We start from the raw sequence: 54,776 nt of genomic DNA, 5'->3' as shown, positions 1-54,776 counted from the left end.
ACCAAAAACAGTTATTCTAATATGCTTAAACTTAATAAATAGTAAAAGATATATATATATATATATATATATATATATATATATATATATATATATATATATTTCAAATTTGAATTTAATTTATTTTTATATTAATTCAAATATAATTTATATATTATATATTTTTTATTTTTTTATTTAAATTGAAACCAATCTCTATTGAAATATAAACTATATTAAACATCATGTCATTGTCATATGCTAACACAATTTAAAATTTTGATATATGATAGTGATTATTAACCAAAAAAATTAATTTTAAGAAAGTTTTTTAAATTAGCAAAAAAATAGTTTTATAATTATATTATTTTTTTCAATTTAAATGTCTATTCATTTTTCACTAATTTTTAATAATATCATCTGTGAATCGCACGGGTTAAATACTAGTTATTTAAGATAATTGAGTTTAATCCTCTTTCAGATTTTTTTTTCTTTTAAAAAATGTCCAAATCGATGATCAAACTGGTCGAGACAATGGAATATTTGTTAACCGAAGCGTCGGGGAGGGTAAAGGGTCACTTTACATAGCGAGCCTCTGGTTGAGGCATGTGCATAACATATATACGTGGAGGCATGACGGGGGAATATATCATCGGGCCAGCTCCTATCGTCGCAATATTATATATGTAAGAGGATAACATTTAATTTTCCGACAAACTAAAATCATCAATATAACTCCAAATGCTTTTTCTGTCTGTGTCCCAATTACATCTACAATTTTAATTATTATCATTTTTTAAGAAAAAGGAGATAAGATCAGCTATCAAACTTGCCAAAGCATCCCCTTTCCAGACATTCTGCAAACTGATCAGTATGCATTTTAGATACTGAAATCAAGAAAAAGTTTTTTGAATTACTTCGAGTTTGAGAAAGGAGCGATAATTATTTGAAAGAGAATGCCGACTGGATACGAAGGGGAAGACGATCTTTTACTTGATTTCGCAATACGTTTGTTTTCTACTGCTACAGCTGCTGGTACTAAATTTATCAGTGTGTTTTGTGAAATTTATCATTGTATATTTTTGAGAAACTCAAAATTTGTTGACGGGTTTTTTGTTTTGTTTTTTTGCCGATAATATACAGTAATATTTATGATGATTATCGCACTGATCGTGAAACTTCTGCGGAGATCCAATGGTGGTCATGAGGAAGAAAACATTACTGTGGCAAATGAAAACAGTAGATTATTGTCATCAAAGAAGGAAGCTTTGTTCTCCAGTTATGGAACAAATTCTGAAGATGATCGCTACTGTTTGGAATCAGGTAAATTCACCTTCTCTTTTTTTAGCACAATTTACTTTTAGGTTCCTCTATGAGAAGAAAATGATTTTTTAAATTTAAAAGTTAAAGTTATAATTTTTTTTGCATTGAAGTGATAGGAGACAAGGGATAAGATGAAAAGAAATGTATAAAATATGGAATTAATTGGTCAAATGACATTTTTAGAATTATTAAAATGCTTCCGACATACCAAAAATTGATTAGTTTAATATGTTTAATTTTAAATAATAGTATATACAAATATAATTTGGGTTTTAATATCATATTTATGTGCTCTCCAAATCTGATTTTCGTTTTCAATGTTTGCTAAGCATTGATAGGCTTATGAAAAATTTAGCATATATTAACTAGAAAATAGTTAAAATTAAATCCTTAAGCAGAGTGGTAGTTATGAGTTAAAATTACGTCTGATGCTCACACTCATGCCCGAGCGATCGTATAATAGATTTCTACAACAACTACTTATTATATGTCATTGTTTTACGAGAAGTAGGTTATATTGTATATAATTACAAACTATTTCAAGAAATCACCCATCAAATTTCAGAAAAGTTTTTTCTCTTCTTTGAAACAGAATTTAATTGTCAAAATGTAATGTTATGTTGTCAACTGAATTTAGTAATACTGGGACAATAAAATTTGGTTTCTTCGCATCATTATTATCGAGATAGGTATCAAAACAATACAAAATGATTACTAATATATAAAGGTCAAAAGATTAACTTTAATATAAAAAAAAATCTTCTTGACCAATTGATTTTGTCAATAATTTTTTTACCTAAAATTTAGTCTCTCAACGAGAAAATCCTAGATCGACCCGTTAATTATGGTGCAGGTAAAGGGAGTTTGTGGACTTCGGAGGATTTGTATGATGGAAAGATATGCGTTATATGCTACGATGATGAGACAAATTGCTTCTTTGTTCCTTGTGGTCATTCTGTTGCTTGCCACACTTGTGCCAACAGGTTAACACTCGTGTGTGTAAATAAATATCACAAAAGTTTGTGTAAGACGGTCTCACGAGTCAATTTTGTGATACAAATATCTTATTTGTTTCATACATAAAAAAAAATAATATTTTTATATTACTGAAAATGTGGACATAGTTGACCTGTATCACGTATAAAAATCCGTGAAATTGTCTTACAAGAAACTTACTAAATAAATAACAAATTTAATGTTCTATTTTAGATTCGTTATAAATAGTATTTTTATTATTATTTCGATAATCTACTTAGGGCTAAGATTATCAATTATGCATTTTTTTGAATGTAGGATTTTAAGTGAAGAAATGAAGAGTTGCCCAATATGCAGAGGACTTATTCACAATGTAACAAAATTCCAAAATTCGTGAATGAGAAATTAATTGTATTTTGTTGCTTCGTCTCTCCCATTTGTTTGAGTGGCAATAGTAACAAGTATATATCACCACCTCATATCAGAATTAGTACTTCATCTATGTATCTATCTCCCTGTGTATTGTGGCTCTGTTTGATTTGACTGATAATGTGAGATTGTGAGTTGTTTTTGAGTTTTAACCCATGTTTGGTACATTTTTTTAACGAAATTAAAATCTTTTGTGTATCTTATTTGCACATAAATAACAAAATTAAAATCTTGACTGCAATCGCTGTTACATATAATTTTTTTAGTAAAATATTACTCATCAGAAGAGTATGGCTAAGCCCAGTACAAGAAAATTTACGTGTTGAATGTTTTCCATATAAGAGCCCGCCCACTGGGCTGTCCATCTTTCGGGATTAGCCAGTGTGGGCTACTTGCTAAAGCTAATCGCAAATGGTCAATTAAAATGACATATTCAATTGCAAACAATCAACGCCCTCGACACCAAGATTTAAGTTACACCGATACCATTGTCTTCGAAATCAAGACTACGGTGAGATCTATCCCAACCACAAAGCTGGTTTATATCCTAGAACGGCTACTGTAGTAGCTCATTCAATAGCTCATTTTCTTGTATCTTCTCACTCTTTTATTGTCTGGGAGGAAGAGAAGTTTCTTTTTTGGTTGGTGCACCTGATGTCCAAACACATCGTAATAATAAGATTATAATATTTTCAGTCAAAAAATCGTCATATTTAAATTATTTAATTAAAATTTTAGATGAATTGATTCATTAATTATTGGAACATTTTTGTGGTATACGGCTTCCGATTTGATTGATGCCACATCCAATAAAAGAAACAAACGAAATTACTTGAGAATAACTAATGCTTCCATAGAAAGTAAAGAACTAAGTGCACGCGATCCCCAAAATTATTGCTTTCGCATAAAGTAGAAGTTGGCAGGGCTACGTAATTGGACTAACGAAAAACGCCAATCTAAATCTTATTTTCGCCGAGCTTATCTTACACAGTAATTCAATTATTCTTATCAATATTTATCAATATTTTGACCGATGTATAAGAGTTGATGGAGTAGTTAAGCGATTAATTAATAGTCAAGAGGTATTAGAGTAGGTGGGTGCTTAAAGCGTCAATGATCGAGAGTTCGATTCCTCGTACCGGCCAACATCTTCTGAGACAAATTTGTCACAAAGAGCTTATTAGTACAGTTTACCTAACTGACATGTTTTATAAATTATTGCATTAATCCGTTGTTTTCAGTACGCACTAAAATTGTGATTGCGAGTTCCTACTTCGTAAAAAATTAAAATCTAACTAGTATTGGAATTCTCCAAATGTGAAGTCCCCGTAAAAATTAGAGAATCTCGAATTAGATTACAGAGAGAACACCGGGGGAAGATTACTTCATAGAATGTGGCATCTGTCAATTTTAATTAATTGGATCTCTCAGTGGACCGTGACATACTCATATTTGGAAAGCAAAATGATACTCACGGGAAATTTAGGGTCCGCTCCCAGCAAGTGTCACTAATCCAGACGCGGGTTTGGAAATTACCCTGAGCCTGAAATAACAAAGAAGATCGTTAAGAGGGGGCCAGGAGGGTGTCCTGGCGTAGCCCCTCCGACGCTCAAGTCAGTGACTGAGGATATATGGGGGGAGCAGCTAAGGGTGCTGCTGAAAACAATATAGTGAATGAATAAACTGAACACCCAAACCTGGTATTTATAGGAGAATACCTGGGCCCTTAGTGGGCCTGTCTTCCATTTGGGCTAGGGCCTTTGGTGGGCTTATTTTCCACTTGGGCTAGGGATGAGCCAGGGAGAATAGGGCCTTTGCTGGGCCTGTCTTCCATAATGGGGCCGTAAGATGGGCCTGTCTTCCATGGGGTATCACCAGTCTCTCCCTCCCAAGTCGAACTGAATCGTAGGTTCAAAGTTCGATTAGTTGTGTTGTCCTTGGTTTATCGGCGATGAGGACGGACCGTGACTTTTAAATTAATTTTGTTTGCCGTTAACGAATGATGTTCACCGCTAACACGGGGATCGACCTGCCCGGTCAGGTCGCGGGGAGTGAGGGCGTGCATTTTCTTTCTGCCGTTCTCGTCAGTCTCCAAAAATTTGGAAGCAAATTAAATCATATCGCAAATTAAATCATATCGCAATCTTGCTCTGAAAGGAAAGATATCAAATCGCAATCATGCTCCAAGTGAAAGATATCAAATCGCAATCCTGTTCAGGAAGAAAAGATTTGGTCCTTGGCTTTCTTTATAAATAGGACTTCTCTCTCACTTTATTACTACTATTCCCCCTCAGAATTCCCTTCACGCTTCATTCTACAAATTTTCTTCGCCTAGTAACCACGCGTCTTCGCTCGGCTGCACCTAGTTCCGCCCTTGCCCTCGCGCGACATCACCCTCGCCGACCACCGCCCATCACTCTCGCCCCACCACCGCCCAACGCCTCGCCCAAACACCCAGTCTCGCCAACCACCGCCCATCGCCTCGCCCTCCTGCCCCAGCATCTCGCCCAACAGCGCCTCACCTTCGCCTCACAGCCCCGCCGAGAGATCGCAGTCTCGCCCAAACTCTCGCCCAACCACCGCCCATTGCCTCACCCTCCTGCCCCAGCATCTCGCCCAAACTCTCGCCCAACCACCGCCCAGTGCCTCGCCCTCCTGCCCCAGCATCTCGCCCAAACTCTCGCCCAACCACCGCCCAGCGCCTCGCCCCAACACCCAGTCTCGCCCACACTCTCGCCCAACCACCGCCCAGCGCCTCGCCCTCCTGCCCTCGCCTCACACGCCCGCGTCTCGCCCACAGCGCCCGAGCGCTCTCGCCCCACAGCGCCCGAGTCTCGCCCAGCAGCGCCCGAGCGCTCTCGCCCCACCGCGCCCGAGTCTCGCCCAAGAGCGCTCGGCGTCTCGCCCAACAGCTCTCGCCCCACACGCCCGAGTCCCGCCCAGCAGCTCTCGCCCCGCACGCCCGCGTCTCGCCCACAGCGCCCGAGCGCTCTCGCCCCACAGCGCCCGAGTCTCGCCCAGCAGCGCCCGAGCCTCGTCCAGCAGCGCCCGAGCGCTCTCGCTCCACCGCGCCCGAGTCTCGCCCAAGAGCGCTCGCCCCGCACGCGTCTCGCCCAGCAGCTCTCGGTCTCGTCCCTTGTGTACCTTTCCACGCTACGTCGGGGTTAGTCTTCTTTTTTATTTGCTCAGTTGTCCTTAGAAAATGTCTTCCTATGCTGCCGAGTTTAGTTCTTCGAGCAATTCCGAGTCTGATTCCGCGAGTAATTCTGAGTCTACTTCCGCGAGCGGTTCTGAGTCTACTTCCGCGAGTAATTCTGAGTCTACTTCCGCGAGCGGTTCCAAGAGGTCTAGCGAGTCTAGGAATTCCTTAGAAGATCCTGAATTTACCCCTGAGGTAGAAGTCGTCACTCATAGCCGCCCTGGTAAGGAGATTCGCCATGTAACCCAACAAATGAACATATCTAATGCAGACAACTTGTGGTATGGTCATCTGTCATCCCACATCTCTTTCGGTAGCGAACCCAAAATTAGGACTATGTGGCATATTCCCTCTTCTCACCAGATCATAATTCCTACCCCCGACGACCGTCCCTATTTAGCTCCCAAGGGTTGTTATACATTCTTCCAGCACCATTTCGATGCAGGTCTGCGCTTTCCACTAGATGATTTCCTTCAGAAGCTGAGCAATTATTATAAGATGCATTTAGGTTTACTCACTCCCAATGCTCTCCGCTCAATATGCTGCCTCATCGTGTTATTCCGGGCTTTAGATCTTCCTTTAAGTTGCACTACCTTCTCCTACTTCCTTGTCTTAGCCAAGTCAAAAGAGGGACCCTTCTATGTGATTTCCCAGTCTAACCGCAAGCTTTTCGATGGGGCTCCTAGTCATGTGAAGGACTGGAAAAAATACTTTTTCTTTATCCAGCCACCGGAAGAACTGACTTGTTCCACTGATTGGTGCCCTAACTTCACTAAGCCTGAGCTTTCAAAGGATTATAAGAAAGATAAGGATTATCTACACATAATGAGTGTATTAGGAGACCGATGCTTTAGCATCCCCCAACTTCTATCTGAAGATCTCCTGTGCCACGTCGGGTTAAGTCCCGCGAAAATTAAGCTGAAGGAGGATGCTGGTAGATATTCTCGCCCTTTCATACTTCTTTTTTTTCTTTCGTTTATTATGTTACTTGATAACATTCTCATTTGGTTCTTTGTCTCTGCTTGCAGGTACTAGAGTCATGAACGCCCTATTTCTCCGTGAGCTCTCCAAGACAAAGGCCGGGGGTTCCTCATCAGCACCCCAGAAGTCCATTACCCCGACAGTCACGGCGGGCACAAAAAGAGATTGTTCTGTCGCTGAGAAAAAGAAAACAGGTTCCTGCTCTACTACTGCGCAGAAGTCCGCTAGCTCCCCTACTGCTGCTGTGAAGAAGAAGAAGACGGGCTCCTCCTCCTCTGCCCCAAAGCGAGCCTCCTCTCCACCTCCTCGCGCCAAGTCCCCTCCTCCGTCCGGTAAACAAAAGGTGTCTGTTGATCCTAGCCCGTCAGTCCCCCATCATGGTAAACGCAAGATTTCAGAGATCTCAGTAGTGTCGGTCTCTTCTCCAGAAGGATCTGAGTCCGATGAGGAGCCCCCTCCTGCATCAGGGGTACATCCTCTATACACATCAGCTACAGCCATTGTGGGGCGAGGTCCTACTCAGCTGGCTCAAAAGATAATGTATCAGCTTCCTTCCGAAGCGGATGCAGCATTCATTAATTCACTGGGGTGGTCTGACCTCACTCGCCGGACATGCAGCAGCATCACTGAGGTATATTTCTCTTTCTATTCTTTAGATTAATGTCTAATACATGTATGATTTACTTGTCATCTTTTCACTCTTGTCTATTTATCCAGGGCATGATGTACATAGGGGAGTTGGTGGAGCGTGCCAACGCCACTCGATCTACTGCCTGCCAAGACTTGCGCGAGGGCATGGCTCTTCGTGAACAGCTCCAAGCTACTATCGATGAGATGAAAGCGACACACGCTAAGGAGCTTTCGGAGTCCCAAGCTCGGGGTGACGAGTTTCTGAAGGAAAAACAAGAGCTTCTGAAAGAGAAACACGAGCTCCAGCGACTGACAGAAGACCAAGCTAAAGACATCCAGAAGTTAAAGACAGATTTAAAGGATTCACAAGCTGAGCTCGAAGATGCCAAGGTGCGACACGCTGCAGAAGTTTCCTCCTTCAAAGAGGAATTTCTCAAATCCGAAGAATTTGTCGAGATCTGTGGCCCGAAAGCTTTTCACTACCTGGGGGTGGGCTTCGAGGGTGCAGTCGGCCTTTTCCATGCTCAGGGCTATCCTCCGCCAGGCGCCCCTACTGACTTTATCGACTTCGAGAGCTTCATATCGAGTCTCCCCCCCGATTCCTAGATTGAGCTCCTTTATTTATGTTATTTTCTGCATTATTTTATTTTCCATAGGATTATGCGACTTTTGGGACGTTTACATTTGGCTATTTCCTTTTGAGCACTTTTGACATGTACGAACTCGTTTTGTTTATGCAACCTTGGGTATTTTGCATTTGAATTTACTGCTTCTCATGAGTTTGTCTCTGATACTATTAACCCGCTAGGGCAAATAAAATCTCCACCTTCTAACTCATCTGCTAAGTGACATCCCAACAGAAAAATAAAATTTTAACGTCACCACACTCTAACTCCTCTGCTAGGTGACACCTGAGCAGGAAAATAAAATCAACACACTCTAACTCCCCCGCCAGGTGACACCTTAGCAGGAAAATAAAATTTAACACCCTCACCCTCTAACTCCTCTACTAGGTGATGCCTTAGTAGGAAAATAAAAATCCACACCCTCACCCTCTAACTCCTCTGCTAGGTGACACCTTAGCAGGAAAATAAAAATCAACACCCTCACCCTCTAACTCCTCTGCTAGGTGACACCTTAGCAGGAAAAATAGAAATTCAACGCCCCAACCCTCTAACTCCTCTGCTAGGTGACACCTTAGCAGGAAAAATAGAAATTCAACGCCCCAACCCTCTAACTCCTCTGCTAGGTGACACCTTAGCAGGAAAATAAAAATCAACACCCTCACCCTCTAACTCCTCTACTAGGCGATGCCTTAGTAGGAAAATAAAAATTCAACGCCCCAGCCCTCTAACTCCTCTGCTAGGTGACACCTTAGCAGGAAAATAAAAATCAACACACTCTACCCTCTAACTCCTCTACTAGGCGATGCCTTAGTAGGAAAATAAAAATTCAACGCCCCAGCCCTCTAACTCCTCTGCTAGGTGACACCTTAGCAGGAAAAATAGAAATTCAATGCCCCAGCCCTCTAACTCCTCTGCTAGGTGACACCTTAGCAGGAAAATAAAAATCAACACCCTCACCCTCTAACTCCTCTACTAGGCGATGCCTTAGTAGGAAAATAAAAATTCAACGCCCCAGCCCTCTAACTCCTCTGCTAGGTGACACCTTAGCAGGAAAATAAAAATCAACACACTCTACCCTCTAACTCCTCTACTAGGCGATGCCTTAGTAGGGAAATAAAAATTCAACGCCCCAGCCCTCTAACTCCTCTGCTAGGTGACACCTTAGCAGGAAAATAAAAATCAACACCCTCACCCTCTAACTCCTCTACTAGGCGATGCCTTAGTAGGAAAATAAAGATTCAACACTTCCACCCTCGAACTCCTCTGCTAGGCGATGCCTTAGCAGAAAAATAAAATTCAACGTCCCCAGCCCTCTAACTCCTCTGCTGGGCGATGCCTTAGCAGGAAAATAAAATTTCAACCTCATCTCCCTCTAGCTCCTCTACTAGGCGATGCCTTAGCAGGAAAACGAAAATTCAACACGTCACCCTCTAACTCCTCTACTAGGCGATGCCTTAGTAGGAAAATAAAGATTCAACACTTCCACCCTCGAACCCCTCTACTAGGCGATGCCTTAGTAGGAAAATAGAATTATTTTATCACTCTCACAATATAACAACATTCATGAACTAAAGGGAAGAACTTGATTTTATTGAATTCCAATAGATTACATAGGAAAATTCAGGAAATAAAATACATCAATGACAGAATCAAGAATAATATTTTCTGAGGTGATAAGCATTCCAAGGCCTTTTCAAAGCTTTGCCTTGCGTATTCTCCAAGTAATAGGCTCCAGAGCTCAGTCTCTCGACCACCTTGAAGGGACCCTCCCACTTTGGGTCCAGTTTTCCCCTCTGCTCTTCTTGCACCTTCCTTAGGACCAAATCACCCACTTGAAAGTTTCTCTGCACGACTCTCCGATTATAAGACTGTGCAATGCGGTTCTTATAGGCTTCCAGTTGAATGCTGGCAGACTCTCTCTTTCCCTCCAACAGATCAAGGTCAGTAACACGTCTCGCACCATTATCCTCGTCATAAAGCATCACCCTTGCCGATTCCAACCCGACCTCAGCCAGGAGCACTGCTTCAGTACCATAAACCAAACTGAAAGGAGTTTCTTTGGTTCCTTCTCTCGGAGTGGTTCGGTATGCCCATAAGACACTTGGTAGCTCATCCACCCAATTGCCTTTAGCTTTGCCCAGTCGAACTTTCAGACCCTGCACCAGCGTCCGATTAGTCACCTCTACCTGGCCATTACTCTGCGGGTAAGCTACAGAGGTAAAGACCTGTTGGATCTTCATCTCCTTACACCAAGCTCGGATCTTGGCCCCTTGGAACTGTCTCCCATTATCGGATATCAGTCTCCTGGGTACCCCGTATCTGCATACTATATTCTTCCACAAGAACTTCATGACGTCATTCTCAGTGATTCTGGCCAACGGTTCTGCCTCCACCCATTTGGAGAAATAGTCAACCGCTACCAAAAGAAATTTCTTCTGAGCAGGAGCTGTAGGAAAAGGTCCCACAATATCCATTCCCCACTGGTCAAAAGGACACGCGGCCGTGACAGTCTTCATCATGGCCGCTGGCCGGTGATGCAATCGGGCATGACGTTGACAACTATCACAATACATCACTAACTCTTGAGCATCATACAGTATCGAGGGCCAAGAATAACCGGCGAGCATCACCTTCCTCGCCAATGCATAAGCCCCTAGATGATTTCCACAACATCCCTCGTGAACCTCTCGGAGCACATAATCAGCCTCGGTATAACTCAAACATCGAAGAAGCGGTCCTGCAAAAGATGTTTTAAACAACACATCTCCGACCATCACATAACGTGAACATTTCATCTTCAACTTACGAGCTTCGCGAGAGTCATCGGGAAGCTTTCCTTCTTTCAAATAATCAGTTATTGCGGTTCTCCAATCCTCCTCCTCCTGTTCAACTGCGGGTGAACTCGTTTGAGGTGTGAGTTCAATTTGAAATACCACATCTCTAGTCTTCCAACTCCCCATTGTCCCAGCCATTTTGGCTAGAGTGTCTGCCTTCTCATTTTCTTTCCTGGGAATCTGTTCAAATGTAATCTCCGTGAATTTCTCTCTGACTCTGTCCACTTCTTGAGCATACTCAATAAGTTTCTCATCTTTTACATCATACATTCCCTTCATCTGTTGCGCTACCAACTGTGAGTCAGAAAAAATAAGTACCCGGGTAGCTCCTACATTTCTGGCTGCTCGCAGTCCCGCCAACACAGCCTCATATTCTGCCTCATTGTTGGATGCTCGAAAGTCCAACCTAACTGCCAACTTCACTTCCTCCCCAGCTGGTGAAATCAGTACCACTCCTACCCCGCTCCCCTCTTTAGAAGATGAACCATCAACATATACTTTCCAAGGGTCCTCATTTTCAAGATGCACAGTCTCAGCTAGAAAATCAGCTAAGGCTTGTGCTTTGATAGATGTTCTTGGCTCATACTGGATGTCATACTCCCCTAGCTCAGTGGTCCACTTGATCAAGCGGCCAGACATATCCGAATGAGTTAGAATTCTGCCAAATGGGCTGTTCGTGAGCACCACAATCGGATGAGATAAGAAGTAAGGCCTCAAGCGTCTGGCTGTCATTACCAAAGCCAAAGCCAATTTTTCCAACCCGGAGTATCGGATCTCGGCTCCTTTGAGAGCATGCGAAACATAATACACCGGCTGCTGAACCGATCCATCCAGCTTAACAAGGACTGAACTCACAGCCCCTTCAGTGGCAGATAAATATACCCATAAAGGCTCACCCGTTGCCGGTTTGGCCAGGACGGGAAGCTCGGCCAGGTACTCCTTCAATTCTGTGAAAGCCTTCTCACAATCCGGCCCCTATTCAAATTTTTTGCTTTTCGCAAGGTCCGGAAGAAAGGTAAGCTCCTGTGGGCGGACCTTGAGATAAAACGTGCCAGCGCAGCAATCCTCCCTGTCAACTGCTGAACATCTTTGGGCCCCCGAGGGGAGACCATACTCTGGATGGCTTGAACTTTCTCGGGGTTAGCCTCAATCCCCCTCTCTGTCACCATATAGCCCAGAAACTTCCCACTCTTCACCCCAAATATACACTTTTGAGGGTTCAGCTTCAGCCCATATGACCTGAGGGTGGAAAATGTCTCCACTAGGTCAGGTATGAGCAGGGTCGAATCCTTAGACTTTACCATGATGTCATCCACATACACTTCCACATTCCTCCCCACCTGCTTAGAAAAGACTTTATCCATCAACCGCTGATACGTGGCTCCAGCATTTTTGAGTCCGAAGGGCATGACCACGTAACAGAAAGTTCCTTCAGAGGTAATGAAACTTACTTTATCTTGATCCTCCACGGCCAAGGGGATTTGATGGTACCCCTGATAAGCATCCAGCATGCACAAATACTGATGTCCGGCTGTGGAGTCCACCAACTGATCTATCCGCGGCAAGGGATAACAATCTTTAGGACATGCCTTGTTGAGATCTCTGAAGTCCACACACATCCTCCATTTTCCTGAACTTTTCGGAACAAGAACGACATTCGAGAGCCAAGTAGGAAATTGTACCTCTCGAATGTGCCCGGCACTGAGCAACTCTCCCACCTCCTTTTTTATAACTATATCTTTCTCGGGCCCGAAGTGTCTTTTCTTTTGTTTCACGGGACGAGAATTCGGTAAGATGTTTAACCGATGTTCTGCTACCTCTGGACTCGTCCCTGTGAGCTCTTGGGCAGACCAAGCGAACCTGTTGAGATTAGCTTGTAAACAAGTAATAAGTTTTTCCCTTACCTCTGGGTCAAGGTCAGGGGCTATTCTTAGAGTTTTCTTGTCAGGCCCCAATGTCACGATCTCCGGCTTCTCATCCATCACCTCATGAACCTCCCTCCTTACCACGGGCAACCCACTTCGCCCCCTTCTAATCATATTGACCTCCACACGTGCCCTCTTCCCCTCTTCTTTCACTATCCCCTCATAACATCGACGAGCGACTTTCTGGTCCCCACATAAGACTCCAACCTCCCTCCCTACAGGAAACTTCAACTTCTGATGATAGGTGGACGCTACAGCTCTGAAATCCTTGAGGGCTGGTCGCCCAAGAATTCCATTGTAAGCGGATGGGGTGTCCACCACAGTAAAGGTTGTCATCTTCGTTACCCGCCGAGGCTCATGTCCCAAAGATAGAGGAAGGACAATTTGACCGAGCGGCGGGATGGCATGTCCTGCAAATCCATATAGAGGAGTGGAGATCGGCTCGAACTCAAATCCATCCACATTCATCTGATCCAGGGTGCTCTTGAACAGGATATTAACAGAGCTTCCATTATCAATAAAAATTCGTGCCACATCGTAATTGGCAACGGTGGCTGTCACCACCAAGGCATCATTATGAGGAGCCACAACGCCTCGGAGGTCATCCGGTCCAAAACTGATGACAGGATCCTGGGGTAAGTTCGCACTCCTCGATATTTCAAAATTCTCCAACCTCCTCCCATGCGCCTTCCGCGCTCGTCCGGAATCCCCATCAGTAGCACCCCCCGAGATCATATGAATCATTCCTCTTGTGGGGTGGTTATCTCCATCTGCTCTCCTCCTCGGTTCGACAGGTTCCCGAGGAGCATCCTGACCCCGCCCTTCTCTTCTCGGCTCTTCGATCCTTTGATGTATCCATGGAGGGCCTCGACCCCGCCTAGAAGATGGGCGAGATCTCAGTTCACTCCTGGACGAGGATCCTTCTTGTCTACCCTGCGGCGGAGGTCGAGCATTGCTCTCAACCCTCTGCGACTTCTCCCCTCTCTCCCCCGACTCCCTCACCTCCATCACCTTATCCCGACTCCTATTCATAGGAACATGTGATGAGAATTGTCCTCTACCTTTGGTTCTGTCCTCATCTCTTTCCCCTGCACCCCTCTTCTTTCCACCTCTCTCGGCTCCCTCCACCCTACTTCCTCCGGGCCGGTTTTCCATCCTCCTGTATCGTTGAGCATCCTCCAAGTTTACATATTTCTCCGCCCGAGCTAACAAGTCATCATAGCTCGACGGAGGCTTCTTGACCAGCGATTTGAAGAATTCTCCCCCCTTCAGCCCTTGGGTAAAGGCGCTTATCATGATGTCCGGGGTAGCCGCTGGTATTTCTAGTGCTGCAGTGTTGAAGCGCTGGACAAAGTCCCGCAATGTTTCAGCCTCTTGTTGTTTCATCACAAATAGACTCAAATAGTTCTTTTGATGCCTCTTGCTGCTGGCAAATCGGTGCAAGAAGGCTGCAGAGAAATCCTCGAACGACCGTATGGAGTTGGGCTGCAGGGTATTAAACCATTGCTGGGCTGACCTCACCAACGTGCCCAGAAACACCCTGCACCTGACTCCGTCCGAATATTGGTGCAACAGAGCCGCATTCTCAAATCTCCCCAAGTGTTCCTCAGGGTCTGTATGTCCGTCATACTCTCCAACGTTTGATTGTCGGAAATTCGGAGGGAGCCCTTCCTCCAAGATGGCTAGTGAAAAAGGGCTTCCTCTCTTGGGTACCGGCGCCCTGCTTCCCACCTGCTCCCTCAATCTCTGTATCTCCTTCCACATCTCCCCCATCTCACTAATTTCTCCACTCTGAGGTGGTTGCGTCTCTTCAACCCTGCTCTGGTGGACTTCAACATTTTCCTCACGCTCCTGACGATGGGCCCGTTCCCCAGCACTCATAGACTCTTGGTTCCTCCTCATGGCCTCATCTACTGTACGAGCGATGAATTGGCCCAACTGTTCCAAGGTCAAGTTTCCCACGTTCTCATTAGGACGAGTTTGCTCAACCCTCGTCTCGTGACGGGGCTGCTCAGTTCTTGTCTCTTGACGAGGTTGTTCCTGCCTCGCCTCAACATGAGACGGTTCGGGTCCCCTCTGAGGACGCGATGACGCTGAGTTAACTCTTCTGCTTCCTCTCTTGCCTACCATCTCTACGTCTCAACTCAGATTGTTCCCACAGACGGCGCCAAGTGATACTCACGGGAAATTTAGGGTCCGCTCCCAGCAAGTGTCACTAATCCAGACGCGGGTTTGGAAATTACCCTGAGCCTGAAATAACAAAGAAGATCGTTAAGAGGGGGCCAGGAGGGTGTCCTGGCGTAGCCCCTCCGACGCTCAAGTCAGTGACTGAGGATATATGGGGGGAGCAGCTAAGGGTGCTGCTGAAAACAATATAGTGAATGAATAAACTGAACACCCAAACCTGGTATTTATAGGAGAATACCTGGGCCCTTAGTGGGCCTGTCTTCCATTTGGGCTAGGGCCCTTGGTGGGCTTATTTTCCACTTGGGCTAGGGATGAGCCAGGGAGAATAGGGCCTTTGCTGGGCCTGTCTTCCATAATGGGGCCGTAAGATGGGCCTGTCTTCCATGAGGTATCACAAAAGAAAACAAGCAAAACATTTACTGGTGTAGATTCTTAATAAATTAATATACCTCGACATCAGTTTCTATTTTGTTTCCCTTTGTAATCAAACTCAATCTAGTATATAAAACCATTTTCAGCTGTATATTCAAGTTTGCTTAAACTGGTTTATTTTATAAAGTCATTCATTATAATAAGTTCAAACCAAATATGTGTAAAATCTGCCTCAGTTAAAACCTCCACGCAGTATGTGTATAAAAATACATATAGGTATGGGTGCAATATTCCAATATCATCAATTGGATAGGCTGACAACTCCCCAACTTTATCTGAAACCGATGATGAAAGCCAATCTCTTACAAAAACCCCACCAAAAGTTTGTCGTGAAAGGAGGGTATCGGCGGGAAGCACAGATCGTCCTCGGCACGCGGTGACACACGAAAGCCACTAGTCTCCACGCACCATTATCCGTCGTCATTGACATATACCGTCATGTCTATTATTCGCTCTCGATGATGATGGAGAGCTTAGACTCTACAGCGGAGTTAGTACCCTTTGTTCATCCAACGACTGGCATGGATCCAAATCGTTTTCACAGGTACATTCGCATAAAACAAGGCAAAAAAAAAGTCTTTCAACATGTACAATTGCACGCCGTAGGAAGCTTCGTGGTTGCTTGCTTTGGCTGACAATGGAGAGAGACGTGTGCCATTCTTGGGGTCCCACGAGAATGTCTGAGGTATAACATTCGCAGCCCGCAGAGGGGCAACCATTGTTTCGATATAGTAATATCTTATAAAATAATAATTGGGGTTCACGTGAGACTAAAAACAATAAGGATGAGTGGATTAAATAAGGATAGATTAATAGTCAAATATTTATCGTTAAAATTTTAAGTTGTTTTAATAATCATTTTGACTCGATTTAAGATCCAATTTTATGGATAACTATTTGATTAACAAAATTGGATTTTAAACCGGGTCAAAATGATTATTAAAACATCTTAAAATTTTAACGATAAATATTTGACTATTAATCTATCCTTATTTAATCCACTCAACCAAACACACCCTAAAAGATATGATCATGATTATTTTATTTCGTTTCTTTCGATAAAGTATTATTTTTTACTTTTATCCATAAGATAGGTTTTAGTAAGAATAGGTTGGAAGTGGAGAAGAAACTAATATTAACGAGTAAGATTTTTGTGAGACGGTTTCATGAATATTTATCTGTGAGATGAGTCAAATTTACCGATATTCACAATAAAAAATAATATTTTTAGCATAAAAAGTAATATTTTTTCATAAATGACTTTGTCTCACAAAATACGACCCATGAGACTGTCTCACACAAGTTTTTGTCTAGAATAATACATCTAAATAAAACCTTAAGGATATTTAAATGTTAACATTACTTGTCTCCTCGTGCTTGTTATTTTTTGTTTACATTTAATTCAATATATACTGTGAAATATGATATAAATATAAATTTAATGAGAATTTTAGAAGTTATTGAAATGATATAAAGAACATATGAGATTTACTGACTTGATATATAAATATTATAAAAAATAATATTTAATAAATAATAAAAAAATCTGTCCAAATTTATATATAGGAGATGCTGCAAAAGTTTTTGTTCAAAATGAAATCTTTACCATAACAGCAGCTATAGTTGTGGAACCTGTTTTTTCTCACCTCACGAGCTTTCATCTTTTATGACTACGCTGCAACAAAGTGCAAGATTAATTATTAATACTAAAATTGATGGGAAAGACTAAGGCCTTAGCTTCGCGATCACTCAATAAAAGCACGCTCGATTTTTTCTGCCCGAGTCATCTTCCCAGAACCATTTTTTCTTAACCAGTTTTCGCGTGAATTTCGTTGTTCATCGGTGATTTTCTTCATCATTTAACCGGGAATGTATTCAAGAAACATGCCTACACTCGAGGAAGACCAGCAGCAACCGTTGCTGACGATTCGGCCTATAGATTCGTCAAATGAAGACGAAGAAGAACGAGCCTACGACGCGTCGGAGAAAATTCACGTCATTGGAGTTGACGAAGGGGATGACTCCGCCGAGTATTCCACCCAGGTGCAGCCTTTTTCTTGGCGGAAGCTGTGGCTATTTATGGGTCCGGGATTCTTGATGAGTATAGCCTTCCTGGATCCGGGAAACCTGGAGGGGGATCTCCAGGCGGGGGCGATTGCGGGTTATTCCCTTCTGTGGCTGCTTTTGTGGGCCACCGCCATAGGCCTATTGGTTCAGCTGCTGGCGGCTCGTCTCGGCGTGGTGACGGGGCGTCACTTGGCGGAATTTTGCAGAGAGGAGTATCCCAACTGGGCTAGATTGTTGCTTTGGATCATGACGGAGCTGGCCCTGATTGGGGCTGACATTCAGGAAGTGATTGGCAGTGCTATTGCTATTAGGATTTTGAGCGCTGGTTTCTTTCCTCTCTGGGCTGGAGTTATTATCACTGCTCTTGACTGGTAAATATAGCACGTGAATTTCTGTGGTTTAATCACTTGACAAGTTTTGCTATTTCTTGAAATTATTTCTATATCGAACAGTTGAGAGCTTTATTTTGATCATTTTCTGTTATTATGTGTGTAAATTGGTTGGTGACCAATACCATTGATTGGGGTTGAATTGGTAGATGGTGATAGATTCGATCAAATTCTTTACTTGGATTTGGATAAGCGAGTCTGAACTCTGAAGTATTTATTGCTTATGGGACTTAAGTACTTGAAAGTAGGAAGCGTAAATGAAGTTTCACTTTTGTGTACGGTATGTTTTTCTTATGTCTGCAGTGGTTGAGATTTCATGCCTTTGAATTAATAAAGTTTGAGGGTGTTTTTCATTTCTTTCTTTTGAAATAATAAAATGTCCTGTAACTACATGGACACTGGTTCAACATTTTATTCAACATCTGAACTGTGCAGTCCTGTCTCTTCCTTGATGCAGCTTCATCTTCTTGTTTTTGGAGAACTATGGTGTGAGAAAATTGGAAGCACTTTTTGCTGTCCTTATAGCAACAATGGCCGCCTCATTTGCATGGATGTTTGGTGAGACGAAGCCCAGTGGCCGTGAACTTTTACTCGGTGAGACACAAGCTCTAAATGAATCGACATTCAGTAACCTTCTTGCAAAAATTTATATAAGTGAATCTGTGATTATAGGTGTTTTGATTCCAAAACTCAGCTCCAAAACTATACAGCAGGCAGTAGGAGTCGTCGGGTGCATTATAATGCCTCACAATGTATATTTACACTCCGCCTTGGTACAATCTAGAGATATCGACAAGAACAAGATCGGTCAAGTTCGAGAAGCCCTCAAGTACTACTCAATCGAGTCTGGCCTGGCATTATCAATCTCTTTCATGATAAATTTGTTTGTCACGACTGTTTTTGCCAGGGCATTTTACGGTACAGAACAAGCCAACAGTATTGGCCTTGAAAATGCAGGGCAGTATCTTCATGACAAGTATGGAGGAGGAATTTTTCCGGTATATTATATTTGGGCTGTTGGTTTACTAGCATCTGGCCAGAGTAGTACCATAACCGGCACTTATGCTGGCCAATTTATTATGGGTGGATTTTTAAATTTACGGTTGAAAAAGTGGATAAGGGCACTTATAACAAGAAGCTTCGCAATTATCCCGACACTTATTGTTGCTCTTGTTTTTGATACATCTGAGGACTCGTTGGATGTCCTAAATGAATGGCTTAATGTGCTTCAGTCTGTTCAGATACCGTTTGCTCTCATTCCTCTGCTTTGCCTGGTATCAAAAGAGAGAGTAATGGGCATTTTCAAAATTGGCACTGCTCTGCAGGTATCTTCTTGTTCATAATTTTCAGATTCCATATGCGTCAATTGGTCCTTCATTATGTGTAAAACAGGAGAGGTTTTCTGTATGGATTAATTGGTCATTCCACGTAACGAACAAACTCTGCGCTGCTTATGTTTCCAAGGCTCTTGTTTATTTCGTCCGGAATTCACTACTTGTTTCTACACATATCTGAAGACATTGAATCCGCCCATTGTTTCTTATTCAGAAACAAGAAAAGAAACAAACTAAAATGTTCTTGTTCTTTTGGTTTGTAGATAGTATCATGGCTTGTGGCAAATAAGAAACAAGAAAAGAAACGAACTAAAATGTTCTTGTTCTTTTGGTTTGTAGATAGTATCATGGCTTGTGGCAGCCCTGGTGATTGCTATCAACGGCTATCTTTTGGTTGATTTTTTCTCCTCAGAAGGGAACAGTGGTGCTTTCTTCACTTCTGTGGTTTCCTCGTGTGCGGCTGCCTACATTTGTTTCATAGTATATCTTGTTGCAAGGGAACTTAACTTCTCCAGTTCGTTTCTAAATGCCAATAGGATGAAAAACTCAGAAATCTGATGGATCATCATTTGCACATTACTTCATTTCTTGGCAAATTGATTCTTTTGCAAGGAGGGAGGTTGCAGATGTCTCTTGCCTGTGAGAAAGAAGATGACTCTTGATTTTTGTGCGGTATTTTAAACCAAGCACCATAGAACGAATGAACAAAGGGGCTGTGAAAGGCAGCTTCTCAAGATTGTTAGAATTTGTTTCCCCTTGAGGGCTGAACCCATGTTGTCAGTTTAATGCTTTAATATGATGTCTCTGATAGGTAATCGAGCAGGGCAGTTACCCTTTCTGGGGGAATTGTATTACGAACATTATGAAATTATTCAAATGCTTCGTATTATGCAAGTATAATATGTGGATAATAGTTACAATACCACTTTTCTTGAGCCTCTGAATTGCGTTACAGATAATTGCCAAAAATATTTTCTTAGAATCAGAATGCAAAGATTTATTATTTATTTTGCAGGCATTTCAAGCACCAATACATATACGCATAATCCCCATCAATTTCAACAGCAAATCTCGCTTTAAACCAGGGACGGAGATTACAGGGCACTTGGGCTTGCCCATGGCGGTAACCATCTTGTTGTAACGTCCCATACGTCTTCCCTAATGGCACTCAGTTGTGCACTTGCTGCAGCAAATGCAACACTACTGCAGGCAACAGTAAAAATATCCTTGCCTTCGCACATCTCGAATTAAAGAACTAGCACAAGCCAAGAGCAGTCACAAAGAAATGCAGCTGAAAAGCAACAAAGCACAAGCATTAAACCATTACTCAATGAATATCGTAGAGAGAGTGAGCATCTTGTAGTTTGGTAGCGTTCCTCGACAAACAAAACATACATTTACACGTTGAGATGGAGTGTTTGCAACCTGAGAAGGCTAATGAAGATGACTCGAACGAAGAGGAAGTCCCGGAAAAGGATCCCCAGGAGGACCTTGAAGAAGATTTTGGCAACAGAAATCCATTACACCTTTATTTCCTTGCAATCTCCTCAAATAAAACAAAGATACTGTTCAAGGCCACGGGAAAATTTAGGGATGGACTCTCTGTCAACATCTTTTTTAAAAAATTACCGCCTTGTTTTTGTATAGAGTAAGATCATAAATTGATAAAAACTCAGATTGATGGAGGTACCATAACAAATGAAGGTGGAGGTGATAGTTTCATTCTGTCGGTGTATCATAGAGCCAAGGTCCTACGACACCTTCTTGTAACATTACTTCCCAATCATAGCGCGATTTCGAAAGTTGTTGGAATTCTTGAATCTGTGGCAGATTCTTGAAATGTTTGTAGTAGAATTCGTCATGCACAGGCACATGAAATGCAATGAAAAAACTGAAATTCTCAAATTCAGCATTTTTGCTAGAATGTGACATTTTATTGCCTGACAGAACAAGAAACAAAAAACTTCTATAGTCATCTAAAGCTTAACAAAATAAGCACAAGGTGAATCACTGCGTACCACTCGTTTTTATCTTTAATACATACTATGCGAAAACACTAATCACGATGATTAAATAATATTATACACACACAAATTCTTCAAAAAATAAGAATGTTCAATGTAAAAAATGGAGTAACATATACAATTCAAATGATGACTGACTATAGCACTGAATAATTTCTTTCATCCATTGTAGAAGTTCTGATGCATGGGATCTCAGCCTCCCTTGCCATAGGAAGGGCGGCGCGTGTTCGGGCCGACGTTATGTTCCTCGGCACGACTGTTTGCTGAAAGTAAGTTGACCTGTACATACCACCAAATACCCCAACTATAACAACAAATACAAATAATAGTAATAAAAATAGTACTGATAAGAAACTACCTTAATAATTTCATTCTTGGTTTTTCGTCCAGAGTAGGCAGCAAGGACAGCCATGTGAAAATGCTGCATTCGGAAAAAATATGTAAAAACAATTCACGTTAAAAGTAAAAAAGCAAGCTCGATCATAAGTTTTCGAAATATGAAAATCAGCCTAAACTGTGTAGGCCAATTACATCCAATCCTAATTTTTCTTGTAGAATAAATATAATTAATTCAAGCTTTGAAAAAATATAGAAGTAACTAAAGCATTTCGAAAAACCGATGTCAAGTCCGGACAACACATCATGCTAAATGTAGATATATGAAAATCAATGAGCCGAGATATGATCACAATATATGTAGGTAGAAAATAAAGAACATACTCTAAAAGGATCGCTTCTCAATGACTGCACAAAAATTGAGCTCCCCACTCCAGTATCCTGTCACAAGAACAGTATTAATTTCCTCATTAGAATATTCTGAAATAGAAAGTTTACACTTGAAAAATAAAGATTGTCAATTGCAAGAGTCGGCTATCGTTATTTGTGACCGAAGATTAGTATTTGATTAAAACGATAGCCAACTTCACAGAGAATTGTTAAGAAAAGAGCTATATATATATATATATATATATATATATATATATATATATATATATATATATATATATATATATATAAATCTTGTTTGCTATCCACCTCCAAAGAAATGTCTGTCAGCCGCCTTCCCGTTTGGGCACAACACACACGAATGGCTGGTTCTTCACAACTTCCACTGATAATGTAATCTCTTCCGTTCATATAATATGAACGAGTATAGTTATAAGCACTTCCGGTCGAAACAATCCCGAAATCTGTGTGAAGCCTCCCATCCACAGCTAAAAGTTGTTTCACCTGAAATATTTTCATAAACCCATAACAAAACAGATCCTGTCAGACAGAATACATTAAACTCACCCTTGAAAGCTTGAGCTGACGCAAACTCAGCCTAACATTAACAACATATATTTTAACATTGCCTACTGCTAGTCATGAATATATATTTATCAAGACCCAAAATGCGTTATCAAAACAAAAACAAAAACCCAAAACGCTAGTTTATCATATGGGCCAAATTTATTAACCATGATACATTTACTCAAAATGATGTAAGATCCTAACATTTGCTACATCAATAAGAAAATTGAATTGTAGATGAAATATGTACCTCATTATCAACAGCTGAGACGAGCAGATAAAGATCGTCAGGAGAGAAACAAACCATCACATTTCCTCTCGAGCTTGCAGCTGTATAGCAAGGTCGCATGGGATCCTGTCTTAGGTCCCACATCTTCACATCACGGTCAAATGACGAAGTTGCGAGGAGATTAGGAGAATGATTTGAAAACTTAGCCACATTTATTGGTTCACGATGCATGTCCGTGAACAATTGTAGGCGTTGTCCAGTGCATACATCGTATATGGCAACTTTCTTGGAGTAACCACTTGTCAGGCATCGATCATCTGTTGAGTTCACGTGAACTGATGTCAACTGCTCAAAGTCATCAAAGGTAACTGCAGCAATGGAGTATCCGTATTCAAGTTTTGAAGTAACGTTGTTGATGTCGTATAATCGTAAAGCATCATTATCCGAGCCCACCAGGAGCTAGATTGGCAAAATATAAAATAATTCTATCAGCAAAAGCTCGAGTTCGCGACACATACGTGTAAATTGATCAAATATCAAGCAATCAAGATTCAAAAATAAATACTCAAGCTAACAGATGAAAATAATGAAAATTGTAAATTAGTGGTTTTGAACTAATGATCATACGATTATGTCATAAACCACTTTATCCAACAACTTAAACTTATTGAATTATCGGAGGATGGAGATTAATAATCGCCTTCACAAAAGAAGGTGTAAATATAAAGTTTGGTTCCAACAGCATACCTTTGAGGGTTGTTTTTTAAGCCAGCAGAGGCCAAGAATACCGCTGGTTTGCTGGTAAGGTGAGATATACTTGATAATATTTCCTGTCTCATGGTTCAGAATAACAACTTCTCCATCGAGGGTTCCAACTGCCATTAGACTCGGGTCAGAAGGGTGATACTCAAACTGCCTTGGACGAAGCCTCTCGTCGATTTCTTCTGTTGCCAGGCCTACATTGGTAATAGGATATTGATGTGCCTGAACAGAGGACACAAACTTTGCTGCACAAAGGGACCTTGTATAGAAGTACTGATTCCTTTTATGAGATGATGAAGGCTTTGTCCTTGCTGGATTTTGACAATAAGCCATATTACATGTTCCCGTTTCACGAAAATGCAAGACATTGACAACACTCTCCTTGTGAAGGCGGTTATATGGCAAGTACTCGTAGTATTTGGAGAGGAGTGATTTTGTTATTTCAACACTCGTTTGTTTTACCGGTAAATTATCAGTCATATCGATTTCAATCCTCCAACCAGAAGGATGCGAGGTAATTCGTGACTCCGTTTTCATGTTCCCGAGAAGTACACTTGGAGGAGTCCCCTTTTTCTCTTCAACATCCTAATTTTCTAAAAGAAAACACCTGAAATTCAATCAAAATAGCGACAGTGCGTTACTTCAGAACAAAAATTCAAGACTTTCTGCATCAAACACCAATAAACCAAGAAATTACTGCTGATATTGGAATTCAAACAGACCACAGCATGAAATGATAAGCATAAACTTTTTGTGCAAAAAAATATTTATCCTTTCAAACACAGGAGAATTATCGCTTTTACTAGAAAGATCCTCTCAGACATATTAGTTATTCTATATCTTATTGTGGAGCTAATACGAAACATGTGACACTGACCGCAAGCATCGGGAGGACACATTCTTTGTTCGAAATGTTCCAAGAAAGTAGAGATAATATCAACCTCGAAGGATCACTACTAGCATCAAATTTTTCTAGTTTAGTAACTGAATGGAACAAGTAAAAAAATTCAGAATGAAGCAAAGTACTAAACTCCTCAAGAACAGAAGATGTGCTACCGAAGTCGGACCCTGTAAAAAACATAATCTAACAATTGGAAATTTACCTATTAGTCAACTGAAAAGCAATTTGCGGATAATAAATAAGCATAGGTATAAACTAATAAAGCCTCCAAAAGCCATTTTAATGCCATGTTTGACAAGATTATACGTTTCCCTTAAAAGTCAGAATTAAAATAAATAATGCGAACCATTTTTAAAATTCAAAAAAAAAAAAAGAAATAAGGTTGAATAATGCATCTCGACTTTTAACTCAAGCTATAGGTGAAGAAGCTTTCTTGATGAGTAGAACCAATCAAGAAATATTACTAAACATTAAACAACAAATAAACCATAATTATTGTGCTTAAGCAAAGATAATCAATCTAATTATGAAACAACCATATCTTATTACAATGACTTATCTCCTAACCAGATATCAACAATTCACGGAAAAATTACAATAAAATTTATCCCAAATAATAAGAATAATTTGCAATTTCACAAGAAGAAAAAGTGGCAAAGAGATTGTGAAGAATGATTGGTTTGACTGAGCTAATCCGCAACACCAACTAAAAAACTTAGGTGGAATAAGAGGACAGACTGAGAATAACTTCTTATTTTCAAAAATTCTGAAAATATCTTGTACCATCACATGGAAAAAGAAAAAGAAAAAGAGAAAGATTAATATGAATCTAACAATTAATTGAAATTATATTTCAATTTTGACATAGATGGAGTCAACACATAAACTTGTTATCTCAACCCAATAATATAGCTTAAAAAAACATCAAGAATCCGCAATTTTGACAGAGTTGGATGCAGAAAACAAGAGAGATTTCTCATACTAAAATTTCCCAGTGCTTCTTCAAACATTACCAGTAATTCTGATTCAGTTGTTATTAATTTCCAAAAATATTTTACTGCACAAAAGTTGAAATTTTGAAAACAACAACAATCGTCATCCACAACACTAACTTGATTCGAATACCAAATGATCCAAAATCGTTCTCTCTAAATCCTTTCTCCAAAAGAAGCCAAAGAAATCATCTACATTCTTGTCTCCCCTGTTCTCTCCTCTCTATTATTATTTCTCAAAACATATATTTCCTAACCATAAAGATTCCATTAAAGCTTCGATATCAAATTTCAGCTCGAAAAGCAACCATAAATCATGCCGTTTTACACTTAAATCATACAAAAAAAAAAAATTTAACAGAAAAAACCCAAAAACAACAGTTTTACCTCTTGCCCATGATTCATCTTCACAAATCACAACTAACCATCCGTAAACAAGTTTATAAAAAGAGAAAAAAGGATCACAGAAACAAGAGAGGAACCTCTCTGGAGCTGCTGCAACTTTCTGAATGTGAAGTGGACAAGAGAATCTAAAAGGAAGAGAACTCTATACAAAAAATATCAATAAGATCTATATATATATACACATTTCCTCTCTATATATTATATATTAGATTGTGTAAAAATATCTTCAAATACTCTCATGAGTTTTAGTTATGATATAAGTAGGTTCGATGTACAAATATTATAAAATATAATATTTTTAATATATATTTTTATGATTTAAGTCGAATCAAAAATCTTTTCTCAAAATTAAAATCAATTATTATAATATATAATATAATATCAATAAAGTTGCTTATAGTATATTGTAATAATAATAACAATAATATCTTAGTGGATAAGTTCGGGAGTTATATTATTGGCCTATCAACTTGTACCATTATTCCGCAAAAGGACGGTTTCTAAATTAATTTAAATTCTTGTTTTCTTTCCCACATGCTTTATAATTAAAGTATTCTCATGAGACGGTCTCATAAATTTTTATCTGTGAGACTGGTCAATCCTATCGATATTCACTATAAAAAGTAATACTCTGAGCGTAATAAGTAATAATTTTTTATGAATGACTCAAATAAAAGCTTATGTCTCACAAAATACGACTCGTGAGACCGTCTTACATAAATTTTTGTCCTTATAATTATTCATTTGGAATTCTTTTTCCCTTTGGAAACCAAAAAAAAAATTAATGTCAAATCTCATAACACAATTGTGAATAAAAAACTGGAGTGTGGGCTTAATATTTTTCGTTTTGTTTCTCGTTTTGGTGAGATTAATTATTATAATATGTCTTAAATTATTTCAAATTTATGACTTTGTTGTCAATAATAACTTTACCCCAACTGTACGACGGTTGGTTCATTAAATTTTGTGATTAGAAAAATAAATTTTTAAACATCACTTTAATTGTTTACACACGATGCGACAGCTTGTCATATAATTAAAATTGTGAGGGAAACGTTTTCTAAATGATTTGAGTGATGACACCGACTTTCAATGGTTATTTCCCACGACTCCTCGGATTTGATGGGTTTTCTTGTCATCGAAGCATTTTCCAACTCCTAAAAAATAAAGTTAAATATTATATATAATCTTATTTATATTTTCTTCAAATGTATATATATGTTCATTCATTTCATTTCTCCTATTATATGTATTATCTTTAATTAACTCGTCTTTTCATCGCGTATACTTTTGTATCAATAATATTTCACAAACCAAATTCTCAATAATCAAAACCAATGTTATAAAAATCGGTGGCGGTAGCCGGGCGACCTCTAGGTGGTTTTTTTTTTACTTAAATATCTAATTCTTATTGTTTATTTACATATTTCTCAAATAATTTATCTTTATCAGATTCAAACTCAAAATCAATGAAATATTATTAATCTTTATCAAATATAAATTGTTTGAAAAATATGCAGAGCAATCTTTTTAAAAATATATATATTAAATTAGATGACCGTCTATTCAGTTCTAAAAATTGGGACGGTAGACGATTATCCGGCGCCTAAACATCACCTAGGCAGTCTTAACTTAAACACTGTTCAAAACATAAATAAGATGAGATAATAAATTACTTTCAAAAAGAAAAAAAATCAAGCAGCTCTCATAGTTAAAATATAAAAATATATATCAAATCTATCAACATACATTTTAAAATTATAGATTCTGATAAAAATCTTTTTTTAATAATAATAAAAAAAACAGACATATCTTATAATTTTTTTCCTCTTAAAACAAATAGATCCGTACAATGTTGGAAAAGAACAGAATTGATAAAATAATTCAAATATGGTCCCATTACATGTGAAATCCATGGGCGGATAGATACCACAACAGTTCATTTGATGACCTTATCGATTTATAAGTGATAGGCGAGTTATAATTCCAGAGCCATTTCTTTCTTGCCAGAGCAGTCTTTTTGTGGACGGACGAATTTGTCCTCCGAAGCCAGGTCAAATCGTGCTCTTTTGCTTATTTTCCTTGGGGACGATCGAGTCATCCTCTTAAGTAAATCCGAATATCTTTACAAGTTCTGCTGGGATTTGAACTTGTTATTTTCGTTTTGATCTTCAGGATTGGTTCGTGCACATATCGTGCATATACAAATTTAATTTGTTTATATTATTTTTTGTGATAAATAACTTGTGAGTGAGTCTCATGTGCGACCGTCTCACGGGTTTTAATCTATGAGACGGGTCAACCCTAACATATTCACAATAAAAGTAATAATCTAATATTTTTTCATTGATAACCCAAATGAAATATCTGTCTCACAAATACAACCTGTGAGACCGTCTCACATAAGTTTTTGCCATAACTTGTAAGTAAAAATGTTAAAAGACAATTTTTGAATTATTAATTACTTTATAGATGTTTTTTGTTACGTCTTTTGATAATTAATCAGAAATTATTTAAGTAGGATCATTTTTATTATTTTTAGAATCTACGTTCGATTTTTAGAATCATGGGTGATTTGTCTAATGAATATAAATAAATTCAATCGTATGATAGATACGTAGCACATTGGAACAAGAAACCTCAATGTTATCCGAATCTTTGACTAGTACAGGATGAGCACGAAATATTAAAATCAACGAAAAAGTAGAATGGCTTATTTATCAGAGTACTGCTTTTATGATGGCTTTTCATACAAATTTTCGTTGGGGAAATTATTTTTCATTATGTTATTGGTCGATTTTCTGGTCAGCTAATTTATTTTATTTTTTACGATTTTAGTTATTTTTATCATAATGTTGATATAACGATGAACGTTGCTGAAATGTTAATGTGATCATATCAATATTAGAAATTAATAATATTTTAAAAATATAATATAAATTAATGGACTAAGATGTAAATTTACCACTAACATAACCAAACATATATAAAAAATTGGCAGAAATTTATGTGAGACGGTCTATGAGTCGTATTTTGTGAGACGGATCTCTTATTTGGGTCATCCATAAAAAAATATTACTTTTTATGCTAAGACTATTACTTTTTATTGTGAATATCGGTAGGGTTGACCTATCTCACAAATAAAAATTCGTGAGACCGTCTCACAAAAGACATATTAAAAATAATTCTCCTTTTTTGTTTGCTCAGTTAAGCTAATTTTTAGTCCTTGAAATCATGTTTGCCCATAGTTAGCGAGGCCATTAATTCATGTGAGCAAAACAAAAAAACAAAAACTATTTAGAAGCACAAAAAACAAAATCATTATTTTATTCCACATCTACATTTAGAAACTTGACTCGTTGATAGGAAATTAAAACGTTTGGATGTCGTCAATAAAACACACACAACTTCTTTGTCTTTCCGCCCATGTAGTAGGCCAAAAATCGAACCATTGTAGATTCTCGTGTTCTAAGATTGTTAAGTTATTTCCATCTTTTCTTTATTAGTTATCTTCGGTTAAATAAAATATATGAGAGTTGTATATATGAACTTGAACAATAAATATTTCTTTAATCTTGAGTTAGCTTTTGAGACTAAGTTAAGTCCAAGTTCTAATATTAACATTCTCAATCTCTTATAATTTTGCATTTGAGAAACAAACAGACTTCATCCCATCGAACCAATCCATGTATTGGAATCGTTCGCAAAGGTCGATTTCTCCAATTCAATAGAATTTGCATTATATAAAAAAAAAAACAGAAAACTAGATTAAAATTGGAACAAAAGCTACGGATAAGAAATTAATACAAAATGCGAAAAATACTAGAATCTAGTAGCCCGAGATCTGTGAACTTTAATATTTTAACATTTGTGGGTCTGTTTTTTTCCTTTGGTGGTGGGGGACAAAAACAATATACACACTAAAATTAATGCCCCTAGAAGAACAGGAGGGAAAATTCGACCCTGCCCCTGCAGGAAAATCCCCCCCCCCCCCATGAAATGATCTGGACCGTTGATTGGGTGTGGGGCACTGCCCCCACACCCAGCATCGACCAAACCCGAAAAGGAGCCAGACGAACACGGCCCCTCCACCAATAGCCAAACTCCCCAGCGCCTTCTTCTCCACCCCACTCTGCATTATTGCGTGAAGGATTGTATTGATCATAAAGAATAAATGTTGACCGTTGACGAACTTTTCAAACGATATAATAAAAATCAGGATTGTAGTGATAATATCCGGGTAAGATTTTTCTATGCTTTCACATTTTACCCCATGTAACGTGGCTACATATTAATTGCACTGTAACTAAATCGTTGTAATAAACCAAATTGCACTCAGCTTTAACAAAATATATAGTTTTTTGATGTTTTAATTGAAATATAATGTTGTTACTTAGATGTCAAAATATATATTATTTTGATTTTATTATCATTTTAAAATTGGATCAAATGTACTAATAATGTTTTTTTTTTATCACTTAAGCAAACATACGATCAAAAGTTAAAACAAATACAGAAACAGAAGCCTCAATATATTAATTGTCTGTAGGAGAAACTGCAAAACAGGGCTCTGAACGAAGGGATCTATCTTCTTCAGAGATGTGACCCAATAGAAACTCTTGAATTCGGTCTTACAAAATAAATTTTTAGGACATAAATTAGAAGAAATAAAGACTCTCTCTCTTTTTATTCATAAAGTTTTTTTTGCTTTCGTCCAAATATTATTCCCATTGTACTCATGGGACGGGTGAGTAAAACTTCGGTAAAACAAATTAATAAATCGAGTTTAATTAATTCAAAAAATCGGTTTAGTTAATTTAAAATCTGATTTTTTTATATAAAAAAAATATCAGTTAAATTGGATAAATCGTTTGACTTCAACCATTGGCATGAAAGAATGGTTAAACCGAATTAATCTATTTATTTTTATTAGTTGAATTCAATTTTTCTATAGGGCTTAAAAATTGCAATATTCATTTATCGTTGGGCCGTTGGTCTTTGGTTCTTTCACGTATCATTTTATCCAACTGCATGTAAACATGTGCGTAAAAAACTTATGACTTCTTTTAAAATGATTGACTTTGTAGAATTGAATGATTTTTATAAAATTTTAAGGGTAGGTCTTTGAAAAGACGGTCTTATGGATCTTTATTTATGAAACAGATCAATCACGTCCATATTTACAATAAGAATTAATATATTTGACATAAAAAGTAATACTTTTTCATGGATGATCCATATAGAATATCTGTTTCACAAAATTGACTAGTGAGACTGTCTCACGGGAGTTTTTGTGAAAATTTTAAATAGTTGTAAAATATTTTTCAGAGACTTTTGTGAAATTTTTTTTGGAAGATTTTTTTAGAAATTTATAAAAAATTTCATGGAATTGGATGGATTTTGTATTTTGGAAGATTCCAATTCCATGAAAAAGTTCATAAATTTCTGTAAAAATCTTCCAAAAAAATTCCACAAAAATATCTGAAAATTATTTTACAACTATTTAAAATTATATGTGTGTGTGTGCGCGTGTGTGTGACTGTGTGAGTTCACAATTTAAAAAAAAAAACCATATGTCATTTTATTAAATTAGTAATGTTGTGCATAACGAATGAAATATGTTTATACATGTGTGCGTGTTCGGTCAACAAAGTATTTAATAATATACATTGTATAAATATAATTTTTGAGTTAAAATAAGAATTATTTTCCAATTCACAGAAAAATCTTAAGAAAAATAAATAAATTTTATTCATTAAAAAAATATTATTAATTTCAATTTTTTGGGCTAATAAAATTTTATTTAAAAAATTAAAAAAACTATTGAAATTTTTAATACATCTATATTTTAATAGAGTATTTAAAAGTTAAGGTTGAGTACCATTATAAAAATTAATCTTAAATATCGTTATATTTGTTAAAGAGTATATAAAACTCTAGTGAAAGAAAATAAAAGGGATAGGAGATAAAATCTTTGGTTGTGAAGAGAAAATGTATATGTATTGTTTAACGAGAGTTACAGGGATATATATAACTATTACAAAGGATTTATGCTATTGATCCTAATTGATTTGCATAAAAGAAAATTGATTCTAACATGATTTATTTACATAAATACAAGAATGAGATCCGGGATATTATTGCATCCAAATCATTCCTCTAATACTCCCCCTCAAGTTGGAGCGTGAATGTCAAGAACTCCCAACTTGTGAACAAGCGTGTGAAACGAGGTCTGGCCCAACACTTTGGTAAATATATCTGCAACCTGATGCTCACTTGAAATGTAGGCTGTTTTGATCTCACCTGTGTTGATACGTTCACGAATGATGTGACAGTCAACCTCGATGTGTTTTGTTCGTTCGTGAAAAACTGGATTAGCAGCAATGTGCATGGCTGCTTGATTGTCGCAGTATAGCGTCACTGGTTGGGGATGAGCAATGTGCAAATCCCGTAATAAGTGCTTTAGCCAAGTTATTTCACAAGCAGTTGATGCCATAGATCTATACTCTGCTTCGGCTGAGGATCTAGATACAGTTGCTTGCTTTTTGCTTTTCCAAGAAATAAGAGCTTTTTTAAGAAAGACACAATATCCGGTCACTGATCGACGTGTAGTTATATCTCCAGCCCAATCCGCATCACAAAAACCAACCAAATTCAAATCATTTTTAGAAGGAAATAATAGCCCTTGTCCAGGTGAATTCTTCAAGAATCGGAGTAAACGATGAACTGCATCAAGATGAGGCCGCCTAGGCTGTTGCATAAATTGGCTAAGCGTATTAACTGCAAAAGAAATTTCCAGCCTTGTGATTGTTAAGTAGATCAACTTCCCAACTAGTCGCCGATAATGTGTCGGGTTTTTGAGTATATCACCCTCGGTAAATGTGAGTTTCAAGGATTGTTCCATAGGAAATTTTGCTGGTTTTGCACCAAGTAACCCTGCTTCTTGAAGAATATCTAAAGTGTACTTGCGTTGATTGATCGAAATTCCCATCTTAGAACGAGCTATTTCAACCCCGAGAAAATATTTTAGCAATCCAAGGTCTTTAAGCTTGAAACACGATGCAAGGAAAACTTTCACATTGTTTATGCTCTCTAGACTATTCCCTGTTATGATCATATCATCAACATATAATAAAATGGATGTGAATGAGTTTCCACACACCTTGGTGAAAAGAGAATGATCAGCCTGCGATTGTTGGAAACCAAAATTTGTGATGGCAGACAGAAACTTATGAAACCATGATCGGGAGGCTTGTTTTAATCCATATAAAGATTTATGAAGTCGACATACAAGTGACTCCCCCTGTCGACGGAAACCTGGAGGAGGGTGCATATATACTTCCTCGGTGAGATTTCCATGTAAAAAGGCATTTTGAACATCCATTTGGTGAAGTTCCCAACCATGAATAGAGGCAAGAGCAAGAAGACAACGAAATGTGGTGAGTTTTGCGACGGGGGCAAAGGTCTCATGATAATCAATGCCTTCTCGTTGGGTGAATCCTTTGGCAACAAGGCGGGCTTTGTCCCGCTCGATAGTCCCATTAGAGTTATATTTGATCTTGAACAACCATTTACATCCAATGGGACGACACCCCGAGGGAAGAGGGACGAGGGACCAAGTCTTGTTTGCCTCTAGTGCTGAAAGTTCTGCCTTCATCGCCTCAATCCATTTTGGATCCTTGCATGCTTGCTCATATGTTTCTGGTTCTAACACACGTGAGACAACATGGATAAAAGAACGGTGAGCCCGAGAAATATTGGAGTATGACACATACCTGGATATTGGATATTTGGTGCCAGATCCAACTGGAAGAGATGAGTCTGTAGCAGGAAGAGTATGGTTGATATGATAATCTTGGAGGTGAGATGGTACACGTCTTTGGCGAGTGGATTGTCGAAGGTTTGTCTCGGGGATTCTTCGAGTTTTGGTCACTACAGATGTAGCTTCAAGATCTGGTTGATAAGGTGGTTCAAAATTAGTGGGGTTATTGGGAGCAATCCCGTTGTTTTGTGTGGGTGAAGTAGTGGAGATGACCTCTTCATCTATTTCTATTGGTTTGGGCAAAACTAGTGTGTTGTCTTGATCATTATTATGCATGGTGGAGTATGGAAAAATATTTTCATGAAAAACAACATCTCGTGAGGTGAGTAATTTTCTTTCTGTGAAATCATAAACAAGATATCCTTTTTGCCCTGATGGGTACCCAAGAAAAACACATCGTTGTGATCGGGCAGCAAATTTGTGAGTAGGATGGATATTTGTGGCAAAACATAGGCAGCCATATGTACGCAAGTGTGAGTAAAGGGGAATCTTTTTGTGTAATCGCTCATAGGGTGTTTTGTTGGATAAAAGTGGTGTAGGCAAACGATTAATGAGATAGCAAGCCGTCTTCACATGTTCCCCCCAAAATTTTAAAGGATTATTTGCTTGAAAGCGTAAGGCACGAGCAACATTTAAAAGATGACGATGCTTGCGTTCCACTACCCCGTTTTGTTGGGGTGTGTAGATACGAGATCGATGAAAGTTTGTGCCACACTCATTGAAAAATGGTGCTAAGGAAAGGAATTCTAGTCCATTGTCAGACCTTATGTTTTTAATCGAACGATTGTATTGAGTTTTGACCCAAGTAAAGAAATTTTTAATGAGGGATTGGGTTTCAGATTTATGACGCATGAGATGAACCCAAGTATATCGAGAAAAATCATCTACAATAGTTAAAAAATAACGTGCTCCAGAATAAGAATAAATCTTATGTGGCCCCCAAATGTCGCAATGTATCAAATCAAAAGGTTCATGGCTAGAAATATTACTAGTTGAAAATGGTAGACGTGATTGTTTTGCTAGATGACAAACATCACAAATATTATTAAAATCAAAAGAAATTTCTGGAATAGTTTGAGATAATAACTGTAGTGGAGTGGTAGAAGGGTGCCCAAGTCTCCTATGCCAGAGGTCAGGTACGTAATGGACTGTGTTTGAAAAGTGCGGACTCCGATTTTGGATAAGATAATAGAGCCCATTACTCTGCCTGCCCAGCCCAATCATCTTCTTCGTAGTTGAATCCTGTAACACGCAAAAATCAGGATAAAATGTCACACTACAATTTAAAGCTCGTGTGAGTTTGCTAATGGAAAGTAAGTTAACTTTGAAATTCGGGACATAAAGCACATCATCAACACTCATATCATTGCATAAATTCATGGTTCCAACAGATTTGATTTGTGAATATCCTCCATTTGGTAGTTGCACAGTGGGATATTTAGCGGCCGATTCATTTCCACTGGGCCGATTTTTTGATACATGATCGGAGGCACCGCTGTCTAGAATCCACACATCATGACTGGAAATAGAGTTGTTACCTGAAGTGTTGATAAGGGGTTCGTTGTTACCATTTTCTTTGCGAAGGAGCATCATAATTTGATCATATTCCTTGGCAGTGAATTGTTTGGTTTCCACGTTTGAAATAGATGGGGGCTTCATGTTTTTCTTTCCCTTTGGTTTGACATTTTTGCCATGATATCGGTGTCCAGGTGGAAACCCAGGAATATAAAAACATCGATCAACAGTATGCCCATCTAATTCACAATGAGAGCATTTCAGTTGTTTGTCGCCAGCAGTCGATCGATAAGACTCAGTTTCTTTTACTTGCCGACCCTGAATTCGCATCTTTTGTTGAGCAAAATTTGCATTATATCCTGTAGTATCTCGATTGGCAGCAATTTCGTTTTGTCTCTCGTGCTGCAATATAAGAGCATGAACTTTGCGGGTGTCAGGTAGAGGATTCATCAAAAGTATTGAACCACGGACGGTGGAAAAAGAATCATTCAATCCCATGAGAAATTGCATGACTTTTTCTTTCTCTTCTCTTTCGAGAATTCCTTTGACACCTCCGCAATGGCAAGCAATTGGATCATGATAGGATCCTAACTCATCCCATAGAGCCTTCAGTTTAGTGTAGTAAATTGATACGGATTGGTGTCCTTGTCGGTGTTCCACTATCTCGCGGCGAATCTCAAAGACACGAGCATCATTTCCTTGTGAGAATCTGTCATATAAATCATTCCAAACATCAAGTGCAGATTCAGCATAAATGATGCTTTCGGCAATGTCGGGATGAACGGCATTGAGAATCCACGATAATACCATATGATTGCAACGTTCAAATGCTGGAAACTTGTCGTCTTCAGTCTCCGGTGCTTTGATTGTCCCATTGATGATTCCGATTTTGTTTTTAGCACTCAAGGCTATGCGCATTGCACGACTCCACTGCCCGTAGTTGCTCCCATCGAATAATTTGGAGACAAGAACCAAACCGGGATGATCGGATTGTTGTAAGATTAGTGGATCCGATTGGTTTGTTCCGGTCTCCGATTTCTTGCCTTCATCTCCCATTGCAGCAAGAATATTTTCTCAGAACCAATAATGCTCTGATACCATGAAAGAAAATAAAAGGGATATGAGATAAAATCTTTGGTTGTGAAGAGAAAATGTATATGTATTGTTTAACGAGAGTTACAGGGATATATATAACTATTACAAAGGATTTATGCTATTGATCCTAATTGATTTGCATAAAAGAAAATTGATTCTAACATGATTTATTTACATAAATACAAGAATGAGATCCGGGATATTATTGCATCCAAATCATTCCTCTAATATCTAGACTGAATAGTTCGAGTTTCAAAACTGACATTCACAAATCATGGTACAACATCCATATCTTTCTTTCTTGAAGATTGTTTGTTGTATGAGATTTGACATTATACAAATTAATATACGATAAATATGTTGTGAGATACATATGAATTATTGAATTTCATAGAATTATTATTTTTGATATTTGATTGAAAGTGTGCTATAGACATTGGTTTTGTATTTAATTTTTATTATAAACAAGTAAAAAAATTAAAAATCCGTTAGTTTCGGGTCTGCGTCTGGCTCCGAGTCCGGGTCCGGGTCCGGGAGGGTGTGAGTTTAAGTTTACACGACTAAAATAATGAAAAATACTTCATGACCAAATGAACCAACAATACTATTTTTACAAACCCAATGAACAAAGAGAACACAAGCTAAGCACCGAAGCCAAAACCAAATCAAACAGCAATATTATCCTGAATATGCCTAAGAATCACCGGAACAACCACGTCCAGCGAGCTCAGCTGTGGCAAGTGCCCGTCAGTGCACATAACCTCAACTATCGTCTCGCTGCCGATGTTCTGGTGGAGGAACTCAGATACCACAACCGGCACGGCCAAATCTTTCATGCTCTGAATTATGTGGCAGGGGACTGTTACATGTTGTAAAAGCGGTCTAACATCGCTGAAAAATATAGTCACTACAAGAAAAAATGCTTATGGTGACATTCATAAATGTCATCATATTCAATATTTAGTGGCATTTAAGTTTTAGTGACACCTCCAACAAATGTCATCTATTCCAATGTCGTCTTAAACTTACTGACATTTTTTAATGTCATTATAAGATGTTAATGACAACTTCATATGTGTTACTGATAATTCATATAATGACAATTTTAAATGTCAGGAAAACTCATATTTAAATACATTTATAGATGCCTTGTTATTATAGTAATAATGACAAATTTATATGTCAGTTAAAATCATTTATAATGACGACTAAAAGTGTCGTGTATGTTATTTATAGTGACAATAACAAATGTGGGAATATTTGGGTTGGATAAATATAGGAGGAGGGAAATTAGATAAAATAAATGTGAGAATAAAAAACATATTAGATAAGTTATCCTAACATTTTTAATTGATGTCATTTTTTATATGGAGGGAGACAATTATTTTCCCTCCTCCAATATTTATCTTACCCAAATATTCTCACACTTATTTAAAGTGAAATTTTTTAGTTTTTAACGATTTTTTACGATGTGGGAAAAGTTATTGTTTCCCTCCATATAAAAGATGACATCAATTAAAAATGTCATGATAACTAATCTAATATATTTTTTTATTTTACACATTATTAATTTTTCACAAGTGTCATTATTGTAACAACATTTAATTAAAAATGTCTACAAAAAAGTGTCACAATAACCATTTATTGTTGTAGTGAGTTTGTGCTACAATTAATGCTATATCGGGTCTCATGTTGAATAAAGTCCTGCTGAATTCTTGGACCACTGCGGATTCCATGTCCCCCCCGACTACCAACGGCGCGAACCCGCTGCACCATGCCTTGTAATTTGATTTCATCGCTTCCAACAGTTTCCGGACTTCTTCTTGCTCGAACCCTCCGAAGTATTCTGGGTCATTAAGGTACCTGATTCATTGAAATGGTTGAATTAGAATATCAACGAACGAGTCTAGTGGTGGAGCAATTGATTATTCATTTTAAATAATCAGTTCCAGTGCATGCGTGTCAAGAAAGACAAAATAAAAACCGGAAATTTTACATCGTTTACACGTACGCTTACATGATATGTTCATAACTACAGTTGAAAGTGACGTATAGTTAGAAAATATTTTGCTGCATTGTTTTTTTATTTGAAAAGAGAATGTCTCCTTGAGACGGTCTCACGAATCTTTATCTGTGAGATGAGTCAACTCTAACGATATTCACAATAAAAAGTAATACTCTTAGCATAAAAAGTAATATCTTTTCATGGATGACCCAAATAAAATATCCGTCTCACAAAATACGACCATGAGACAGTCTCACGTAAGTTTTTGTCATTAGAAAATTAGTGGTCCAACACGGGGTGCGGGGTGAAAATGAATCTATCAGTATTTGATCGCTTTAAAAAATTTAAATCTGAGCCGAACTCGAGTCCATGACTTATTTTGCTAATAGTTTGCATCATAGTTTTTTTAATAGGAATTTGGTAAAAAAGAATTAAGCTTACTATTTTATCCAAATCTTGATGACCGATAGTTCGGAACACAATATTTAATGAAGTCTCATGCAATATAATAATTAGTAAAAAGAATTTTATGTAAAAGCACTTAATACATATCAAGAAAATGTAAATGGTCTTTTTTTGGAAAAAGGAATACATTTATTTAAAATGATGTGTATACCAAATTTATTTATTATAGTTCTATTCTTGTTCAATATAATTTGTAGATACATTACAGCTCAAAGACCACTATAGAATTTAGGATCAGGTCTGAATTAAAATCAAACAAATTATTAAATTTCGAATTTGCCTATATATATAGGTATGTATATTACGCCGGCAATGCCCTTACTACTAGAAATTTCCGTTTTACTATTGATTGAAAATGATTAAAAAAGAATAATAATGATAAAGAGACGTAGAGATGGGGGAAGACCATTTTTGTATCGGTCCTCTTTGGCTCTGACCTTGTATTAATTGTATTATTTTTTTTAAAACATGTATTATTTTACTAAAGTTCCACCCTTATTCATTCACAAAGAACAAACCAACCTTGGGGAAGCAGAAATGGTGACAAGTTTGGTGAAAAGATCCGGCCGCGTGATGGAGGCAATGACTCCGATCATGGCGGAAACGGAGTGGCCTACATATATGCATGACTGCACCTCAAGTTCTTCCAAGATCGCAATCACATCGTAAGCATAACCCTCAAGGGTCGTGTACCTCTCAAAGTCGAAGTAGTCGGGATTCGTAGTTCCGGCCCCCATGTTGTCGTACACGATGACCCGATACTCCTCGACAAGATGAGGGATGAGGTGTTTCCAAACGGATTGGTCGGTTCCGAATCCGTGGGCTAGAACTATGGTCTGGTCTCCGGACCCCAAGATCCTAGCATTATGAGCATCTTCAGCGACTCCCATGTTTTTTTGTCTCTTGATGTATTGTGATGTTTGTTTGATGATGGGAAATGAGTGTCACTTATTGTAAGGTTCTTAAATAGACCAAGTTTGGCTTACTATCAGATGAGTGGAGCATATTAAGGCAGGTCGAGGAGGAGAGATGGTTGAGTTGGAACTGCTGAATTCTTCCCTATTATTATAATATATGTTTGGATGAGTGACCGGTTAGAACATAGGCTAAATAAACAATCGCACTAGTTTGTCCAAAATTCGGTTGAGACTTTGAATTTAGTAATTTTAGTCAAGTCAATGTAAGTTGACTAATCAGATAAGTTCTGTGCGAAAAGAAGTTAAACTGACAGATTGAACACCAAAAAAATGGCTAAGTAAGAAAAACAGTTAGGTTATCAAAAATAAGCTAACTAAAATGTAAATAATACAGAGATGTTCTGGATGTTTGAATATTTGAATAAATTTTACGTCAACGATTTCTTTTTTTGTGGGAAGGCTGTTCACTAGAAGATTTTGGAGATAGATTACAACTTTCGTAATAACCCGATTCAGCAGATCTTTATCAATGTCTAACTGAAACTCTTGTTTTAGAGTATACTAATTGTTATCTTACAAGTATCTCGAAATGAAAATATTACGCACAAATTGATCTCAATGATATGATATAATATTAAAGCATGTGCTAAGAAATATAGATTTTGAATCCTAAGTTTTTGAAAAGCTATGGCTATTTTTTTCCATACAAGTTCGAAGCTAAATTATAATATATATTAGCAACTCTATGCAAGCTACTCTTGATTTTGTGAGAAATATTTGGTTTTAAATATGTAATTTATTTATATTCAGGGTAATTTTTTATATGGCTTTTTTTTTAATAATTAGTTGGGTCAATGATGATAACTAGTTTAAACAGCTATCATTTTAATTATTCTAATTAGGACAATTTTTAGTTTTATCTTAAGAGTATGGGAGTTTGTATTTTGTTGGAAAAAAATAGTATGGTCATTTGATTTGATGTCATGCCAAGATACCAATAACCTCCTTATATATGCTTTATTAACACAATTCAATTTTTTAATATATGTTAGAGGTTAAAAAAATCTGCATTTTCAAAAGAATTACATATGGACAATCAAGAGAGAGTGAGTTCAAATACACGTCTTCGTATATTTGATTTCATATGATTTCAGAAACACAAATTGGTTTATTTTTTGAAATATTTTATAAGCTCTAAATAGCTTTTGTAAAATATTTTCAAAAATCTCATTTGTATTCTTGTAAGAGATCTCATTTGCAAATTTAAATTTTGAGACGAAAAACATTTCATTTTGCCTACTGTAAAGTAAGTATTGAGTTTATCAATCAGTTTATTGATTTTCGTGGGATCTGCAGGATCCTCTGATCAGATACGAGGTTTTTTTTTTTTTTTTTTTTTGTATTAAATGGGATGTAAATCCAAAATCGGACACTTACATTTTGATACGACAGCTTCGCATTTAATTTGTTTACTAAAATCATCTACATCTTGCATGAAATATTATTTTGGGATAACGAGGTTGCATTGTTTGAGATATGATTCCACTCAAGGGATCCGAATCGGGTAGGGGACCATGCATGTATCCGAATCTTGAAATCACATGTTCCAGATTCAACTATTGGATGGCTAACAAATCAATTAAGTTTAAAGTAGAATAGGTGACCCAAAATATGTGAGTATTGCCACAGTGGGCTCGTAGTTCTAACTAGCCCGACTAGCTTCGCCCTCCCCGTCGACCGTGGTTCAGAATAGCGGATCCATATTTTCGAGCGAACCAAACCAACCCAATTAGTCCCTACATTTCTTTTCCTCACTCCAACAATCTTATAGACGATTCATAGTGTCTCCGGATAGATATTTCAGGCATGCACGCAACAGGTGGATTTGAATAGAAGAAAGGGACATTTTCCCGAAAGCAATAATGTTGGCCTTGAGTTATTCCATAGTTTTGCCATATATATCCAAACTATTTCATCGGCATCACTTTTAGTTATTCCCATTTCTTTCCCATGTTCCAGTACCGTACCATTTATAATCTTATGCATGTAGTAAGTAAAAAAAAAAGAACTGGCCGCACGAAATTTACTTAAATCTTGCGCATCCCTCGGTGAAACACCAGTTTCGCGGTTAGAAATAACGAAAATAGTTTAAGTTGAAGGATTAACTTTTATGCATGAATGTTGAAAATAAATATTATAAAGTTTTTACAGAACCTAATTTTTTATTTTTTTTATTTTTTTGTGATTGATTGATAGATGATGAATATAAGAGCAAAAAGGAAATAGTAATGGCATGCATAGCTTTCATACTTTAATCATCATGGAGGCACTGCTACCACTTCCCTTCAACGCACGCTAAAAGTTCCCACCGTCTTTTATCATTGCTCATGGCATTTTACCAATCATTCGCTCGCGCTTTCAACGTCTAAAATATAATAAGTTTTCATATGAAAAGTTATTATAATTAATTTTTAAATATTATAATCTCTTAATCTTGATTTATTAAACGAAAAAAGACATTCTAGAGTAGATTATATTACTTTTGATACCTATATTACATCTATTTTAGAAGGCGCTAACTTATCCTTCCCCTCTTGAAATCTGTTATTTTACTATAAATTGATGTTATAGTTATTAGATCAATTGATTTGAACTAAGATATTTGAAAAATGTGTCGGGTTGACATACTTCTTGTCTTGGATGTAGATCAAAACTCTCTACTATTATATTTAACTAAATTAAATTAATTAATAGTTATACTCGAAACAAAATTCTTGTAAGATTATATATACAAGTTTGAAGCCATGAAAAATTAAATAAATTTAAAAAAAGTCCATCACCTCCAATCGGGTGGGGTCTGATAAAAATATTATTAAAATTCAAATAACCTTAAAAGCAAATATATACATACATAATTACTTAACAGTTTCCACTGAATTATTAAAATTCAAATTAAATTAAATTAAAAAAAGCCCACAAAAAAGTGAAGCATGCGTGAAAAATATTATTGGAATCATGTTTCCTCCGCTGTGTCTTCAAGGGAAAGTTGCTTTAACCATTCAAATGTTCGATAATGGGTCCCCTGCTTTTTCACCGCCTGCTGTTTCGGCGATTCCACCGGCTGCACCACGTTAGATTGCTTCTCCGTCTCACTGGCTCTTTTCTTTATGCTCGCGACTCTTGGACGAACTGTATCTATCGCATCATTGGAACAGTTGCATACTCCAAGAAACCCTCTTGGTTTTCTTTTCTGGGTGTCGGATATGATCTTGTTGTTGCTGCTGCTTCTAATGGTGCAGTTGCGGCTCCTGAGGTTCTTGCAATCAGTGTTGGGAATGGGGGGGCATCGTGTTTTGAGATCCTTAAACGCGATTTCTGGCGGGGACGTGACTAAGATTCCTAGTCGAAGAATGTTCCATACTGATGAAGATGTTTTCTTGGAGCAGATTCCGTTGTTAGTGCGCATAATTCCCGATATGGGGAAATTTGTTTCGGGTGGCGAGCACCGGTGGGAATGCAAGTGTCTTTGCGACGGATTCGGCTGCTTACGCCACGGCGGCGCTGCTGCTGCGGAGCTGCGGCTGCTGTATGAACGGTGGCTGCTGCTGATACTGCTGCTTCTGCTAGAAAACAGCGTGATTGAAGAAGAGCCACCGATTGATTCGGAATTCGAGATGGACCGATGATACTGGAATAATCCTTTATCAGAGCTTAAAGAATGGCGGAATGGAAGAATTTGGCCCTGGAAAAACACTTCATTTGCATCGCACATTTCCGAATCCTTCGATAGATAGCAGAAATGGAAGTCTTCTTGAGCTTCAGCAGCTCGCAGAGGAATCCTTTCTTCTTCTTCTTCTTTGCGCTTACTCGACAGATGATCATGAAGTGGAAGATCGCAAAACGAAAGTGCTTCTTCATCTTCATCTTCATCTTTACCATATTCTTGTTCTTGATGCACATTTACAGCATTTTCTGCTGAATTCGCAACTGCCAATCTTTCTAGTTTTACAAATTGTTCTCCATTTCTCACTCAATAACTGGTGTCGAGAAGGGAAGGAATCTGGGTTTGACGTTACATTTGATTTCACTATATTACAAAAAATCGAATGCCGAGTTTGGGAAAAAGATAAAGCAAACTGCGCTGGTGTGGGAGATAAGATTAAAATAGGAGTATAGATTACGACTGCAGGTTTGGTAGTTTTCCTCAAATATTTGTTATAATTAAAAAAAAAAAGACGCAAATTTCTATTCAAAATTTAATATTCAATCACGTACTAAAATCAAAATTTGAACCCTTCATATGTTTTTACAGAACCATGGGTTCCTAAGCAAGACACCCATTTTAACAAACATTATTTTGTTTGTAAGGTTATTATTGTGAAAATTAAAAAAATGAAAATTAACCTCGTAAAAATAATATGTTCTTTACCAATGTGATAGGCAAAGAATAAAGGTAAAAATTTGTGTTAGACGGTCTCACGGGTTGTATTTTGTGAGACGGATCTTTATTTGGATAATCCATGAAAAAGTATTACTTTTTATGCTAAGAGTATTACTTTTTATTGTGAATATGGACACTGTTGACCCGTCTCACATATTGAGATCCGTGAGACGGTCTCACATGAGACCTACTCAAGAATAAATGAAATAGGAGATCCACATACATACATGATAATATATATATATATATATATATATATATATATATATATATATATATATATATTCACTGTATTCAACCATATTTTATAATTAATTTATTAAAAATATGTATAAATATTTTAATCAAGTAATCATTATGCATCATGAAATAATCTTCTTACCATTGATTTTTTCGAATTTTCATGTTTTAAAATATTTGTATAATAACTTCATTATCAACCATTAAAAATATTTTTTTTTCATTCACAATGTGGCTACCTTTCATTAAATCATTAATATATATATATATATATATATATATATATATATATATATATATTCACTGTATTCAACCATATTTTATAATTAATTTATTAAAAATATGTATAAATATTTTAATCAAGTAATCATTATGCATCATGAAATAATCTTCTTACCATTGATTTTTTCGAATTTTCATGTTTTAAAATATTTGTATAATAACTTCATTATCAACCATTAAAAATATTTTTTTTTCATTCACAATGTGGCTACCTTTCATTAAATCATTACTCATTCGATTGAAAATGTCATATCGACGTTCGCACTTGGAATCAATAGAATTAACATAAAATATATTATTATTAGCAATTTTATTATTTATTTTAAAATAATTTCTCGTGATTGTATAGTTGGTTATGCACGATAATATATTATGATCTCGAATTTAACTACTTTCTTTCTTAGGTCATTTGGCAAACTGGCCTTACCGGCCTAATATATTTTTTCTCTAATGGGCCATGTTAATTACCATTAACAGGCTTCAGTAGTCCAACCAACAGTTTGAGAAAGCCCATGGGCCTATGGATCTTCTCTAATCTCTATAATATACATCGCTTTTGGCTCGGTGCCAATCCTGGATATGGTCGGTCATATGGCGTACGTCACCAAATTCACCGCGCTCCGTCTTCGTCTCTCCGATCACCGCCGTCTGGTTACTTCAATTACGCCAAGTAACGCATTTGATTACGATTCGAATTGTCATCATGTACTTCATAACTTGTACCTGAGGTTCGCGGGGAAACGGCGGCAGAGCAGCAACGCCGAGTGGGCGACGAAGTCCGAGTTCGCCGGGAGGGACGCTTACGATATCCTAGGGGTGTCGCTAACTAGCTCGTTTTCAGAAATTAAAGCTTCGTTCCGTAAATTAGCCAAAGAAACTCACCCTGATCTAGCTCGCTCACAGAGTCATACCTCTAGCGCTTCCGAGAAATTTATTCAAATACTCGCTGCTTACGAGGTGCTTTTATTTTCTGAAGATCAAATGATACAATCTTTTTTTTACGTTTATATTTTGAGTTTTTTTATTTGATTTTATTTGAATTGCCTGATAAATTTGGAATAACTTGTTTATAAATTCTTTTATAGGCAAATAATCTATTTGAAACTTGAGAGTCATTGTTGCGATGTCCATGTTACTAACTTTCCGGAGGGTTCGTGAGCACTATGTAGCTAAGCTATCTATATATGAACTGCCATGTAGAGTATTTGAATCATTACATCAGTTTTGACGAATGGTGTGATATCCTGCAAATAATACTGGATTTTGATGAGCATGAACGTACGTCTCAATGAATTGCTATCTTTTTATAAGAAGGGATATGATGGGCTTGAGATGGTCTCATCTGATATTAGAGAAAATTTTAAACATTGTTTGACCAAAATTTTGAACACTTACTACCGTTTCAATTCTCTATAATAATAATAAATTTACCATAATATTTTCTGAGCAAAAGTTATGTATGTTATAATGTTCGTTCATCAACAAGAAAGCAGTGAATACTAATTGATGCAGACAACTAACTAATGAAGTGGTTGGTATATAGAACTTACATTCTGGGCTCCAGTCACATTGGGAGTCCCATGGCTGATTTTCTTTGTTTGTTCGGCACCTAGTATAAGCATGGGATTGTTTCCAAATCTCCCCTGATCAGACGTAATTTGGCTTATAACTGATTCAATTCAGATACTTTCAGATCTAATTCGGCTTATAACTGATTCAATTCAGATACTTTCAGACCCTGACAAGAGAGCTCATTATGATCGTCATCTTTTATCTCAAAGAAACTTTATTGAAAGAAACTCTAAACGAGATCCCATCATATACAACTATAATTCATATGGAAGCTCAGGCAAGAAGATGGAAGTTGTGGAATGGTTGAAATGGTACAGATATACGGTGAATGACATTTTGGCTGAAAGAAGAGTGATTGCTGGATCTGGTTATTTTGATATCCTGGAAAGAGATTTTTATTCGGCATTGCATATGGCATACTACGGACCTGAGATTGAGTCCCTAGATCTCCTTCCCAACTGTTTTGAAGCTGAAGAGAGGTCTATGCATGCAACATCAGAGGTGTTGCACTTAGTTTCAGGCAGGGACCTTTTTGGAATGGTATGTCTGGCCAACAAGTATCCTGAATTACCTCATTCCTACAAAGTAAAGCTAAAATCTCATGATTCGAGCTCTATCCAATTCGCTGATAATGTGGGTCAACAGTTTCAGTCTGATGATGATAGTCACAAAGATCTCCAGAAGCAATACGTCAGTAGTGATCATCGTTCATCTGATTCTGATGCATATAGAGATCTTGAATTGCACATATCGGGGAGAGTTGTTGCTATGGCTACAAGAGTTCCACCTAAAAATTTTAGCGGCCCACAGGATGAGGATTCCGAAGACCAAATACATGTTAACCTGATATCGAATGAAGAACTGTTACATGGGGTTCAGGTTTTTCCTGGAGATAAACTCGCAGATCCTTCTATTGGATCTGGGATTCCTCTGGGAATTATCGAAGGTTTGGGAACCTCCACTGAAGAAGGAACCTGCAGTGTGTACAATAGCAGAGGCATCAAGACACACATGATCGTGAAGCACCGGACATTGATGGTTTGTCCAATCTCCTCCCACCTCCTCACTTTCTTATAAACAAGAAAAAGAAGTGAAATTTACAAAAGAAAATAGGGCCATCAAACCTTGTGCAACTCAAAAGCATGCAACTCTTCCATTGTCTGTCATCAGTATGAAATCTGTTACATATGTGTTTTGTCTTTTATTTTGTGCTGCGGCATGGGGTGGGCTTTTAGGATATTGTCATATTCAGTTCATGTTCGGGTATTCTCTATCCAACTAAATTATAGGCATAAAATTAATCATTCGTGCAGATTTGCAAACTTATGCAGTATATCTATGATGTTATTGCATATTCATACTCACTACTGTCAAAAGATGATTTTATTCAGCCATAGAGTTCATGTTAAAGACTAATGAATGTCGTTACCATAAATGGGTATGTCATTTCACATGGAACACTATGCCCTCATCCATCTTGTGGAAAACTACATAAGCCATCACGATGTCAAAGATTTGGGAGTGGGAGTGAAGTTTGAAATATTATGGTTCTTGAATACAGGAAGATGCACTGTTTCTGCCTGTTATCACCATACATTTTTTCTGAACCTTTGACAGGGACTTGAAGTCTCATGAAAGTTGTTTGTTCTTCTTAATCTATAAGGCAAAGGTTTGCTCATCTTTTTTTACTGCTAGTGCTATATGCATATTGTGTGACTTTCATGTTCATTATCTTCTTGAATTTGCAAAGCATGAAGTGCTTTCAAGTTGAATTTATGTGGAATGCATTCATATTAATACAGATGTTCCGTTTTCCTGCAATTTTTACATGCACATTTATTTCAGGTGAAACACCTGCATTGGTATCGAATTGGAGATAAATTCTCAATTTGTGAATGCAGATGTAGTAGAGCTTTTCTGCCACCAAGCAAGTAAGCATCTAAATTTTCTTGAAATTTATGGTTAAATCACATCTAGCTTCATCCGGTAAGTCTAGGAAAATGGTATATATCAATGAGAGATAAATGTGTTCACTTGGGATGACATCTTTCAACTTTTCTGAAATATTCTCGGTTCTGTCCACCATAATTTGTAAAAAAGATTTAAAAAAATGTACGCTATTGAGTTCATTCCTTGTTGTTTATTAGCTACATTTACTGACCTAAGAACTACCGACATATTTTTCCTATTTAAGTTAATAATTTGTCTTAATATCGTTAAAGTTGGTACCTGCTGCAGATTTTGGTTGTTTGAACCTCGCAGTGCCATGCATGACGTAGGAGGTTGGTATGTTGAGACATTTGGAAGATATAAGAAAGGAAAGACTGTTCCAGACCAGAGGTGGTGGGATGGCATAGATACAACTGAACAATTTGAAGAGTATGTAATTCACACTCAAATATACAATATCTATGAAAGATTAAATTCTTCTCGGCATTTACAATCAATTTTTTCTTATCAATGTCATCTGCAGGAGGCTTCATCCAGCAATGTACTTACTTGCTCTGGCCTATAGAACCCTGGATATTGAAAATGCGAGGGAAAGGAAACAGACAATTATGGATAAAGTTGAAGGAAAAATGTCTAAATTATTCAGTTGGTGTCAGAAGCTTGCATAGGTTTTGTGCAACTAGCACTTGATATGATGAAAATGATGCTGATATGGTATTATAAAGATGTCATGTATTGGCATGGGTATATTCAAGTATTAGGAGAATCAGTATTCTGGTTCCTGCGGTGGCCAACGATGAATACATGAAAGTATTATGCACAGATTCTGTGGGAAGGTCAATAATTTTCTCATTACCACCCTGAGACTTGGAAGTTCTAACTATTTTGTGTAGCAGATTTATAGTAGCTCTAGGGTCGATACTTTAAAAGGGAGAGCTTGTGAAGAGTGTAAAGAAGGAAATATGATTAAAGAAGCTTGTAATGAAGGTCCATATGAAGCAGAAGTGAACCAACAGCAATTCGGACAAATGGGGTCTTGAAGATGATTGCCCGGGAAGAAATATCTCCCTGATTCAGGATACCGATTTAGATATGGTATCCTAAATTTTTCCATTTGTTTTTTCAGATTTAGTATCTTGAATATGCGCAACACCCTCCGAAAAACTAGCTTGCACCATCTGGAATTCTTCATTATTTATCGAACTGTATGAATTTGATCAATTGCTATTGTGCAAACATTGAAAAATTCAAATTAAAAGTCATGTAATTTCTACAATTAATACTTTTAAGTAACTCTAAAATATCTATATTTTCTCCAAATGTAAGCCAAATGATTTACAACACCTGAAAATCTACATTACCTAGCTTGTCCTGATCATGATTAAATTGATTTTCACGAACTCACTTAACTAGGTCTTCCCATTTGTAATATCGCCCACCTGCTAATGCACGCTAAAATATGTCGCTGCAGTAGACAGGCCTTGCTTCTGAAGCCGCAGCTGCTAGATCATCATCAGTCTTTACATCAACTGGTAATCTTAACAGCTCCTCCTTCCTGTATAATTATATTGAAATTACAATTAGTGTCATTGTCATGTTTTCTCAACTAAAGATGTGGAGTCTCCATGGTAGTTGTTACCTTATATTGAATTTTGAATTGATCTTTGAGACAGAACCATCGGATTGATTTTCTTGGACAAAAGTCTTCTGGATGAAGTCCTCTACCGGTGTTATGAAAATAAATAATGAAACAGCTGTAACAAGCAGCACTCCTGTTCCAACCAGAGTCTGCTTCAGTAACTTGATGACTGGCTTGACCTATGCACATAGATCACAAGTTTCACGCTGAGGGTGAGTTCTCATGATAACCTGACTAAGACTTTGATGCTCTAAGAATTAATTTATTTTTTTACTGCACAATAAGCTTTTGATTGATCAATCTTTTGAGGAATTTTAATTTTGTCATCTATTTGTGGTCCTGTGCAGCATAAATTGTTTTGTCCCTATCATCAAATTTGAGATCTATGAAACGAAAATACACTTTATCCATCTCGTACCTTATATGATCCCAGTAATCTATCACGAGCAAGGATCTGTAAAAAAAAGAGAGAGAAATGGCTGTGATAAGTACTCAAATGAGTTTATATTGTCTTTTGGAGGTTTTGGTTGGGCAACAGAAAAATCTCTTTTGAGTCATCCAAGGCAACAAAATGGCCGACTATGATGAGTCTTGTTTTTTTCTTGATTCTTGATCCTAGCCTGCCGTTAGTTTCTGTAGTTGGCCCATTTCATCTGGAGGAAATAATTGATTGTTGTTTTGTTTTTCATTTGAATTCCTCCTGACATCTTATTAACTTACTACTTTTACAGCTGTAATTACATCTTTCAAGTTAGAAGACTGGTGAGGAAGTCTATTTACTTAATTACTTTACTTGGGAGGCAATAGCAAAGCTTTGGCAATTTATTGGCCCTGCTTTATCCATTTCTTTTTTTCAAAACAAAAAACATTTTGTGTCTTCTTTCACTTCTGAAATTAGCCTATGCATTAATTCTGGCAGGGAGTACAGAAAATAGTCTAATTGGTTGCTATTTTTTTTCAACCTAGATACATGCCTCTTCACATAAAAGCAAGTCTTCCTAATTAAATAGCATATTTTTCTATTTTATTTCAATTTAACAGCATATTCTTCTCATAATATATCTCCCTTGATCTTATCTGTCTGTTTTTTTTTATTATATATATAACATATATACGTATAAAATATTTAGCCCCCGGATTTACTTTGAAATGGATTGTCATAAAGGACAACCCCCCTTAAATTTGCTATATTTTAGTAATTGGGTGCTAAATGTTATAATTTTGTTTTAAAAGAAACCTATCTTCTATCAGATCATTAAATGCCGCAGAGTTACAGAAAATCTAATAGAACCCCTTGCATGAGTGGGAATTTTTTTTTTAGTTTTCCATTTAAATAGGAAAGATTGAACTGCAGATATCTATACTAAAATTTTGACATCTGAAAAGGCTGGGTCTCGTAATCTTTGCATTATGCCATTTGCAGGGAGATATGGAGTTTGAAATTGATTTTTAGGCAAAAATTTAATCTTAATGCTGTCAATACAGTTTTGAATAGGCACTGACCTCTGGTGGTTTCACCCACATTTGACCATCATACCATCCAGTTTCTTCATAAGGTATGACTGCCGATAATAGCCTATCTCCGACATAGCTCCATCCCTGTCAAATTCATTATACTAAGCTTAGGATGCATGGAGACAATAAAGTCTTGAAAGTTGATAAGGAAAAGAAATAATTTGAATATGTAAATCTGCTCAGTTAGACAAACATGAGACATGCCATTAAAAGAGGCATGGTATTATGAAATCTAATATTCTTCTGTTTTTTCCGGTTAATAACTAACACAACAGACGGAGATGTAGAAAATCAAATTAGAAGCATCGTTCCTTTCATTTCTAGAAGATTGAATTCATTTCATATAAATTGCAGAAGTTGGCAAAAGATCCTGACAGTAGCTACTTCAGCTGACATGTATGCACGGTTGATGTCTTTTATCTTCTGTTTTTTGGTGCTACCCGTGTTGTGTGTTGCAGTAAGTAAGTAAATGTTTCAATAAGGACAGGACATACCAGATAAATCCTCAGGACAATTAAAGAAACAAGAAAAAGTGTTCCTATACCAGCAGCAAGGAAGAAACGTAAAGGATCCTGCTTGGTTAAAAAAGTGTTAGCCTCTCGTAGTTTCAGAGAAAAGGTGTAGATAATTAAACACCAGAAATTGAATGAGTTGCCTGCATGGAGAGAGTGGTGATCATGCAATACAGACCCTTCGTGGCAAGTCTGTCTTTTTTTTTTATGGATATATATAAAGCAAATAGAAAATTTTATTCAAAGACCAGAACCAGTACAATCAGCAAGAAGTACACGAGCAAGAAAACTAGGAGCATAATAAAGAACTGTGGGACTAGCATATGAATGTACCGCCATAGCCATAGAATGGGCCGTCATATTTGAACAAAACAAATTTTCATGATGATTCTACCGCTAAGAGGGAACGACACTGACATAGTAAAGCACCAAATTCCATAAGATCTGTATTATTCCCAGGAATTGCATCCAGCACGAGCTTTGAATTTTTTTTCTTAAATCAACCTATGTAAATTTTTTTTAATTTTTTTACTTTTGACAGAACCGATCCATATACTTACAGTACCTTTGATAGATTGAAGCTTGCTGCTGCAATAGGCACTCCCAGGACTGTGAAAGTGGCTAACCAAAGTCCTCCTAGGCGCAAGAAAAAGGATCCTGGACCCAGCTCAGCCCATGAGTAGAGTGTTGATTCTTTCAGAGACGAGTATTCATTTACCTACGAAAGCACCAGATGTTTAGTTGGTGGAACTCACAGCAAAAAAATTGTGATCAGAATGTAAATTTAATATATCAGCATTATCTTGCTTCATTTTTTAACAATTTGCCTTCCTAATTTCCCAGGACCTTCATATTTACGTGATCATGGTAATTCAAGTTTGACAACCATTCCCGACTGGTTCAGTGCAACTTAACATATGGGATGGGATTAATGCGGCGGCACAAATATTCTCAGTGTCTCAAAGGTAATCTTACATGAGAGCACACCTCGAAAAAACTTATTGAATTCTACTCAAGATTGCCAATCTTTTTTTCTCAATTAATTCTGGGATTTCGATGAAGTTCCGAGGTGTTCAGGAATTTCATAGAAGAAACCAATTCAACTGTCCTCGGAAACAGAATTACATGATACATACCGGCCTTTGTTCGAATGGCACCTCAACTTCTAATCCTGGATCCCAACTCTGACCAGACGCCCCCCCACCTTCGCCTCCATCCGTTTCATCTTTCAGGCCCCTGACAGCAATCCTTCCCCGTAAAACCCGACACCTTTGGTATGTAAACATCGGGCCAAACCCTTTTCCAGTCTTGATCTCATGTCTAGGACTCGAGACAAGAGTACAATATATACTCAGTCGAAGCATTCTCAATTTTGACACTCGCTAAAGCTGTAGTAATCTGATAAATTTTTTTCCCAGCTCCTAGAATTTAGATTGGAGGAGACCTACGTCGGAATTCCGTGTAAACTTTACATGGACTAAATTGATGGAAGGGGAAATAATTGTCGTTCTTTCCTCATTTGTTTTGTAGTTGGAAGGTCGACTTGATATATTAATTTAGATGTGGTGTAGTAAACGAGATTATCCGGAGGAAGATATTTGTTTTGTGGCTGAGGCAGATGGTGTGCGAGTGTGGAGTGGGTTGAGCATTTCGTGCCAACAAGATCTTTGCACGCTGCGTCCTCTTCGTTACTGCCACTCACCACGTGGAACTATAATGTACTGCGGACTTGGATTCCCTTGGGGAGCAAAAAATGTCTGAAAACAATGGCATTCCCTTCATCAAACATTTGAGAAATTTTCTACAGTTTTTTGAGTTAGGGATGAAGTTCGTTACAGTTGCATCTTGGACCCGAGGTCGTCTCAAACTTAAGATGAGTTACAAATCATCGGCATGGCTTGTAGTTTAAGATTCTCATTATGAATGATGCTATGACATACTCTTTTATGGTTCAAGGGTAGGGTTCTTTTAATAAAATCTTATCATTTTAGTTAATATTAAGTATAAAATCAATTTTTTTACGTATCAATTAATTCACCATTTGCATGTTGATGCTAATATGTATCCGTACATCCATTGCAGGTGGTCATATTTAGTTATGCTATTTTCGATTCTAAAATTATAAAAATAATTTGAACATTTTCTTAATACACTTTTTAAAAATTATATTTGGATATGAATTTTAGAAATTACTATAAGCTCAATCGAAATATAGTTTCTCATAATAATTGTGTAAAAATATTAAATTACTCAATTATTAGTGAACTAAGACACATTAAAAGATGCAAAACTATCTTAAATAACTTACTAGATTCTGCTAGCAATTCCTTCCTTTGCTATGTCGTGTTTTAAATTACCAACTTCTTTATGTCATGAGATTGAAAGGATGTGTGCTAAATTCTGGTGGGGCAATAACAGAGAATCTAAAAGTATGCACTGGTTGAACTGGAATGATCTATGCAAGCCTAAGTGCTTTGGTGGGATGGGATTTCGTAATATGGTAGCTTTCAATAAAGCTCTTGTGGCTAAGCAAGTGTGGAGAGTGGTTCAAAATCCTGAATCTTTAATGGCGAGAATCCTCAAAGCGAGATACTTTAAAAATTCAGACATTATGGATGCAGGATTGGGCTCTAACCCTTCTTTTGTTTGGAGGTCTTTTCTTTGGGGCAGGGAGCTGATTAGTAAAGGTCTGTGTTGGAGAGTGGGAACAGGTGAGAAAATTTCAGCAAAGTTGGATCCTTGGATTCCGGGTTTGCCTTCTTTTCGATGCAAAAATAATACTTTGTTAGATGGTAATCTTAAAGTGGCCTCCTTCATTTCACCAAATGGGTCCTGGTATGATTCCATTATCCGCCAGATTTTTTCGAGGCCAGAAGCTGAAGCCATCCTA

The 54,776-nt window shown here is 37.6% G+C and overlaps 8 protein-coding genes and 1 long non-coding RNA gene across 18 annotated transcripts; 5 read left to right on the top strand and 4 right to left on the bottom strand.

Annotated features, from left to right (window-relative positions):
- The first annotated feature begins 526 nt into the window (after positions 1-526).
- On the top strand, positions 527-2,708 carry LOC140804712 (uncharacterized). The gene is made up of 5 exons (XM_073160805.1): positions 527-665; positions 781-1,014; positions 1,123-1,302; positions 2,156-2,285; positions 2,596-2,708. Exons 2-5 carry the CDS (start codon positions 936-938, stop codon positions 2,672-2,674), a joined length of 468 nt encoding a protein of 155 aa, XP_073016906.1. The 5' UTR covers positions 527-665; positions 781-935; the 3' UTR covers positions 2,675-2,708.
- A 3,200-nt stretch (positions 2,709-5,908) lies between these two features.
- On the top strand, positions 5,909-8,205 carry LOC140805636 (uncharacterized). The gene is made up of 3 exons (XM_073161895.1): positions 5,909-6,839; positions 6,934-7,517; positions 7,604-8,205. Exons 1-3 carry the CDS (start codon positions 5,909-5,911, stop codon positions 8,120-8,122), a joined length of 2,034 nt encoding a protein of 677 aa, XP_073017996.1. The 3' UTR covers positions 8,123-8,205.
- A 1,586-nt stretch (positions 8,206-9,791) lies between these two features.
- Positions 9,792-15,031, bottom strand: LOC140805635 (uncharacterized). Its single transcript, XM_073161894.1, has 2 exons — positions 12,029-15,031; positions 9,792-11,951 (listed from the first exon to the last, which is right to left on the bottom strand). The coding sequence occupies exons 1-2, from the start codon at positions 15,029-15,031 to the stop codon at positions 9,792-9,794; spliced, it is 5,163 nt and encodes a 1,720-aa protein (XP_073017995.1).
- A 2,066-nt stretch (positions 15,032-17,097) lies between these two features.
- On the top strand, positions 17,098-20,313 carry LOC140806147 (metal transporter Nramp3.1-like). Of its 2 annotated transcripts, none has more exons than XM_073162645.1 (4): positions 17,098-17,958; positions 18,434-18,570; positions 18,649-19,301; positions 19,574-20,313. In XM_073162645.1, exons 1-4 carry the CDS (start codon positions 17,390-17,392, stop codon positions 19,706-19,708), a joined length of 1,494 nt encoding a protein of 497 aa, XP_073018746.1. In that variant the 5' UTR covers positions 17,098-17,389; the 3' UTR covers positions 19,709-20,313. The 2 variants fall into 2 exon arrangements, with proteins under 2 accessions (XP_073018746.1, XP_073018745.1); XM_073162644.1 differs by having other exon boundaries at positions 17,101-17,958; positions 19,650-20,313.
- A 943-nt stretch (positions 20,314-21,256) lies between these two features.
- On the bottom strand, positions 21,257-26,144 carry LOC140806148 (protein DWD HYPERSENSITIVE TO UV-B 1-like). 4 transcript variants are annotated; one of them, XM_073162648.1, is made up of 8 exons: positions 25,994-26,053; positions 25,502-25,576; positions 23,604-24,225; positions 22,878-23,315; positions 22,370-22,564; positions 22,055-22,111; positions 21,693-21,755; positions 21,257-21,613 (listed from the first exon to the last, which is right to left on the bottom strand). In XM_073162648.1, the coding sequence occupies exons 3-8, from the start codon at positions 24,153-24,155 to the stop codon at positions 21,527-21,529; spliced, it is 1,392 nt and encodes a 463-aa protein (XP_073018749.1). In that variant the 5' UTR covers positions 24,156-24,225; positions 25,502-25,576; positions 25,994-26,053; the 3' UTR covers positions 21,257-21,526. The 4 variants fall into 4 exon arrangements, with proteins under 4 accessions (XP_073018749.1, XP_073018747.1, XP_073018750.1 ...); XM_073162646.1 differs by lacking the exon at positions 25,502-25,576 and having other exon boundaries at positions 25,994-26,144; XM_073162649.1 differs by lacking the exon at positions 25,502-25,576 and having other exon boundaries at positions 23,604-24,211; positions 25,994-26,111.
- Positions 24,232-25,301, top strand: LOC140806149 (uncharacterized). Its single transcript, XR_012112454.1, has 2 exons — positions 24,232-24,688; positions 24,729-25,301. It is a non-coding gene; the product is annotated as an uncharacterized lncRNA (long non-coding RNA).
- A 10,750-nt stretch (positions 26,145-36,894) lies between the features above and the next one.
- Positions 36,895-39,860, bottom strand: LOC140804993 (karrikin insensitive 2 receptor CA-like). Its single transcript, XM_073161171.1, has 3 exons — positions 39,341-39,860; positions 38,008-38,211; positions 36,895-37,254 (listed from the first exon to the last, which is right to left on the bottom strand). The coding sequence occupies exons 1-3, from the start codon at positions 39,706-39,708 to the stop codon at positions 37,014-37,016; spliced, it is 813 nt and encodes a 270-aa protein (XP_073017272.1). The 5' UTR covers positions 39,709-39,860; the 3' UTR covers positions 36,895-37,013.
- Positions 39,861-45,269: 5,409 nt separating this feature from the next.
- Positions 45,270-53,329, top strand: LOC140806145 (uncharacterized). Of its 5 annotated transcripts, XM_073162637.1 has the most exons (10): positions 45,270-45,655; positions 46,424-47,308; positions 48,116-48,201; positions 48,509-48,649; positions 48,744-49,315; positions 49,692-49,752; positions 51,862-52,072; positions 52,449-52,653; positions 52,730-52,851; positions 52,949-53,329. In XM_073162637.1, exons 1-5 carry the CDS (start codon positions 45,278-45,280, stop codon positions 48,886-48,888), a joined length of 1,635 nt encoding a protein of 544 aa, XP_073018738.1. In that variant the 5' UTR covers positions 45,270-45,277; the 3' UTR covers positions 48,889-49,315; positions 49,692-49,752; positions 51,862-52,072; positions 52,449-52,653; positions 52,730-52,851; positions 52,949-53,329. The 5 variants fall into 5 exon arrangements, with proteins under 5 accessions (XP_073018738.1, XP_073018741.1, XP_073018739.1 ...); XM_073162640.1 differs by lacking the exon at positions 51,862-52,072 and having other exon boundaries at positions 52,461-52,653; XM_073162638.1 differs by lacking the exon at positions 51,862-52,072.
- Positions 49,661-53,250, bottom strand: LOC140806146 (protein CONSERVED IN THE GREEN LINEAGE AND DIATOMS 27, chloroplastic-like). Of its 2 annotated transcripts, XM_073162642.1 has the most exons (7): positions 53,023-53,250; positions 52,452-52,604; positions 51,869-51,946; positions 51,363-51,458; positions 50,278-50,313; positions 49,860-50,038; positions 49,661-49,775 (listed from the first exon to the last, which is right to left on the bottom strand). In XM_073162642.1, the coding sequence occupies exons 1-7, from the start codon at positions 53,248-53,250 to the stop codon at positions 49,673-49,675; spliced, it is 873 nt and encodes a 290-aa protein (XP_073018743.1). In that variant the 3' UTR covers positions 49,661-49,672. The 2 variants fall into 2 exon arrangements, with proteins under 2 accessions (XP_073018743.1, XP_073018744.1); XM_073162643.1 differs by lacking the exon at positions 51,869-51,946.
- Positions 53,330-54,776: the final 1,447 nt, after the last annotated feature.

The sequence above is a fragment of the Primulina eburnea genome, chromosome 11 (assembly GCF_022965805.1).
Source record: "Primulina eburnea isolate SZY01 chromosome 11, ASM2296580v1, whole genome shotgun sequence".
NCBI classification, from domain to species: Eukaryota; Viridiplantae; Streptophyta; class Magnoliopsida; order Lamiales; family Gesneriaceae; genus Primulina; species Primulina eburnea.
The sequence above is the reverse complement of the archived record's forward strand: the minus strand, read 5'-3'. Positions and strand labels throughout refer to the sequence as shown.

What these genes read in the sequence shown, in the direction of transcription:
- LOC140804712 (XM_073160805.1), top strand. Translation starts at nt 936, where the DNA reads ATGCCGACTGGATACGAAGGGGAAGACGATCTTTTACTTGATTTCGCA. An exon ending in TCGCTACTGTTTGGAATCAG is followed by an intron (nt 1,303 to 2,155) that starts GTAAATTCACCT and finishes ATTATGGTGCAG; the next exon opens with GTAAAGGGAGTTTGTGGACT. An exon ending in TGCCACACTTGTGCCAACAG is followed by an intron (nt 2,286 to 2,595) that starts GTTAACACTCGT and finishes TTTTGAATGTAG; the next exon opens with GATTTTAAGTGAAGAAATGA.
- LOC140805636 (XM_073161895.1), top strand. Translation starts at nt 5,909, where the DNA reads ATGTCTTCCTATGCTGCCGAGTTTAGTTCTTCGAGCAATTCCGAGTCT. An exon ending in TAAGCTGAAGGAGGATGCTG is followed by an intron (nt 6,840 to 6,933) that starts GTAGATATTCTC and finishes CTCTGCTTGCAG; the next exon opens with GTACTAGAGTCATGAACGCC. An exon ending in CATGCAGCAGCATCACTGAG is followed by an intron (nt 7,518 to 7,603) that starts GTATATTTCTCT and finishes CTATTTATCCAG; the next exon opens with GGCATGATGTACATAGGGGA.
- LOC140805635 (XM_073161894.1), bottom strand. Translation starts at nt 15,031, where the DNA reads ATGGTAGGCAAGAGAGGAAGCAGAAGAGTTAACTCAGCGTCATCGCGT. An exon ending in CAGGGAGGATTGCTGCGCTG is followed by an intron (nt 11,952 to 12,028) that starts GCACGTTTTATC and finishes AAATTTGAATAG; the next exon opens with GGGCCGGATTGTGAGAAGGC.
- LOC140806147 (XM_073162644.1), top strand. Translation starts at nt 17,390, where the DNA reads ATGTATTCAAGAAACATGCCTACACTCGAGGAAGACCAGCAGCAACCG. An exon ending in ATTATCACTGCTCTTGACTG is followed by an intron (nt 17,959 to 18,433) that starts GTAAATATAGCA and finishes TCCTTGATGCAG; the next exon opens with CTTCATCTTCTTGTTTTTGG. An exon ending in AAATTGGCACTGCTCTGCAG is followed by an intron (nt 19,302 to 19,649) that starts GTATCTTCTTGT and finishes TTTGGTTTGTAG; the next exon opens with ATAGTATCATGGCTTGTGGC.
- LOC140806148 (XM_073162646.1), bottom strand. Translation starts at nt 24,155, where the DNA reads ATGAAAACGGAGTCACGAATTACCTCGCATCCTTCTGGTTGGAGGATT. An exon ending in TTAAAAAACAACCCTCAAAG is followed by an intron (nt 23,316 to 23,603) that starts GTATGCTGTTGG and finishes TTGCCAATCTAG; the next exon opens with CTCCTGGTGGGCTCGGATAA. An exon ending in TGAGAAGCGATCCTTTTAGA is followed by an intron (nt 21,756 to 22,054) that starts GTATGTTCTTTA and finishes TTCCGAATGCAG; the next exon opens with CATTTTCACATGGCTGTCCT.
- LOC140804993 (XM_073161171.1), bottom strand. Translation starts at nt 39,708, where the DNA reads ATGGGAGTCGCTGAAGATGCTCATAATGCTAGGATCTTGGGGTCCGGA. An exon ending in ACCATTTCTGCTTCCCCAAG is followed by an intron (nt 38,212 to 39,340) that starts GTTGGTTTGTTC and finishes TCAATGAATCAG; the next exon opens with GTACCTTAATGACCCAGAAT. An exon ending in ATAGCATTAATTGTAGCACA is followed by an intron (nt 37,255 to 38,007) that starts AACTCACTACAA and finishes TTTTCTTGTAGT; the next exon opens with GACTATATTTTTCAGCGATG.
- LOC140806145 (XM_073162640.1), top strand. Translation starts at nt 45,278, where the DNA reads ATGGTCGGTCATATGGCGTACGTCACCAAATTCACCGCGCTCCGTCTT. An exon ending in AAATACTCGCTGCTTACGAG is followed by an intron (nt 45,656 to 46,423) that starts GTGCTTTTATTT and finishes GATTCAATTCAG; the next exon opens with ATACTTTCAGACCCTGACAA. An exon ending in ACAACTGAACAATTTGAAGA is followed by an intron (nt 48,650 to 48,743) that starts GTATGTAATTCA and finishes TGTCATCTGCAG; the next exon opens with GAGGCTTCATCCAGCAATGT.
- LOC140806146 (XM_073162642.1), bottom strand. Translation starts at nt 53,250, where the DNA reads ATGCTTCGACTGAGTATATATTGTACTCTTGTCTCGAGTCCTAGACAT. An exon ending in TGCCATTCGAACAAAGGCCG is followed by an intron (nt 52,605 to 53,022) that starts GTATGTATCATG and finishes GTGCTTTCGTAG; the next exon opens with GTAAATGAATACTCGTCTCT. An exon ending in TGTGGGTGAAACCACCAGAG is followed by an intron (nt 50,314 to 51,362) that starts GTCAGTGCCTAT and finishes TTTTTTTTACAG; the next exon opens with ATCCTTGCTCGTGATAGATT.